This window comes from Lepus europaeus, chromosome 2, assembly GCF_033115175.1.
Source record: "Lepus europaeus isolate LE1 chromosome 2, mLepTim1.pri, whole genome shotgun sequence".
Classification (NCBI taxonomy): Eukaryota; Metazoa; Chordata; class Mammalia; order Lagomorpha; family Leporidae; genus Lepus; species Lepus europaeus.
Window position 1 is genome coordinate 125,039,259 of NC_084828.1, and position 56,752 is coordinate 125,096,010.

Genomic DNA, 56,752 nt, shown 5'->3' on the forward strand with positions numbered 1-56,752 from the left:
CACATCATCTATTTCCAAAGTACTTTGAAATTTTTGGATGAAATAGTTTGTCCTTCAATAGTAAGCAATATTGTAATTCATACCAAAGTGTATCACACAACATGAGTGTTCAAAGACCATGCTAAGACTAAACCACCAGAGCACAATCATCAACATGACCCCAGAGTATCAGGCAACTGCCACAGGGACAATTTGAAAGGGTATGTCGGACATGTCACCATTGCAGCCTTGAAGGACATATACCCTTCAACGTTAATCACCCACAACAGTGGACACCGTGGTGTTATTAAACTCACTGCTCACAGAAGCTGAAGTCAGTTGTATACTCTTATCTATGGCAGGGACCCTTCCACCAACAATCTCATCAGTGTTTCTCTTTGGCCTCAGCAAAATAATGAAGCACTTGGGAGCAAACAGACAACCCAACAAGCCATAGCTGGATGCCAAGATTGCAAATATTTCCACAGCCACTTTGAACTTCCCTTTGGTGCTCAAGTAAGCAGGGACAAAAGAGATCCAGACAATGAAAAACACAAGCATCCCAAAGGTGATGCATTTTCCTTCATAGTAATTATCTGGCAACTGGCGAGCCACAAAGGTCGTAAGGAAGCAGAGCAAGGCCAGGAAGACATCAACCCCAAACATTGAGCACAAGAATTCTACAGAGCCCTCATTGCATTCAAATATGATCTTTATATTTTGAGAGTCTATGTTCTTGTATACCCTTGGGGGTTCCAGCACCAAGTAGGCAGTGCATATGCCAATCTCAACTAGAACAGAGATTACTATGATGATTTTCCGATAAAGGGGACGTATGGATATAAGTCGGGTTTTGGACTTGGAAATTCTGTAGGCTAAAAAGAGTGAAATGGTCTTCCCCAGAATACAGGCTAAGCAAAGACAAAAGCCCAGAGCCAGAGTGATCTGACGGGCCATGCAGGACCAGTTGTACGGCTTGCCAATAAAAAGCATGGATGACAGCACTGTGATGGTCAGAGAAACCTGAATAAGAAAGCTCAGCTCGCGGCCGTTGGCATTCACCAGGGGAGTGTGTCTGTAGATCACATACACAACCATGACAGCCAGGACTACAAGGGCCCCAAAGATGGACAGAATGACCAGCGTGAAGCCCAGGGCCTCATCATAGGCAAGGAATTCCACCTCTTTGAGCACACACTCACTCTTCTCTGCATTGGACCAGTAGTCTTCACCACACTGTTCACATTCCCTTTGGCCTGTTAAACAGAGAACAGAGAATTCACTGTGAGTGCATCAGTTGTTCCCTTCAACTGCAAACAGCCCAGAGCAGTCAGGGGCCTAGAGAGCAAGGACTCATATTCCTACAGAAGATGTGTCAGGTCTCAAAAGAGAGAGTGATAAAAAGGACTTAGAGAGTGCAGGTAATGTCACACAAGGGAATTGTTTTCAAGTTTGGAAATTCAGTCTTTTTTGTCAGTTTCATTGTTTCTTGCAGCAGCCTTGTCAAGTAACTTGCATCTTTTGGTCCAACTATGTAGTTGAAAAGGAAAGTGTGTACCTGCATAAACCCAAAGCAATCCATGACAGAGGGGAAAAAACACAAGGCAATAGAGCTACTGGTGAGAAACAATCAAGAGGGTTCTGACCGGGATGAGGCTGATTCAAACGCCAGTGTTTTCAGCCTTGCCTTCAGGCTCAGCCCCATGGAAGAGCGTTCTGGCTTGGCCTTCCCAGTGTCTCCCCTCCTCACCCTCTGACACAGATGTGAGGGACAGGTAGAGAAGCACTGAAGATCAGAAGGAAATCAAAAGCAGCCAGCACATGTCCAGGGACCAGCAGAGGTTTGAGGCAGTTAGCTGTGCTGCAGGGGCTCCAAGGCAGAACACTGGTATAGAAAAACAAGTCATTGAAGGTCTGCTTTTGAGAGATTAGGCAAGGTTTCTCTTTAATGTTCTTTGAAAGATATGGGAAAGACTGCAACTTCCTTTTAATCACTGCTCACTACTCCTGAGCTGGACTTGAATGCAACTCTGCATAGAGACTGAGCCACTCGAAGCCAGGGTGTTGTTCACATGACTCATTGTGTATTACCCATTTAGAAACCAAATCACACCTTAACAATTCTGTTGTAAAATTGCTATTGAAGGCCATTTGGTAAAAGATTATTGACATCCATTTGTAAAGAAGGCTTCCAAGGCTCTCTTTGCCAACACGTGCTTAATCAAATTGAATTTTTATATCAATGAAAGATCAACCATCTCTACCTGCCATCCGTGACACATGTCCATCAGCACATGGAATGCACTCAAAGCAGCAAATTGGTTCCCCGTGACGAATCCCCTTCCGGGTCCCAGGAGGACACAAATCAGTACACACCGAATGGGGAATCTAGCAAAGACAAATTCAACAAATGTAAGCAAGCACTACATGTCTGCCACTCTCAAGGCTGAGAAAGTTCCCCTTCAGATCTCCAGGGAAACTTGGTGCATATCTGAGAGGCACTGAACATCTGGATATAAACAAGAGACAAGGAGAACAATACACAGTCTAGAGAGGAATTTTTCTAAAGGACCATCTTGTGGTTGATTCTAGAAATGTAAAACCAGCTCTTTCTCTTTGTAAGGATTTATGTATTTATTTGCAATGCAGTTACAGTGCGAAAGAAAGACTCTTCTATTTACTGGTTCACTGACCCCAAGGCCTGCAATGACTGTGGCTGCACCAAGCTGAAACCAGGAACCAGAAATGCAATCCAGGCCTTCCACATGGGTGGCAGGGACCCAGATACTTGTGCCATCTCCTGCTGCCTTCCCAGGAGAATTAGCAGGGAGCTGGATCAGAAGCCGAGCAGCCAGGGCTTGAACAAGCAATTCCATATGGGATGCTGGTGTTGCAGCCAGTGGCTTAACCTGCTTCAGCACAACACAAGCCCTAAAACTACCTCTTTCAAACCTTGCAGATCCATGCCAGGTTATGTGCCTGTGGGACTCTGCAGCTGGGATGATTTGACAAGTCTGTTCCTGCTTCTGGAGAACCTGTGACCTCGAGAAGCATCTTGAGGGGCAAGCGCTGTGGCGTAGCGGGTTAAACCATTGCTGCAGCATCGGCATCCCCTGTGGGTGTTAGTTTGAGTCCCAGCTGCTCCACTTCTGATCCAGCTCCCTCTTAATGTACCTGGAAAAGCAGCAGAAGATGGCCCAAGTACTTGGTCCCTTGCACCCACATGGCAGGCCCAGATGAAATTCTAGGCTCCTGATTTTGGTATGACATAGCCCCCGCTGTTGCATCCATTTGGGGAATGAATCAGAAGATGGAAGACCTCTCTCTGTATGTGTCTCTCCCTTTTTCTCTGCAACTCTGCCTTACAAATAAAATAAATCTTTTAAAAATAAGAATCATCTTGAGAGCCTTAAATGTTTCTTCCAAGCAAGGTCATCCCAAGAGACATAAAGTGAAAGACGTGTCATGAATGTTCAGTAGAAAGGAAAAGGAGAAAAAAACAAAAACAAAAAAAGACAAATGTCTATTCCACTGGAAAAACTGGAAGAGGAATAAGAAAAGCAGACAGGGCACAGGTTGGAATGTTTCATTCTTCCATGAGTTTAGAAATCTCAGTGGTAAACACAGAACTGCCTCCCCTTATATTCTAACTGAATGTACACCTTAAACCCAGATTAAATGTATGCTTTGTGAATCTGTTACATCTTAATCTACTGGAAAAGTTCCATATTTAAAGGGGAGATAAAGTGTTTTTCCAGTAATAAAAAATTCACTTGGGGAAGTGAGTATTCATATTTATATTTACTTTTGGAAATCAGAATTTTCAGGTTGAGTTTTACAGGGTAAATATAAATCAGGTAACACACGAAATGTTAGCAATCTCTGAGCTAGGTTACATATGTAACATTTCAGAAGTATGTATACATATGGTTAGGCCTGTGATCATTTCATATATAGAGATATAAAAACATATTTTAAATACATTTTGAGGAATAGCTATTAAAGGAAGACGTGACAGTCAACTGTTCTCACATTCTGAAAGGTAAATGACATCATCACCACAGAATGAATCAAATGTCCTCTCCCCACCCAGTCTTCTGGAAGGAGTTCTCCATTTACTTTTCTCTGAAAATCACTGTAAACAATGGGCTGATGCCTTTCTGTTCCATTTGTCAGTATCGCTGTGCTTTTCAACCTCTCTGCTCTAGCTTCCGACCCACCACCTAAGACTCTTCTTGCCCTATCTAACGGCCTTTTGTCTAGCTCCATCCTCCTTCCTCTCACTTCAGTATCTGGTGCCCTTGACCAATGCCTCGCTGAAATGTAAGCTTCGGGGCTGGCACTGTGGTGTAGCAGGTAAAGTTGCTGCCTGCGGTGCCCGCATCCCATATGGTACTAGTTCAAGTCCTGGCTGCTCCACTTCCAATCCAGCTCTCTGCTTATGACCTGGGAAAGCAACAAAAGATGGCCCAAGTCCTTGGGCTCTTGCACCCACGTGGGAGACTCGGAAGAAGCTCCTAGCTTCATGCTTCAGATTAGCCTAAATCTGGGAGTGAACCAGAGGATGGAGGATCTCTCTCTCATTGTCTCTCTCTCCTCTCCCTCTCTCTCCTTCTCTGCCTCTGCCTCTCTGTAACTCTGCCTTTCAAGTAAATATATAAAATAAATAGATATATATGTGTGCATATATATATGTGTGTGTGTGTGTGTGTGTTTCCCTCTCTTGGAATTCCCTTTCAATGCCACTCTGGCTGGAGGTCCCTGGCTGTTATAAATCTTGATTTTAAATCACTCTGCTTGTCCACTTGGAAATTTTTCTTCCATCTCAGGCAAATAACCAAGGTAATAATATGTTCCCCACCACCATTTCCCCATAACATTTTGGTGCCATAACTTGGATAGTAACTCCAATGTGAAGGGGATTCCTCTCTAGTTCACCTCCAGGCATCGTCGAATCATCCCGCTGGAACAGTGAGCATACAGATTGCCGTTGCTTTCTTCTTCAGAGAGTCTTACTCTCCTTCATAGTAACTCTCATCTTTTCAAAAACACCAGGTCCTTGTCAGCCCGTTAAAAGCAATCAGCACAGCTGCTCATCTTAAGACTCAAGTGTTGGGGCGGTGCTGTGGCTTAGTGGGTAAGGCTGCCGCCTGCAGTGCCGGCATCCCATATGGGTGATGGTTCGAGTCCCAGCTGCTCCACTTCAGATCCAGCTCTCTGCTATGGCCTGGGAAGGCAGTAGAAGATGGCCCAAGCCCTGGGGACCCTGGAAGAAGATCTTGGCTCCTGGCTTCAGATCTGCCCAGCTCTGGCTGTTGTGGCCATTTGAGTAGTGAATCAGAGGATGGAAGACCTCCCTCTCTCTCTCCTTCTCTCTCTGTGTAACTCTGACATTCAAATAAATAAATAAATCTTAAAAAAAAAAAAAAGACTCAAGAGTAAGGCTGTTGATTAAGGCCATAGCAATCTCCTGGAGTTAAAACTGTCCTAACCCCGCTCTTTGTTGTGGGTCGGCCCTTCACGTGGGGCTGGGAGAAGTTGACACGACTGATGGATTCTGTCTGGGCTACACACCAGTGCTCCCAGAAGGTCTCTTGCCTGGGCACAAGACCCTGACTGCCAGAATGGTGTTGGGCTGAGAAATGCACTTTCCCACAGGGAGCAAGTCCCCTGCCCTTTTGGAATCCTCAGGAGCTGTAAAGCCAGAGACTCCACGCTTCTTGCTTCTCATCTCAGCTCTGGAAATGTTGGTCTGATCCAACTCAGCTTCCTCTTGTAGGAATTGGCCCACCGCTCAAGATTAGGAGAAAGGCTTGGAGTCATCTTGAAATTCAGGCCAGAGCCACTCTCTGGTGTTTTTTAAGGACTCCCTGACCGGACACCAGATCCCAAAGGCCTGGTACAGTGTCACCTGAAAACTGCATTCTCGTCTTCCTTCCTGGAGATTAATGTGTCAGTGAGACTGAGTTCAGCTTGGAGGGAGGCCATGGGCTCCAGGATCCATACCTCAATGAGTTTTTCCTTTACCGCAGGTCCCAACAAGATCTCCATCTCTCTCCGCCCCTCTAAGTGCTTTCTGTACCTCTCCAGGTCTCCTCAATTCCTACAAACTCAATTTCCTGGTCCCATAGTGGGTGCTTCCTAGATATTTCCTTCATTAGCCCTGAATTAAAGTTTCATCATCCCATTGCAGACAGGTAGCTTTTCAATCTAGACTCCCATTAAGTCGCCACGTGGCCTGACCTTGTGTAGACAGTCTCAGCGTGTCTCTGGTGTCCCCTATCTTCCTTCTCAATTCCCCTCTTTTGGGTCACTTCTGTCTGCTCCTTCCTAAGTAGTACCTACCTCATAGGAATTTTACTGGGGCAAATTTTATTCCCCCACTGTGCTTCTTTGTGACTTCACCTGCCTAGTCTCCAGCCTAGATGGTAACCAGGGCTGGCCCTCTCCAACTTACAAACACCTTTGCTAAGGCTCTTTCCGTGAAGGCTCATTGTCAAAATCAGGCCTATTGGATACAACTCAAGATTAAGAGGCTGAGCAAGAGTGGGTAATATGTGCTAATCCCACCCTCACCTTCCTCCCTTCCCTGAGGGCTTCAGTACACATCTGTACTCCACAGGCTGCAAGAGAGTTTTGAAAGATGTCTCAGACTCAGGAGATATAAGACCTGAAGGCCATTTCTCTTTTTATGCTCTCATTCCAGCCAGAAGGCAAACCATCTATTTTATTTCTTTGATCCCTGAGCTTAAAGAAAAATGCCTCATTTTTTCTGCACCTCCATTTGGCCTGCTTACAAGCTAGAGGATGGAGAAGTTAGCTTAAGTGAATTGCAAAAAGTCCCAGCCCTCTAACTCTGACTGCCCTCTCAGAACCTTGTCTCCTAACTGGCCTCTTGCCTCTATTCCCCTGCATGTGCTCCAGTAGGCATTGAATTCTTTTCCAGAGTGTCACAGGGGTCCTTGGGTCTACTTAGTGAGCCACCAGGGCCCCTCTCTCATAGCATTTGACTCTTGTTGAGGCCTTTAATCCCGATGGGGGAGAGATTTTATCAGGTGACCATTGCACCCATTGTTTTAATTTTGCCTGGGGGTTTCTAGGCATGACTCTAGGCCCAACAACTTCAGCTGCTATTGAATATATATGGTTTATCCAGATGATGAAGTCTTGAACTTGAGACACCTCCCAACCTGATTCCTCATGCCTGAGGCTGGTTTGACTGACAGTCCGATGATTAGACACTTCCAGTGATGGCTTTGGGTTTGAGGTGTAAGATTATGGTCTCTTTGCTGGGCCTCCAGTTTTTTCCCCTCCAGCTTGCCCTTCGTGGGCTCTTACGGGAGCCTCCTTGTAGGTCATTGCCCTTTATTCCATCACCTATCAGATTCTCTGGATGGGTGCCCATCTGCTCCGATGGATGCCCTCCCACACTAAACATGACAAAACGGTGAACAATCTCCAGTGGAAAACCAGACTCAGATTCAATCAGAATCTAAAAAGATGCCTTTGTAAATAACAATCTCTTGCATGAGAATTTGGTTCAGCTGTAACTGGACATTGGGATTAAAGAAGTTTCTCTCTCTTGAATCTAGGAAGATCACTGCCTTCAAAAAGTATTGCTTTGTAACTTGCCAAATTTGTTTTGCAACTTCATTTAACAGGTTTCTGATATAGCCATGGGTTGTCAGTGCTTTTTATAGCCCCCCTAAGGTGGGTTTTGCAATCTGGTTTAATATCATTAATTTATAGCTAGAGTTTTATAAAAAAGGAGAATGCCACATAATTTAACTTTGACCTTAGTTCACCTAGAGATACAATATAATATCACCATCTTCAGTCATCTAGGTATAATTGCTAAGTATAAATTGGGTAAAGCAAATGAGATCAATGTATCCACATGTAAACTTTGATACTCTTAGCACCTTATATTCTATGGAAAACCTATTTGGGTTTCCTACATGTTTTAATAAATTCTTCATATGAAAATAGTTCAACATCACTTGAAATTAACTAACATTAAAATTGATGAAATATCTTATATAGAAAATGTTGCCTTTAGAAATTTTTACATAAAATTAGAATCTGATACTCTGTTAAAGCAATGAGGTACATATGTTAGTAAATATTTTTGAAATAGTCTTAAAAATCTGTTTAAAAATTGCAGCATCTCATTTTAATAGTTTTTGTTTAATTGGTAACTCCGTCAGTTTTCTAATCCACTGCAGCAATCTATTTCTCTTTCCTAGTTCTGACTCTGTTAAAATTCTTCCAAGTTATGGGATGCTTCCATGTGCTGATTCTTATATTTAAGATTTTATTTCCAATTTTTGGGGTGACTGAGGAGACACAAATTTTTTGTTCTATTGAAGTAATCTATCGTGTTCTCTTAATGTCTCTGTTAGGTTCTAATTGTTTAAAAACAGCTGATTTTTTTAATTAAAAATTATGGTTTGTTTGAATATATATTCATTCTAAAGCATATGAGTAATCACTTTGTTACAATGATCAAATCTTTATATTATCTACATTATGTCATAATGTTAAGGAATCCTGTTTCTACTGGGTATTTTAAGCCTTCTTAGCATTTGTGAGAGGCATTCAAAAAATCGAAGTTCAAATTCTTTGGACTTTGATATTTCCAGTTGGGCCCCAGGAAATATCAAAGGATAGGTCTCTCATCTTGTAGAGATCAGCTAATATCAAACATGATGGTTATCTTAATGAGAATCGTGCAGAGGCCTAAAGGGATAAATGTCTTATAAAATCGTAGAGGTGATTTCAAAAATGTGTGCAGTAAACAAGTGAATCAGCCAAATGAGGAGCTGGTTTTTTGAAAAAATAAACAGAATTGACACCCCATTGGCCCAACTAACTAAAAAAAGAAAAGACCCAAATCAATAAAATCAGAGATGAAAAAGGAAACTTAACAACAGACACTACAGAAGTAAAAAGAATCATCAGAAATTACTACAAGGACTTGTATGCCAGCAAACAGGGAAATCTATCAGAAATGGATAGATTCCTGGACACATGCAACCTACCTAAATTGAACCAGGAAGACATAGAAAACCTAAACAGACCCATAACTGACACAGAAATTGAAACAGTAATAAAGGCCCTGCCAACAAAGAAAAGCCCAGGACCAGATGGACTCACTACTGAATTCTATCAGACATTTAAAGAACTAACTCCAATTCTTCTCAAACTATTCAAAACAATCAAAAAGAGGGAATCCTCCCAAATTCTTTCTGTGAAGCCAGCATCACCTTAATTCCTAAGCCGGAAAAAGATGCAGCATTGAAAGAGAATTACAGACCAATATCCCTGATGAACATAGATGCAAAAATACTCAATAAAATTCTGGCCAATAGAATGCAACAACACATCAGAAAGATCATCCACCCAGACCAAGTGGGATTTATCCCTGGTATGCAGGGATGGTTCAACGTTTGCAAAACAATCAATGTGATACACAACATTAACAGACTGTAGAAGAAAAACCATATGATTATCTCAATAGATGCAGAGAAAGCATTTGATAAAATACAACACCCTTTCATGATGAAAATTCTAAGCAAACTGGGTATGGAAGGAACATTCCTCAATACAATCAAAGCAATATATGAAAAAGCCACGGCCAACATCCTAGTGAATGGGGAAAAGTTGGAAGCATTTCCGCTGAGATCTGGTACCAGACAGGGATGCCCACTCTCACCACTGCTCTTCAATATAGTTCTGGAAGTTCTAGCCAGAGCTATTAGGCAAGAAAAAGAAATTAAAGGGATACAAATTGGGAAGGAAGAACTCAAACTATCCCTCTTTGCAAATGATATGATTCTTTATTTAGGGGACCCAAAGAACTCTACTAAGAGACTACTGGAACTCATCGAAGAGTTTGGCAAAGTAGCAGGATATAAAATCAATGCACAAAAATCAACAGCCTTTGTATACACAGGCAATGCCATGGCTGAGGAAGAACTTCTAAGATCAATCCCATTCACAATAGCTACAAAAACAACCAAATACCTTGGAATAAACTTAACCAAGGATGTTAAAGATCTCTACGATGAAAACTACAAAACCTTAAAGAAAGAAATAGAAGAGGATACCAAAAAATGGAGAAATCTTCCATGCTCATGGATCAGAAGAATCAATATCATCAAAATGTCTATTCTCCCAAAAGCAATTTATACATTCAATGCAATACCAATCAAGATACCAAAGACATTCTTCTCAGATCTGGAAAAAATGATGCTGAAATTCATATGGAGACACAGAAGACCTCGAATAGCCAAAGCAATCTTGTACAACAAAAACAAAGCCGGAGGCATCACAATACCAGATTTCAGGACATACTACAGGGCAGTTGTTATCAAAACAACATGGTACTGGTACAGAAACAGAAGGATAGACTAATGGAACAGAATAGAAACACCAGAAATCAATCCAAACATCTACAGCCAACTTATATTTGATAAAAGATTCAAAACTAATCTCTGGAATAAGGACAGCCTATTCAATAAATGGTGCTGGGAAAATTGGATTTCCACATGCAGAAGCTTGAAGCAAGACCCATACCTTTCACCTTACACAAAAATTCACTCAACATGGATTAAAGACTTAAATCTACGACCCGAAACCATCAAATTATTAGAGAGCATTGGAGAAACCCTGCAAGATATAGGTACAGGCAAAGACTTCTTGGAGAAGACCCCAGGAGCACAGGCAGTCAAAACCAAAATTAACATTTGGGATTGCATCAAATTGACAAGTTTCTGTACTTCAAAAGAAACAGTCAGGAAAGTGAAGAGGCAACCGACAGAATGGGAAAAAATATTTGCAAACTATACTACAGATAAAGGGTTGATAACCAGAATCTACAAAGAAATCAAGAAAATCCACAACAACAGAACAAACAACCCACTTAAGAGATGGGCCAAGGACCTCAAGAGACATTTTTCCCCATGTAGGACCTCTGCCCTTAATGTGTTGTACTATGAGAATTAATGGTAAACCTACTACTAAAACAGTACTCTATACTTTGTGTGTCTTTGTGGGTGCAAACTGTTGAAATCTTTACTTGGTATATACTAACTTGATCTTCTGTATATGAAGATAATTGAAAAGTAATCATGATGAAGAATGGGATGGGAGAGGGAGTGGGAGAGGGTATGGTTGCGGGTGGGAGGGAGGTTATGGGGGGAGAAGCCCCTATTATTCAAAAGTTGTATTTTGAAAATTTATATTTATTAAATAAAAGTAGAAAAGAAAAAACAAAAAATAAAAAACGTAATCTACAGAAGTGAAATTGACACTTTAAGATGTAATGACGTTGAACAGCCCTTGTCTCAACTATTGAAGAACAGTCCTTTTTTTTCATATTATTTGTTGAACTCTTTATTTAGTATAGAGTTAATCTTTTGTGTATAAAGTTAATTGAAAATAAATTTTAGTAAAAAATAAGAATGGAAATAGCAGAGGGAGGAAGATGAATGGTGTACAACGAATCACTGTGTTCCCAATGTTGTATTTATGAAATGCATGAAGTTTGAATACCTAAACAAAAGGTTTCTGGGTAAAAAATAAATAAATATAACTATTTTAGAAAAAAAATATATTTGAGTGAGAATTTAGTAATGGTCACTTCAAGAGAGCAGGAAAATAAGAATGAGATCAAGAAAAAGGTAGAAATGGAATTTATATGACATGGAAGACATACAAAGGAGATCAAATCAGTGTGACTGGAGTACTTGAAAAAGAAAAACAAAATAATGAAATTAATGTTTAAAGACTAGTGTCTGCTAATAGTAACTGACAGAATTAGAAAGGGAGAGAACGATCCAACATGGGAAGCCAGATACACAGCAGACTCATAGAATGGCAGATGTCCTAAACAGCACTCTGGCCTCAGAATCAGCCCTTAAGGCATTCGGATATGGCTGAAGAGCCCATGAGAGTATTTTAGGCATGGAAAGCCAATACACTCTGGCAAAAAAAAAAAAAAACACCTAAATGAAAGATCTCTACATGTGAGAGTCCAGTGGAAAGAATGGGCCATTAAAGAAGGAGGGAAGGAGGTACCTTTCTCTGAAGGGAGGAGAGAACTTCACTTTGACTATGACCTTGTCTAAATAAGATGGAAGTCTGCGAACTCAAAAGGCTCCATAGCCTTGGCAACTCATGACAAGAGCCTAGGATGATTACTGACACCATAAACAAAGGTGTCAATTTGTTAAGTCAACAACAGGAGTCACTATGCACTTACTCCTCATGTAGGATCTCTGTCCTTAATGTGTAGTACAATGTGATTCAATGCTATAACTAGGACTCAAACAGTATTTTACACTTTATGTTTCTATGTGGGTGCAAACTGTTGAAACCTTTACTTAATATATACTAAATAGATCTTCTATATATAAGGTAATTGAAAATGATCTTGATGCAAATGGAATGGGACAGGGAGCAGGAGATGGGAGGGTTGCAGGTGGGAGGGAAGTTATGGGGGAAAAGCCATTGTAATCCATAAGCTGCACTTTGGAAATTTATATTTATTAAATAAAAGTTAAAAAAAGAAATTAGTGTTTAAAGTTATAACCGAAAAAAGGCTCCAAAAATAAGAGTTCTAAAACTATGTATAGAAAAGGTATGTACCATATAAGACCTCTTCAAAAAATTGTGAAAATGCACATTATGAAAAAATTATGCATGGACTTCAAAATATTTAGCATCAAAATAAACTTTACTTTGGTTCCATTTTTCCAGAATTTTTTTGAAGTACCTGCATTTTTAGGAGAATTGGCTTGGAATGGCAAATTTTAGGTGTTTAGATTCCACAAGTCCTAAAACAATATAGAAATGCAATTCTCTCTGCATATAAACAAAATAAGATACCAGGGTGACTAACCTTTGAGGATTCGGTATTCCAAAATATTGTTGAGTTCTTGCTGATCATGAATTCAAACTTAGACTCTGTGAATATGTATTCTCCAACCTTCACAAAAGCAATATTTCCATTATCATCTAATTGCCAATTTAGAAGATCATAGTATCCAGTCACGTCTCCATTTCTATCAACATGAATTTTCCTCCCATCGTGCGTTGTAAAATTAAGCCTCCGTATATAGAACACGAGCTAGAAAGCAAGGGGGTGGGAGAAAAAAACAATTTGTAAAAATGCAATTCTTTAGAAAATAGAATCTTAGAAAGAAAATTATCTAATTCAGGAGATGTGATGGTTTTTCTTCACTTGCTGTATACCTTCGATGTCTGCTACATCACCTCTTCCTTGTAGCAACTAGAACTAGAAGAGTATTAGCAAAATTAAAAAACACTGTAAGCATAAATACACACTAGATTATGAAAGCATAGTTCAAAAAATGCAAACTACCTTATTAATAAGCTCACATTTTATATTATCACAATTATGATTACATGTTAAAATATTACCTTGCATATACTAGGTTAAATAAATTGTTCAAATTAATATGATATGGTGACCTTGGTTTTTCAATATGACTACAAGAAAATTTCTATTTACCCATGAGGCTTCTGGATTTCTACTGGATAGTTCTGGTTTACACAAAGCATAGTGGTAGCAAATAGATCACAATATTTTATACTTTTATCCTGAATTTCTTTTTCCTTTTTATAAGATTATTTATTTGAAAGGCAGAGAGGGAGGGAGAAAAAGAGGGGGTAAGAGAGAGAGAGAGAGAGAGACCTTCCATTCGCAGGTTCACTCCCCTGCTGGTCACAGCTGGGCCAGGCTGAAGCCAGTATCCAAGAGCCAGGAGCCAGGAGCTTCTTCCAGGTGTCTCACAAGGGTAAAAGAGGCCCAAACACCTGGGCTGTCTTCCGCTGCTTTTCTGAGGCCATTAGCAGGGAGCTGGACTGGAAGTGGAGCAGCCCAGACCAACAAAAATGAACTGGTGCCCATGTGGGATGCTGGCTTCACAGGCAGAAGCTTTACCTGCTGCACCAGGACGCAGACTGACTCCCTTCCTAGATTTCTTCACTGAAGACACCAGCACATCCTTCACCACCATTTCTCCCTCCCCTGTGATAAGGTGCCTAAGACAGGAAGATCAAGAGGGCCATCCCGTGCCCTGACAAGAGACCAATGGATAGTCTACACAAACAGGTACTAACTGGAAAACTCTCAAGGCCTTCTATGTTGCTATTATGGGAAGAATGTTGAAAGTGTATGAGTGATGGAGAGGCTAACTAATTACTTTAGGAAAACTGGAAACAATTACGACAGGAAGTGACCAAATGAGCTGGCTTAAGGAGATTAGCAGGAATATTGGCCTGACAAATACTTGTGGCAAGGAGATTCTAAACCAAGGGATTAACACGTGCCAAGGAACTCACTGCTTCTGCATCCTGAAGTTCCATTCACGCTTCAAGGACAAGGATGAGGACAGAAAAAGCCATGGCCAAGGGTATCAACAATGGATGGAAATGACAACAACCTGGATCCTTTCATAAAATAATACCTGTTTAATCTTGCCTCAATCTTAGCTGTGCTAAGATAGTGTTGTGTTTCGAATCAAGCAAAACAATTTGCACAGAGATATATTCCTGATCTCGGTCAGGGCTTCTGTTTCCCAACCAGAGGGCCTCATCCAGTTCCTAACCCTGCACAAACCAGAAAGGCACACAATTTAGTGAAAAGAGCCTGAATTAAGGTGTGTGATCACCTGGAATCATATCTTTGACTCTGTCAAATGTCATGACCTTGAGTAAAGTATACACCAAGTGAGCATTAATTCCTGGTCTGGAGAAAGAGAACAATCATGTCTGCTCTACCTCTCTCAAAGGGATGAAGGCAGTAGACCTGAAAGCCTTAACAAGTGAGCATACCAAGGTCAGAATTATTACAACTACCTTTCCCCGCTAAGATCGATCTGGATCCCTGCCCTTTCATCTCTCCCTCTTCCTCTTATTGCCTGCCCTCTTCAATCCAAAGAAACAGGCATCAGAGCTCACAAGAGTCATTTCCATTGCCAACTCCAATGAGAGGAACTCTTCTTTTCTTTTCTCTTCCTCAAAAAAGTCAAGTAAGGAAATTTTCAAAGGCTTCCACTCCCTGTCATTCCCTAGAACAACGTGTCCATACTTCCATCAGTATGTAATCACTGGATGGTAGGACACAGTTCTCTTCCCACCTAGATATGGCAGCATAATTTATAAATGTCCAGTAAACTACAGATTTAAAAAGTTTTGAATAGATTTAATATATATAAAATGTATATGTGTGTGTGTGTGTTCTGATCTAAGTCTACTACTGACATTATCTAGAACGAATGAGTAAAAACTTGATTATAATTTTCATTTTAAATAAAACTAAACTTTTATTTTGATACATTTATGATGTTTTTTTTTTTTGGACAGGCAGAGTGGACAATGAGAAAGAGAGACACAGAGAAAGGTCTTCCTTTACCCTTGGTTCACCCTCCAATGGCCGCTGCAGCCGGCACGCTGCAGCCGGCGCACCGCGCTGATCCGAAGCCAGGAGCCAGGTGCCTCTCCTGGTCTCCCATGCGGCTGCAGGGCCCAAGCACTTAGGCCATCCTCCACTGCAGTCCTGGGCCACAGCAGAGAGCTGAACTGGAAGAGGGGCAACCAGGACAGAATCCAGCGCCCCAACCAGGACTAGAACCTGGTGTGCCGGCCCCACAGGCAGAGGATTAGTCTATTGAGCCCTGGCTTTCTTAACTGACCATTCTAACCCTCTCTACTGTGAGGTTTTGCTTTTAAGTTTTGATTTTCTGATAAGTGAGGAGTGTGTCAAGGAGAATGACCCCTATTAGTGACTAATCCACATTTATCTTGATACTCTGTGGTCTATTGACTCTCCCCAAAGACTTTTCTCCCTGCAACCCTAACACATAATTGTGGCGCTTTGAGAAAATTTAATATATAAAATTGCAATATTCAAATAATAAATTAGCAGGTGGAAATTTCACATACAAAAGGGTATTGTTTTTTAACACAGAAAAAAACATTATCCAGATGATTTTAAAATGAAGGGTCTCCCCTAGGGTATTTAAAAAGCAACTTAATGTCTCAGTTCTCCTTTACCACAATTTCCTTAGTACCAATGGATATACATAGCACTCAAATTTTGGTTTCTAAATTCTATCCTTGAGGAAATGGAAAAGGGACCCTTCTAATAAGCAGCCGACTCCAGGTCTGGGGCAGACAAACACAAGATGAGCAGAAAGTCAGGAAGCTCTCAGGAATGGTAAGGACCAGCCAGAAGGAAAGAGAAGCCAACTCAAATGGCTCCTAATGGTCAAATCTGGGCAATTGTGAGCAGCAAACTAAATAACAAAAGTTATGCATTAATAAATAAATACCCACAAGTCCATATCAATATAAATAAATCAGTGGAGGAGGAGGAGAATTTCACCCAATAATGTAGAAAGAACGAGAGAAATAAAAAATATATTTTTTCCATACAGTAGTAGTTGTTTCAGGCAAGAAGCATCAATAATACATGCTAAAATGTGTTGGTGAATGATGAGAAATAGAACACTTTCAGAATAAAAAATACTGTATCATAAGTAAATTATTAATTGTGAAGATAATACAGTAACTTCACAGGGAAAAAACATAGAAACACCACTTTAATTGACTGAAGACAATATCATCAACAATGAGATAATCATATCACATACTTCCTGATAAGAGGCTTGGAAAGAGACACAACCTAGATTCTTTGACATTCATGCCAGAAATACATAACCTCAACCTAATCATGAGACAAGTTCAAAAGACATTCTAAAAATAGCTGACTAGTCTTATCAAAAACATCAAGGTCATGAAAAACAAGGAAAGGAAAGGCAGAACTATTACAGATTGGAGACTAAGGAGACACAAAACTTAACTCAATGTGCAATCAAGTTCTTTAAAGGTGTATTTATTTATTGGAAAGACAGAGTTACAAAGGCGGAGAGAGAGAGAGAGAGAGAGAGAGAGAGAGAGAGAGAGAGAGAGATGGCCACAATGGCCAGAGCTGAGATGATCAGAAGCCAGGAGTCCAAGGCTTCTGTGTCTCCCACAAGGGTGCAGAGGTTCAAGCACTAGGGCCACCTTCAGCTGCTTTTTCAAGTGCATTGGTAGGGAGTTTGGGAAAGATCAGAAGTGGAAACACCAGGTCTTGAACCAGCGCCCATATGGGATGCTAGCACTGCAGACAGTGTTTTTTTCTGCTACGGCAGAGCAACAGCCCCTTATATGCAATCAATGGCTCCAAACACCGTGAAACTATATAAATTATCATGTGGGGCATGATAACCTATATAATGTTGCAAGAAATGATGGAGAGAAAGGGTTATGAAAAAAAGAGATGAACTCAGAGAGATGGGCAGGGCCTGTGTCTTGGAGAACCAACTCTGCCAGACCATGGTGCGCATGCTTTCTCCTTTAGATGTAAGAGGGAAGGCACCGAAGGATCGCCCCAGAAGAGCATCTGATTAGTCTGTATCTCAGTGAGAGCACTCTGGCTCCCATGTCCCAACACAAGATGCTGGGACACCACACTGAGACAGAAGACCTGGGTCCAAGCTCCAGGAGAGTCCCCCACAGTCTTCAGCTCCTGGTGTCCACGCCCACGCTGCATGTAGACTGCACCTTCCAGTTTCCCTTGAGGTCAGATAGGACCACATGAGTAATCCCGGCTGACGGCTAGGAGAGTTATCTGTAATTTCCCAGATGATCCTCCCATGGCTGGCAACATGGCCACTTTGCCCCTTGCCCTTCCTGCAGGTTAGAATGTGGACGCGAGGATTGAAGGCGAAGTCCCAACACTATGGTAGGAAAATGACAAGATAGAAGAAACCTGGGTCCCTAAGTCACCCTCTCAGTCCTAGAATGCTTTTCTTGAAACTTAATCTATACCAAAGAAAAAACCAATGATTTTAAAGGAAATGCATTTTCTGTTTGGTTTTGGTTTTGGCATGGGGGGCAGGAGGGGATTCCCATCATTCAGAACAAACCTAATAACAACTCTGTTAACAAAAGAAAATTAGAAATACCCATTTAGGACACACATGCAAGGCCTAATTATTGGTCAGCACATGATGAAATTGTGTCTATTAAGTACAAAAGCAAATTAATAGTTTTAAGAGAGAGAATTCTGATCATTGTCAGGGGGTAAAACCAACTACTTACCTGCCAAGGCTCAAAGTTAGCTATATTTGCACACACCCGTCCTGGAAGGAATGGACCCCGTCCCACTTTACATCTATTCATATGATCCAGGGCATAGGCCATCGCGTACACAGCTTGTTTGACATTGTTTGTAATTCGGAGCTGAGACACATCCAGGTAGGTATTTTTAAGATCCTCCAACTTCTCCTCTCCGGTACAGAATCTATCAGACATGGCATGTAATCGGTCTTCCTTGCCAGTCATGTTCACCCTGTGGTCAGTATTGTATGGGACACTGCTATTGGGCCAGGTGCAGTTAAAAGCTGTTTGCCAGAATTCAATGGTCAGGACGTCATTCGGATCCCTGCTGGGATGTATGTCGTAAAGAAATTCCTTTAATCCTGGTATATCACTTCTTGGTACTGCAAACCCAATACTCCCACCAAAATATGGGAAATATTCCGGTTTTGCAATGGAGGCTGAGGTAATCCACGCTTCACTTGCTATCCATGTCCTGTCAGTTATGTTATGGTAAACCATTTCCAGCACAAAAGGACTGAGGTCAATGTCGGATGTATAAAGCACAATGACTTTCGCAGTGGAGGTCCTTACAGCGTCAACAACTTTTTGCATTTTCTCCCTGGAATAGACTTTGGGCAGGATCTCGGAGAACGCAGTGCAGAGGTTAACACTCTCCAATTTTTCCTTAAAAACCTTCACTCCATATTTTCCATAATCATCATCAGCTGCTATAGTGCCTATCCAGACCCAGCCAAAGTGTTGGATAAGTTTTACCATGGCCTCAGACTGGAACTTATCACTGGCTATGGTACGAATATAAGATGGAAACTGGTGTTTGTCACTAAGAACTGTGCAGGTAGAGGCATAGCCCACCTACAATTGAAAATATTTGTGTAATTATTAGAGAGCAATAGCAAATCTTACATTATACAATTTCAGAATATACTGGTTGCAGAAGGAGGGAGCTCAGTAGTTCTCCATTTATTCTCGGATCTATGCACAGATGAAACAACTAATATTCCTCTCCCTTCTCTCAAGAAAGGACTGTTGGAGAGAACACTCTGCACCTTTCCAGCCATCCTTTTCCCACCCTAGCCCAAGAGAAAAGCCAATAATTAAGATGTATCGTTGAATGTACTACTTTTCCCAGAAGGGATCCTAGCACAGTCACCTCCCCATTCCTCTATGCTCATCTGAGTCAGGGTAAGTCAAGGTATCTAAGGTCTTCCTCAGATCCAACATCTTATCCATAAGCGAATGGACTCACAGCCCATTTGGCAAGCCCAGTTTCTCCTCTCTCTATCTCTTTGTGCATGTGTGTTTCTGTGTGTATGTATGTGCTTATGGTTGGGTGGGTGTCTGTGTACATGTGTGCGTTGTGTCTTTCTCTCTAGCCCCCCTCCTCTTGATCTTCTTTCTCCTCCACCTCCTCTTTGTCTTCCTTCTTTTCTTCCTCTTCCTCTTTCTCTTTTTCTGTTGCTCCTCTTTTTTTTTTCATCACCACCACCTTCTGTCTTTCTCTACTCTCTTCTTTCCTTATTTCTCTCTGCCATGATTTCTAGTTTGCAGACCCTAAGACTGAGCTTGAAAAAGGTGATAAAAAGCACCACTTCAATCTCAAGTTCAAGTCATGATCTCCAACGTATTTGCCAGAAGCCTTCATTTTATTGACACTCTGTAGATAAATATAAATTTTTTCTTATTTGCTTAAAGATTTTTGTATGTACTTTCCATCTGTGAGAACTTAAGAATGTCCCAGGTGAATTTCTAGCCATCTTACCTGCATTGTATCTATCTTCCTCTCAACCTGACTGACATTACAGTGAAAGCACATGTCACACTCTTACTTATCACATCCCATTCTCATCTGATGTTATTAATATACCGCCTCCTGGCAAACCTTCTGTGTACTAATTCCACTTCTCTGTGACTGGCAACTCCCTCAGGAATGCGCCAGAATATTAATATCCTCTGTTTCCTTTACCGCTTGTCCTACTTTTACTCCATTGACCAAGTCTACAATCTTCTGTGGAATCATGCAAGAAGCAACATCTTAGGAAAGAATCTGGTTTCAGAAGCAGAGATCCTGGTTTCTAATCACAGCTACGTAACTGATCAGTGGGAGATCTCAGGCAAACCACTTACCTCCCCTGAACCTCCCTTTCTCTGTGAGGGAAATCAGGGTAATGACAGACACACATTTTTAGGCTGCTCATTTAGTCGATGAGATAATCAACATGAAAGCGTCTCTCATATACATGTCTTTTACCTTTTTCTCCGATGCATTGCAAGGACTTGAATAAGAAAATTGTTCTAGAGGTTTCTAGATTCTGCCTGGACCACAGTGGGAGACAGAGCTCACGGCTCACAGCAGCAGCAGCAGCAGCTGTCTGAGCTGCAGGAAGCCCACACCGAAGCTGGAAGCGGTGTCTCCCATCCCTACTCTTCCTTCTGTTGCTCCTAATTTGTATTTGCAGCATTACAAGGAATATTATTTAACACTAATTTTACAAGTATTTCAAATTCTCCCATGACTTCAGTAACTTCAGTAAGCTTAGTCATCCTTCACATTCATAAGTCCTCACTATGAATCCTTCAATGGCCCATCCTTAGGAATGCTTACAGAGCTCTATTTATGCTTCCTTAATAACCTGTTCTTCTTCATATCATCTTTTCTTGTGTTTAAATGTGTTATTGTCTCCAAATTTAAATAACTGAAAAAGTTAGCATCTCTAGACTCTAGCCATCCTCTGAAAGTCCGAGACCCATTCCACATGTCAGTGCATGAACAAAAAGGGTCTTGAATAATAAGTGCTAACATAGACAACAATCAAAATGAGTTCCCAATACCATCCATCAATCAGCCACCATGCTACAGAGAACTGTGCACAGTGAGATGGAAACATACAAATCACTGGGTCACAGCCTCAAGCCAAAAATTAAAGCAGGATCCCAGCGGATATGGAAGAGTCTCAAGTCACCTCTCAGCAGACTTCAACAAACACTTGCCTGATGCTACATCATTAGAGACAGCAGCATCATTCATCCCTGCAACTTAATTCAGCCTCACCTGGGCACCTTGCTATTTGCTGCAACTTAACACAGACCGAGTGTGTGTTTCTTTATAAGTCAGCACCCAACACAATACTCTGTCATACCTGAGGTAAATAAAACAACCCCAGAATTCTTGAAGCAGCAATTGATAAGGACGATCCACCTGACCCAACGATTCCTGCCAAGTATGCCCCAGTGCTGTTTCGAAAATTGGGCCTGTTTTCTTCCTGCCCTGTGAGTAGTACCAATGCCGATTCCGTTGCTTTGGAGATGCTGAAACAGGTGTCAAAGATCTGATAGCCCAGAGTAGTATTGGGCAAAATGTCTTTCCTTTCATTAATCTCTTTGATTGTGTGTATCATGGTTTTCATCCAGCGGAATCCCCGGAAGTTAAACCTGAAAACAAATAGCTTTTGTCAGGCATGAGCATGCGGCAGGACTTTGGGAGGAAAACCAGCTCTTTGTTGGGGTTGGTAAGAGTGGCTATTCCCCCAAACATCAGCGGGCACCTCCCTATCTGAGATAATTAATTTTTCCTAATAACCTTAGAAGTTTAAAGACTAATGGGTGAATGATCTTCATTGCCTCCTGATCTGGGATGGGAAGAAGCTTTTTGGAAGTCTTCTTGCCCTCTGCATCTTTCATTTACTGTGATCATCTCAAACTGCTGCTTATCTCCTTTCAAAAAAATACTCCTATATTCCTAATTCTCTCTTCCAAACCAAGCACCCAGTAACCCCTGACGTACTTTCCCCACCTATTGTAAGTCCCAAGGGCCATAAGAGTCTCCTTTCTCTTCTCTTATTTTCTTCTGTACGTTAATTATAACTTTAAAACACACAAAGATACTTATGGTAGGAATACACAAAATTCATATATACTAACTCAAATAACATCTTTCTGCCATGATTTTTTAATATTGAAGACATTCACCCCAGAATTCTTCTTTAAGGAGTGTTGTCAGTATGCACAATATTTCTTTAATGGAAAAAAATCTTAATTACCAAATCTGCACCCTTAACCCCCGGATTAAAAAATAAATGTCTTTGCTTATTTTCACACAAATGTATGAAAATGCTGAAATCAGATAATTGGCTCCTGTGTGAGGCAAGCCCTGGAGCTCAGGTCCCTGGTGTCGAAGGGGCCGGCGGACACCCTGGCCTCACCGCCAACCTCGTCTCTGTTTTTTAATATGACCCGGACTGCTTCTGCTGGCCAAGGACTGCACATTCCTCCCCCACCCTAACCCGTGAGCACCCTGCTCCTCTTTCATTTCTTTTCTCATTACATTTGTTAAAAGATTTGGTTGTTTATTTAAAGGAAGAGTTACCGAGAGAAAGGAGAGAGAGAGAGGGGTACTTTCCATCTGCTGGTTCACTCCCCAAGTAGTCACACCCACAGGACTGAGCCAGGCTGAAGCCAGGGGGCTGGAGCTCCAGCCACGTCTCTCCTGTGAGTTTAGAGACCCCAACACTTACGCCATCTTCTGCTTCTCACAGCCACATGAACAGGCAGCTGGACCCAAGTGGAGCAGCCAGGACTTCAACAGCACTCATATGGATGCTGGTGTTCCAGTTTAACCCACTTTGCACACCACAGTTTTAAAGGGAAACCTTGTCTATGCTGTTTCCCACTTATCTTCTGAAGAAGATGATAAATCTTGTCCATGTTCCCAACCAATGTTTATCTTTCTCTTCGCCAATCTTAGCACGCACCAGCCCGTCTGTCATGCTGCACGCCTGGTGTCACACCGGCTTCTGATGCCCCTCACCTTCCACGCCTGTGCTTCACTCCTAGCTGCACGCCCTCAATTCTCTTCAGAATTCCCTCTCCTTCCATTGTCCACCTTCCAGACATTGCTGTTCCCTCGTAGCAAGTAGGCCCGAGTGAGAGATTAGTCCTACTTTGGTGTGAATGACTGGTAGCCACCCCACCCCTGCACTTGCAAGTGAGCCATGGAACTGAACTCCTTGCTCACCTTTCTCTTGACCTCCTCTCCCTTCTGAGAAAACCTGAGCAGACACAGCTAAGAAAGGGGGAGGCTCAGCTACTCTCCACCCTGGGAACCACTATGTGTCTTACATGTGAATATTGCTTAAGTCTGCCCGGTACCGATTCATCACCTTTTTTGTAAAACCACACAGTCCTTTATTAGATGCACATAAATGCCAATGTGTAATGGAAAGCCAAGCAAGTGCACTCAAATCCTCACTGCATCTCTGGTACGTGGAGGATGTTTCAGATAGGATGTGGTTACTGCTCACCACTGCTTTCAGTGACTATGGCTAGTTATTCTTAATGAAGCATGGATTTACATGAAAATTTATACATATATAATTTCCTCTTAGAGGCAAATAACATTCAGAAATTCCAGTGAAGAGTGGAGAGCAAATTTAGCATTCAGTTTATGAAACATTTGTATTTTATATTATGAACAACCCTAAACTTCCATTTTATGTTATTAAGGATTGAAAATGTCTGTAGTAAATTATGAGCTGGCATCAGTAATCACCCTAGGCTCTTGTCATGAGTTGCCAAAGCTATGGAAGCCTTTTGAGTTCACCGACTCTTATCATATTTAGACAAGGTCATAGTCAAAGTGGAAGTTCTCTCCTCCCTTCAGAGAAAGGTACCTCCTTCTTTGATGGCCCCGTTCTTTCCACTGGGATCTCACTCACAGAGATCTTTCATTTATGTCATTTTTTTTTGCCAGAGTGTCTTGGCTTTCCATGCACGAAATACTCTCATGGGCTTTTCAGCTGGATCCTAATGCCTTAAGGGCTGATTCTGAGGGTAGAGCGCTGTTTAGGACACCCGCCATTCTATGAGTCTGCTGTGTATCCCGCTTCCCATGTTGGATCATTCTCTCCCTTTTTTGTTCTATTGGTTAGTATTTTCAGACACTAGTCTTGTTTGTGTGATCCCTTTGATTCTTAGTCCTATCATTATGATCAATTGTGAACAGAAATTGATCAAATGGACTAGTGAGATGGCATTGGTACATGCAACCTTGATGGGATTGAATTGGAATCCCCTGGTATGTTTCTAACTCTACCGTTCGGGACAAGTCAGCTTGAGCATGTCCCAAGTTGTACATCTCTTCCCTCTCTTATTCCCACTCTCATGACAAGAGCCTAGGGTGATTACTGATGCCATAAACAAGAGTGTCAAATTGTTAAGTCAACAATAGGAGTCACTGTGCACTTACTCCTCATGTAGGATCTCTGTCCTTAATGTGCTGTACATTGTGATTTAATGCTATAACTAGTACTCAAACAGTATTTTTCACTTTGTGTTTCTATGTGAGTGCAAACTGTTGAAATCTTTACTTAATATATACTGAACTGATCTTCTGTATATAAAAAGAATTGAAAATGAATCTTGATGTGAATGGAAGGGGAGAAGGAGCGGGAAAGGGGAGGGTTGCAGGTGGGAGGGAAGTTATGGGGGGAAAGCCATTGTAATCCATAAGCTGTACTTTGGAAATTTGTATGCATTAAATAAAAGTTAAAAAAAATTATGAGCTGATTTACAAATATTTAGTTGTAAGCAAAAGTGTTTCTCTTCCCTCTTCCTTTTGCTACACTGCAATCATGAAAACCAGTTAGAAGATGCCAGAGATGGGGCCAGCGCTGTGGCGTAGTGAGTAAAAGCTGCCGCCTGCAGTGCCGGCCATTCCATATGGGAGGCACTTCGTGTCCCGGCTGCTCCACTTCTGATCCACTCTCTGCTATGTTCTAGAAAGCAGTAGCAGATAGCCCAAGACCTTGGGCCCCTGCAGCACGTTAGAAGACCTGGAAGAAGTTCCTGAGTCCTAGCTTTGGATCGGCACAATTCCAGCCATTGCAGCCAATTAGGGAGTGAAACAACAGATAGAAGATCTCTCTCTCTCTCTCTCTCTCTCTCTGGCTCCTCTTCTCTGTGTGTAACTCTTTTAACTGAATAAATATTTAAAACAAAATAATGAAGAAGCCAAAGATAAATAAGGAGTGATTGAAATCTTTTTGCCAACATTACAGTCTATCCATCTCTCTAATGGTGTCTCAAACATGAAGCATGAAATAGGATCAAAAGATAGGAGTTGTGATGAGTAAAATTTAATGATGTAAGAAGGTGCTAGAGTATCTACAACATACAGTTACAATTAAGGGTATAAATACCAAACAGCATCATGGAAATCCTTACCATACAACACCAATGCCTGATATGAAGTTGTGAATGCGATATGGCCAAATCGACATAAACAACATAGAGTTGTGAATATAAAGGGCTGAGAAAGAATATGGGAAAATGAACAGAGCTACTTTGTCATGGAAGTAGAATCCTAGAATATGGTTTCTTTTTCTTTTAAGTCTGTCATTCTCAAGTGTGGGGTCTATGTGTATATGTGTGTGCCAGCGTGCAAGTGTGACTTTGTGTGTGTGTGTTTGGGTGCATGTGTGTGTGTTTGTGGGGAAGTCTAGAAATCTATCCCACGTTTGCCTGTAAAGACTGCAAATCTAGCAAAACCAGATGATCCAGCCTGCGCTCATTTCCTGACCTGGTAGCTTGGAGGTGAGAGGATGTGGGGAGGAAGCCTTCAGCAACTGCAGGAACCTTGCCATTAATTTTAGTTCAGAAGGCAATCATTGTTCCCACATGGTGTATTCCCACTTGAGGTGAGCTTAGTTTATAACAACCAGCAATAAAACTATAACAGTGCTTTCTCAATTTTTTTTGACAGGCAGAGTTAGAGAGGGAGAGAGAGAGAGAGAGAGAGAGAGAGAGAGAGAGAGAGAGAAAGGTCTTCCTTTCCATTAGTTCAAATGCAAATGGCTGCTACAGCCGGCCCACTGTGTCAATCTGAAGCCAGGAGCCAGGTGCTTCCTCCTGGTCTCCCATGCGGATGCAGGGGCCCAAGCACTTGGGCATCCTCCACTGCCTTCCCAGGTCACAGCAGAGAGCTGGACTGGAAGAGGAGCAACTGGGACAGAATCCGGCACCCCGACGGGGACTAGAACCCAGGGTGCTGGTGCCGCAGGTGGAGGATTAGCCTAGTGAGCCATGGTGCCAACCAACAGTGCTTTCTTGATTCTGCTTCAGTGCTTCTCAGCCCTCACTGTGTGCCTGAATCACCAGGCAGGCTGTCAAAATGCAGATTCTGACTCAGCAGGTCGGGAGGCAGCCCAGGATTCCACATTTCTAGCAGGCTCTCAGGAGATGTTGACCCCTCTCGGAGGAGCGATGTTCCATATTATACAAAATGTGCTCCTTTTTGTCTGAGATGCCCAAGTGGGCAAACATCCACTGGAGAGTAGCCTGTTCCAATTAATAAGCAATCCGAGAATGTTCACCTTGGAGAAACTGGGGCCCAGAAACAAGAACTGTCTATCCTGAGTCAAACAGATAGTCAGGGATCCTGTACCAGTTGCTGCCCATCACACCCACTGCTGCGCCCCGCCCCTGCTATTGCTATAGAGAGAAGACTGCGAGAGGGGCTTACCCTTCACACTTCGCTGATACTGGCTCCATAATTGACTCGTTTGCTGGGATGGTCCTGGAGTGAATAGGAAACAGGCCTCCAATGATGAGTGAGTGGTTTTGGGCATCTACATACCCATTCAAATCAAACTTGCCCAGCAACCTGCAGGTCTGTTCCTCCTCTTCTTGGCCTTCAGTGCCCCATACAGCCCACAAAAATGCAAGAAATCCTAGAACCAAGCATTTCTTTCTGCTGGCCATTTTAACAAGCTGAGTGCTGGGGAAATGGCCAGTGTTGAAATGATACAAGCTGTGATGAGGCAGCGTGATAGAGTAGCACCCGAGGGCTTGTGAGCCTCATCCCAGTGGACTCAGCTTGCCACTACTTGCTACATAATTGTCATCTCTCAATCAGGGAGCCTCCTGCTCATGTGCAATGTCTGGATCTGGACTAGGAACTGAGAGCCCTTCTGAATAGAGCCTCATAAAAATCTCTGGTACGCAGGGCAACAATGTGCGACATCTCATGGCTTTGGGGTTTAGAAGAGCCTTCATGTCAGCTAAACTGTCCTTTCTTGGTTATCGAAGGTCAGCCCTATCCATTCTCACATCAACCCCACTTGCAGGCCTGTCCCTCTCATCAAAAGTGAGAAAGGGTATCCTATTTCACTTCAAAGTATAGAAAAGCTTACACCAGGCCAAGCTCTTTCCTTAGGGCTATTAAAAGGCTGAGCGGAAAATCAAGAGATCTGAACTAGAGACATCACTTTGCACTGTGATCTGCCACTTTTTTAGTGTGGTTGTAAGAGTCACTTAATTTCTGTGTCTCAATATCTTCATCGGTGATGGGAGATGATATAAAAAGCTACCTTAGAAACATTTTGCAAAGCCTATAAGGTTTGAGAAACATTTTTCACGTGCATCATTTTCTTTTTTAAAAAATATTTATTTATTTATTTATTTTAAGTCAGAGTTACACAGAGAGAGGAGAGGCAGAGAGAGAGGTCTTTCATCTGATGGTTCACTCTCCAATTGGCCACAATGGCTGAAGCTGAGCCGATCCAAAGCCAGGAGCCATGAGACAGGAGCTTCTTCTGGGTCTCCCACGGGGGCTTCTGGGGCCCAAGGACTTGGGCCTAAATCTACTGCTTTCTCAGGCTATAGCAGAGAGCTGGATCGGAAATGGGGTAGCCGGGTCTTGACCCGGCACCCATATAGGTTGCAGGGCCTTCTGGCCAGGGCATTAAATCACTGTGCCACAGCACCAGCCCCACGTGCATCATTTTCTCAAGCTGCGCCTCAAGGTGACGCACTGTCCTCAGCTCAGTCTCATGTCTTTGTCCCCAGTCCAGGCTCACATCCCGATTCTTCCCTGAGGCTGCCTCCCCCATCCTTTCTTACCTGATCCCTTCCCGGGGAGTCTCCAATCTCTCAACTCAGGTCAGCTCAACCTGGATCCCTGTCTCCCTGCCTACCCCTTTGGACCCTCTCAAAATCTCCTCCTGGAGTGTAAATTTGAAGTTGTAAGAACACAACCCAGGAAAGCAAGGGTATTTCAAAAAGTCTGTGGAAAACTGGAATTAAAAAGTTTATTTTGGTGTGTATTTATTTTGCAATCTATACATAGCAGTCTCACAATATATATTTTTATAATACTATTTCCTGTGAACTTTTTGAAGAATGTTTTATGTATCAAAACCATGAATAATGTGAGTACCGTTTGATCATGTGGTTTTACTTCAAGTTATTTATCTGATGGAAGCAAAAGAAGACCCACACAAACCTGATGTATAAGGATATTTAGTGCAGTGTTTATTTATCCTAGTAAAAATGAAACAAAGTAAATGCACACAATAGGGAACTGCCTAATCAAGTATGGTCTGTTCACATGACAGAGTACACAGGAACCGCTGAGGTCATGTTTTAGTTCAATACAAGTGAAAGCTCTCAACACGTATAAGTGAAGAGAGCAGAGAAAGCAGTGTATAAAGTTGCCTCTAAGCTTCTAAATTTTACTAATACTCAGTAGTACTCTTTCACCTGCATATTTCCATGAAAAGATCTAAAAGAGACCACTGCAGGCCTGAAGTTGAAAGAAAAGGGGGAAAAAAATCCCCTTTCTCACTACTTTGACAACCCAGTCAGACCATGATACTGCTGCATTACCAGTCACACGGGCGCCACCTCCCTTTCCCCACCAAGGTCGTTTCCCTCACCTCATTCCCACAGAAAGATTTCTACCTTGTTCTAAGTGTAATCTCCACTTGATCCCAAAGAAACCCAACAAGGAGTCTCCTGCTCCCACTTGACGGGGAACATGGCAGGCCGTGCTCAGCCTTCCCACCGCGGACAGCGCCTCCACAGAAGCCCGCCTGGGACCAACTACTGCCCCGGACGCGTTGACCTCCCAGGCTGTCTGTTGTCACCAAGGTCTTCACAGGCCCAAGAGCGGAGGGTAGACAGACTTTTCCCCTGGTGCCTTCAAAATGATACCGACAAGATCAGAGAGAAGAGCGATTCCCCAGGGAATCTCTGGCCAGATTGGTTTCAGAGTCCGGGCTTATCTGAACACAGGGTGCTCGAGGGACGGCTCCTCACCAACAGCCCGAGGACCCCTGCTTTGAGCTGTCAGGGTAGGCCACGGCCTGTCTCAGAACCATCTGGAACTACTCCGTGTCCTGCTGATCTCGCTGTCTCACCAGAAGGCGGCTCTTTCCGAGCCCGACCCCTCTTGTTGCTAGGCTACCCTTGCCGGAAGGCATGGCGATTATCATGGCTGCTCTCTCCTGGTCCTCAGAGGAAACAGCTGTGCTAAGGGCGTAAAACACGTCATTAACATAGATTATTTTCAGTTTTATTAGTAATAACAAAACCTACAGTGTTTGCAGCTTTTTACAAACTTTTGACCTACTCTATTCTTCCTCTAGGTCAGGAACTAGATTCACCTGATGAAACTTAAGATTTCTGCAGCTATATCTTCTCTCCATTGCTTTTGTGATTCCCAGGATAATAGTATATTTTGCCAGGGACACATGGATTATATCCTCCAAATGTAGTGAGGGAGAACAACATCTGTGCTCTTTTATTTATTTTTTCTATTTTATTTATATTTACATTTTATATATTATATAATATACATATTATAAATATGTATATTTATATTTTTCTATTTATTTTTTCTATTTTATTTCTATTTATTTATTTATTTGAAAGGCAGAGTTACAGAGAGAGGAGGGAGAGAAAGAGAGAGAGAAAGAGATCCTGCATCCACTGGTTCACTCCTCAGGTGGCCACAAGGACCACGGGTAGGCCAGGCCGAAGGCAGGAGCCCAGAGGTTTATCTGGGTCTCCTACATGGTTGCAGGGGCCCAAGCACTTAGGCCATCTTCTGAGGCTTTGCCAAAAGCAATAGCAGGGAGCTGGATTGGAAGTGGAGCAGCTGGGACTCAAACTGGTGCCCTTATGGGATGCTGGCGCTTCAGGAAGCAGCTTAACTTGCCACGCCACAACACTGGCTCCTTCAGTAATACTTATTACTCAACATTTCCACAGGATTCTGACTTCCAAAAACCTCAGTCAAGGCAAAAGACACCAGACGAATGTTGGTGCCAACAGTTTTGGGTATTTAATCCTGTGTAGCCCCACTCAAACTGCATGACCTGAGGCTGCAAAGTGCCTGCTCCCACCGCACTCCCCTTCATGTCTCCCCCTTGCAGTTCACGAGGGCACTGGCGCAGTTCAGGCTCCCTTCCAGGAACAGCAACACACTCTGTCCAGACTTGCCCATGCCTTCCAGCAAAAGAAAACACCTGAGGCCCCAAAGGTTCTCAGAATCAGCTTATTAGCAAAGACTTGGTGCATCCTCAGGCTGCTTTAAGGTCTCCAGGAGAAACTCAAACCCCCAATCCACTGCAGAGGATTCTGAGCCAGAGCCATACAGGTGGATTACGGTCATTGTGTCAGGCACCGCTTCTCAAACGCTGCTTGGCTTTTATATCTTTCTCTCGGCTGTATACCATTTGCAATCCCAGGTAACGCTTGTGCTATACCAGCAGACAAATGGATACGCTAATCTACTTTATTTTTTAATTCCTATGTGAGGCTGTCATTCCAAACAGTTGAGAAATGAGCACAACACCTACACATGTGCTTGCATTGCTGTTTTCACTTTAAGAAACATGTACTTGTTTTTGTTGATGTATGTCTCCAGTATTTTAAAAAATTTCTGCCTATAATGGGAATTTTGTGATGTTATCAATAATTGATTTGCCCGTATTTTTACCATAAGAAGAAAGGAAAACCAAAAACAAATCATTTATCAAAGCATATCATTATTAGAAGATTCAAGTCATTAAGAGGCCTTGAGATGCACATGCAGCAAGTTTTTACATTCTTTTTTTTTTTTTTTTTTTAATTTTTTGACAGGCAGAGTGGACAGTGAGAGAGAGACAGAGAGAAAGGTCTTCCTTTTGCCGTTGGTTCACCCTCCAATGGCTGCCGCGGTAGGCGCGCTGCGGCCGGCGCACCGCGCTGATCCGATGGCAGGAGCCAGGTGCTTCTCCTGGTCTCCCATGGGGTGCAGGGCCCAAGGACTTGGGCCATCCTCCACTGCACTCCCTGGCCACAGCAGAGAGCTGGCCTGGAAGAGGGGCAACCGGGACAGGATCGGTGCCCTGACCGGGACTAGAACCCGGTGTGCCGGCTCCACAAGGCGGAGGATTAGCCTAGTGAGCCACGGCGCCGGCCAGTTTTTACATTCTTTAACACATCAGTGCTAACCACTTGTTACAAAAGAGCCGCCTGTATGTCTAAGTGGGGAAAGCACTCAATAACAGTCAAGGAGAAGAACACTCAGATGTTGCAGGCATAAAAATGTTTTCAAACAGCTGCCTTGCAGAATTCGGAAAGCCACAGGTGATTACTCCTGTCGCATGGATTTTCAGGGAAACAGTGTGACAGGCTGACTAATTTCCTGCCTCCAAATCAGCAGACTCAACAGACAGCAAGCTCTTCCCACACAGAACCTACAGCATCCTCTTCCTCCTTTGAAGCATCACATACACACGTTACAGCTGTGGCTGTGACAAAAACTGAGAAGACGGTAAGCAAGTCACCAAAGCTGGGAAATCATTCCAATCACAGCTCTGGAGAGAATAAACTTTGGTTTGAACACATCGTGTTCAATAGAAGCAGAGGTCACAAAAGCCAAAATTCAGACTCAACCAAGGTGTCCATCGTCAGATGATGGATAAAGAAAATATATAATGTTATTCAACTATAAAAACAAAAGAAATTCTACCATTTGCAGCAAAATGGACACACACCCATAGGACATCATGTTGAGTGAAATAAGCTGGACCCAGAAAGACAATACTGCATGTTCTCCCCTATATCGGAGGCTAAATTTTTAAAAATAAACAAAAAAGAAAGAAATGACTGTGTGTATCAGTATTGCTGCAAATATAGTTTTGTAAAACTTTGTTTTATACCTTTGTGAAGCCAATGGTTAAGAATGTCATACTACTATAGTTTAAATGATTTGTTGTTAATTTAAAATTTACTGTATATGGGTGAAATGGTCATTTTTTCATTCAACTATTGTTAATAGCTGTTGTCTATATTCCCACTAAACTTTTTGTCATTAACCTTCTTATTCAGTGAAGTAGCAAGCCTTTTCACTGTAATGTAAATTTAAAATATGTTATCTCAAAAACTAAAAAAAAAAATTTACAGAAAGAAAGGGAGAAGCAAGAAGGGTGGGAAGGATAGAGGGGGAGGGAGGAAGAGAATATCATTACATTCTTAGAATTGTATCTACAAATCACATTGAATCTGTCAAAAACTAATTAAAAATTAAAATGAAAAAACTTTGTTAAAAGGATCCTAACTTTAGTGCTTCATTTTAAAAATATCTTTGTTAGGATATAATTTATACTCCATAAAATTTGCCCATAAAAATGTACAATTTAATGGGTTTTTAGTATACTTATGGAGTCACAACCATCACCACAAATTAGAACGTTTCATCACTCCAAAAAGCCACACTCGTTAGCAATCATTCCCCATTCTGCGTCTGCCTTCACCCCTCGCCTCAGGTAACCATTTTTATTTTTATGTCACTAAAGATTTCCCTGTTCTAGACACTTATATACATAGGATCATACAATATGTGGTCCTCGGTACTGATTTCTCTCATTTAGCATAATATTTTTAAAGTTTATCCATGTTGGTACTTTCTTCTTCCTTTTTATTGATTCCTTTTTATTGCCAAACAATATTCCATTGCAAGGATATGTCATATTTTATTTATATAAATACCAGTTGATTCTTTAGCTACTATATGTTCCTGTACAAGCCTTTGTGTGGACATATGCTTTGAATTCTCTTGAATAGATACCCAAGGGTATAATTGTTGAGTCATATGGTAACTCTACGTTTAATATTTTGGAAAACTACCAAAATGTTTTCTGAAGTGGCTGCACCATTTTACATTCCTTCGGGCAATGTAATGAGAGTTCAAATTTCCCGACATCCTTGTTACCTCTAGTTATTACCTGTTTTTAGCCATTCTATTTGCTTTTCCCTAATGACTAAATGAAGTAACTCCAAGAAAGCTATGTGTTTTCTTCTAGATGTTTCAATTTTTAACTCTTACATTTAGGTTTATGATCTATTCTGTGTTGATAGCTTTAATTTTAAATGAATGTAATACTTTTACCTTTCTATGAGGGTACAGTATAATATTTCAACACATGTATACTGCATAAACCAATCATACCAGGCCAGTAGCCTTTCCATTATCTCATCTTTTTGTTGTGTTTGGAGTCTACCAGCTCCTCTCTTCTCGCCCTTTATACAGCATGAAATACTTTACAGTTAACTACAGTCACCAGACTGTTCCATAGGACACCAGAACCCATCAGCCTCACCCAAATGCGTTTCAGTGGCCTTTATCCAATCTTCCCCCAACACACACACACACACACGCACAATTTCCCCACTCTTCCCAGCCTCTAGTAATCTCTATCTTCATTTCAGATCAACTGCATACATGTTTTACTTCCATGTGTGAGAGAGAACATCTGGTATTTGTACTTCTGAGTCTGACTTATCTCACTTAACATGATGATCTCCAGTTCCATTTATTTTTCTGCAAATGCCAGGATTTCATTCTTGTTCACAGCTGAATAATAGGTCCACATTTTATTTATCCATTCTTCCACCAACAAATACCAAGGTTGATTCCAAATCTTAGCTATTGTGAATAGTGCTTCAATGAACATGTGAGTGCATGTATTTCTTCCATATTTGAGTTGATTTTTGTATATGACATATGTAAGATCTACATTTCTTTTGATTTTTTTATTTCACTTATAAATAACCACTTATTGGGGCCGGCGCTGTGGCGCAGTGGGTTAACACCCTAGCCTGAAGTTCCGGCATCCCACATAGGCACCAGCTCAAGACCCGGCTACTCCACTTCCTATCCAGCTCTCTGTTATGGCCTGGAAAAGCAGTAGAAGATGGCCCAGGTCCTTCAGCCCCTGCATCCACATGGGATACCTGGAAGAAGCTTCTGGATCCTGGCCTCGAATCGGCGCAGCTCCAGCCGTTGCAGCCAATTGGAGAGTGAACCAGCAGATGGAAGACCTCTCTTTCTCTCCACTTCTCCTTCTCTTGCCCTCTGCCTCTCCTCTCTCTGTGTAACTCTGGCTTTTAAATAAATAAATAGGCCGGCGCCGCGGCTCACTAGGCTAATCCTCCGCCTTGCGGCGCCGGCACACCAGGTTCTAGTCCCAGTCGGGGCGCCGGATTCTGTCCCGGTTGCCCCTCTTCCAGGCCAGCTCTCTGCTGTGGCCAGGGAGTGCAGTGGAGGATGGCCCAAGTGCTTGGGCCCTGCACTCCATGGGAGACCAGAAGCACCTGGCTCCTGCCATCGGATCAGCGCGGTGGCTGGACGCAGCGTGCCAGCCGCGGCGGCCATTGGAGGGTGAACCAACAGCAAAAGGAAGACCTCTCTCTCTGTCTCTCTCTCTCACTGTCCACTCTGCCTGTCAAAAAATAAAAAAAATAAATAAATAAATATTTAAGAAAAATAAATAAATAAATAATCACTTATTGCTTATAATTCACCACTTGCTACTCCAGCACCATCTGTTAGAAAGACTATTCTCTCTCCATTGAATTACTATGGCAGCCCTGACAAACATCAGCGGGTCATAAATGTAAGGATTCATCACCTTAATTCCATTCCACTGATCTAAACATCTGTTCCTATGCCAGTGTTGTACTGCCTTCATTACTGCAGTTTCGTAGTAAGTTTAAATCAGGAAATGTAAGTCCTCCAATTTTGTTCTTTTCCAAATTATTTTTAAAGATTTATTTATTTATTTGAAAGGCAGCAAAGGAAAATATGCTCTCCAAATTCTAAAAAAAATTGCAAAGAATGATACAAATGTTTAGATATGCAAACAGTTGTAAAACTACCCAAATTTATTTTTTAGAAAAGATTATTTATAAAGTCAGAGTTATAGTGAGAGAGAGAGACAAAGAAAGAAAGATCTCCCTTTCACTGGTTTATTCCCCAGATGGCCCCCAAAGGCCAGGGATGGGCCAGGCCAAAGCTAGAAGCCAAAAGCTCCTTCTGGGTCTCCTATGTTGGTGGCAGGGCCCTAAGCACTTGCACTGCTTTCCCAGGCCATTAGCAGGGGGCTGGATCAGAAGTAGAGCATCCGGGAGTCGAACCGGAGTCCATATGGGATGCCGGCATCACAAGCAGCAGCTTTACAAACTCTGTCACAATGCCAGCCCCTTCTCCACATTTTTTAAAAATGTATTTACTAATTATGTGCAAGAAAGAGAAAGAGAGAGAGAGACAAACTTTTTACCTGCTGGTTCACTCCCGGAATGCTTACAGTGGCTAGAACTAGGTCCAAAGTTGGGAGCCAGAGCCGGCGCCGCAGCTAACTAGGCTAATCCTCCGCCTTGCGGTGCCGGCACACCAGGTTCTAGTCCCGGTCGGGGCACCGATCCTGTCCCGGTTGCCCCTCTTCCAGGCCAGCTCTCTGCTGTGGCCAGGGAGTGCAGTGGAGGATGGCCCAAGTCCTTGGGCCCTGCACCCCATGGGAGACCAGGAGAAGCACCTGGCTCCTGCCATCGGATCAGCGCAGTGCGCCGGCCGCAGCACGCCTACCGCAGCGGCCATTGGAGGGTGAACCAACGGCAAAAGGAAGACCTCTCTCTCTGTCTCTCTCTCACTGTCCACTCTGCCTGTCAAAAAAAGAAAGAAACAAAGTTGGGAGCCAGAAATCAATCCAGGTTTTTCATGTGGGTAGCAGGGACTCAATGACTTGAAACATCACTTGCTGCCTTGCGGGGTGCATGTTAGCAGAAAGTAGGAATCAGGAGCAGAGCCAACACTCAAATCCAAGCACTCCGATATAGGACATGGGGATCTCAACCACTAGGCCAAATGTTCACCTGTCCAATTGTTTTAATGATTTTGTGGCCTTTCTATTTTCATGTGAATTTTAGGAGCAGTTTGTCAATTTCTGGGAAAGAAAGCCACGTGAGGGGCTGGCCCTGTGGTACAGTGGGTTAACACCTGGCCTGAAGCGCCGGCATCCCATATGGGCACCGGTTCGAGACCCAGCTACTCCACTTCCTATCCAGCTCTCTGCTATGGCCTGGGAAATCAGTGGAAGATGGCCCAAGTCCTTGGGCCCCTGCACCCACTTGGGAGACTTGGAAGAAGCTCCTGGCTCCTGGCTTCAGATCGGCACAGCTCCGGCCATTGTGGACAATTGGGGAGTGAACCATCAGATGGAAGACCTCTCTTTCTCTCTCTCTGCCTCCTCTCTTTGTGTAACTCTGACTTTCAAATAAATAGATAAATCTTTAAAAAAAAAAAAAAAGCCACGTGAGATTTTGATAGGGATTGTGTTGAATCTGCAGGCCAATTCAGGGAGTGTTGCAATCTTAACATCCAGGAGTTCATGAATTAGAAAATCCAGGTTGTTTTCAAGATTCTGTGTCTGCCTTTACAACAAATCCATCCACAATAGGTCTTACAAGGTCCTTCTTGATCCAGCCCCTCGTTAAGTAACCTGTTTCTTCTTCGGTAGTACCCTCCTCCTGTTACTACTTCAAAATCCACCACAAGCCAGCCAACCTGCCTTTAGTTCCCTAAACACACCATACTCTTACCTGCAGGACGTTTCTCACTGGCGCCTTCACCACATTTAGTCTCACTATGTAACCCCTCCCCCCTTCACTTTTCTTCCTCAGCCCTCAGCCTACAATTCACTTCCTTTGGAACTCTCATTGTGTGATACACACACTCCTACCCAGTCTGCCTTACTTGCTTCTCTGCACTTCCACAGGACTTTAGATAATTGGAAGGGAGATGGGTTGATCAGGACTTTAAATCAATTGAAATGTCTTGGTTGAAATGGGGACCACTGGTTTTGTTTTGGGCAGTGGTAGAAATTTTGGGGCCCAGGGACCAGCGCTGCAGCGCAGCGGGTTAAAGCCCAGGCCTGAAGCGCCTGCATCCCATATGGGCACCGGTTCCAGGCCCTGCTGCTCCACTTCCGATCCAGCTCTCTGCTATGGCCTGGAAAAGCAGTAGAAGATGGCCCAAGTCCTTGGGCCCCTGCACCCACATGGGAGACCTAGAGGAAGCTCCTGCCTCCTGGCTTCGGATTGGTGCAGCTCCGACCATTATGATCATCTGGGGAGTGAACTCGCAGATGGAAGACCTCTCTCTCTGTCTCTATCTCTCTCTGTAACTCTGTCTTTCAAATAAATAAAATAAATCTTAAAAAAATGAAATTTTGGTGCCTTGCATTGTGGCATAGTTGGTTAAGCCACTGCATGGAAGACATTCCTGGCTCCTGGCTTCAGCCTGACCCAGAATTGACCATTGCGGCCACCTGGGGAATGAAGCAGCAGGTGGAAGATCTCTCTCTCTTTCTCTCTCTCTCTAACTTTGGCTTTCTAAATAAATAAATAAATCTTTTTTAAAATATATACTTGGGCAGTTTTACAGCTATTTGTATATCTAAAAATTTGTATCATTCTTTACAAAATTTTCAGAATTTGCAGAGTATATTTTCCTTCTTGTTTTCCAAGTAATTTTCCTAAACTTTTGTACCTGCTCATGCTGTTTATAAAGATTATTGTGGCCCTTCCCTTCTTCCCTGGCCTCTTGCCAGGAGGGGGGGCTTGCTGTAGCCCTGTACCTCCAGGGGGCGTGGCCTTTGGGCCACCTGCCCAAGGCTTCCTGGCCTAGATGCTCCTCCACGTGGCTGGTTCCTGGTGCTCGGTATGAACCCAGATTTACCTCCCCCCCTTACATAAAGCTCTCACTCTCCTATGCATCTTTTGCACTAAATAAAAGCTTAAAATGTAAAAAAAAAAAAAAAAAAAAAAAAAAAAATTGTAAACTGTACAGTGATCTCTCAAGTCTTCCCTGTCTTAATCTCCAGTACCTGGACATGTGTGACATTATATGACAAAGCTACTTGGCAGGTGTGAGTGAGTTGAGGATCTTATCGGCAGAGTATGCTGGGCTATCCAGGTGGGCCCAATGGTGTGATCACACGTGTCCTTGTAGGACAGAAACAGGAAGTTAGAGCTGTAGATCTGGCGGCCTCTGCAGGCTGGGGAGGTCAGAGCCTCTGAAAGGAACTAACCCTGCTGACAGCTTAACATGAGCCCAGTGAAACTGGTTTCAGACTTCTGACTTCCAGAACTGTGAGAGAATAAAGCTGTGTGACTTTAGGGCACTAAATATGTAGCAATCTGTCTCAGCAGCAAAGGCAAAACAATATTAACGAGGTCAAAATAATCTAATAACACTGACAATAATAATCCAACAAAAAGGGCTAACTGGAAACAACCTGGATATGCAAAAACAGAGGCTACTTGGAAGCAACCTAGCCCACAGGATGGAATTGGTTATAAAGCTTCTGATAAGTTTCAAAAGAGTAGGCGTGCTTTGATCATTTTTAATGCATACTGAAATGGCCAAGAAGGCCATCTGCTAAGTTATTAAAGTGGATAGCATAATGGGTAGTCCTTAGTCTATTCCTTTTATTTGTTTTGATTTTCATATCTGCCAGGAGCCTCAGGCTGAATTATTTTTGTAATAATAAGGGAGACAAGGCAATAAAGGAAATTTAAGCCGTGAAAGAAACAAAAAGAAAATACAAGGAAAGGATTTGGAATTTTTAAGTGCTTAAGTGGACTGTTTGAATTCTTAATTCCTAATTTATATGCATCCAGCTTTTCCTGTGCTATTAGTTCAGAATCGTTTTTAAGACTTTTTCCATTTTGTAAATTGGATGAGAATGAGTATTCGTGATCTCTAGTTCCCAGTTTTGTAGCTTTTGTATATATTATATCTATTGTATTAGAACCTCTACTACAAGAATAGATGTTTATGTGTCATAAGACAGTTTCTGATTGGAAATAATCATTTAGATGGTGACAATCAACAAAACTAAATAAAATAATTTTTAAAATGAGGCAATACACAATAAAATGTTGAGTTATATGCTTGGATTTTAAGAGAGTGATACTTGGTGGTTCATAAAACTATACACATAGCTTTGCTATACTCACATTATTTATCCATACCAGGGTCCCCAGCTAAGAATTCAAAGTGCACTAATAAAATAAAATAAAGCAATTCATAGTAATATAAGCAATAAATATATGAACTATAAAATTAAAGTGTCCTGTATTCCATAAATCTCATTATTTGCAAACCCTTACAATTATTATTCACAGTAATGTTACTTTACTTTTATTTACATTTTCTGCATGAAGAACCTAGAACTCTGAAAAGCAATATTCTCAAGGTCACCTCAGTGGCCTTCTATTTCCTGACCTGCCCTTGGGACATACAAATTACCAGCTGCCCATCTGTCTTTATGAATAAAAGCTAGGTGGCATCTCCAAGTCCGTTGGGATTTCCAGTAAAAAGAAAACTATGACCAGAAATGGCTGACTGATACCAGCTTAAAGCTCAAAGGAATTTCTGGGGCTCAGGGTATTCTACTGATCAGCTGTTTTTCTGTTTTGTTGTTTTGTTTTGTCTTTCTTTTTTTAAATTTTAAATAAAATTTAAACACTGTGTCCTGAGATGGGTCAATTTGCTTTTAAGGAGAAATAGATCACTGCTTAACTTGGTAGAAGGAACTTCCAATACTGTCTCATTGATCAATATGTTACAGCAGAATCCGAATTTATAATGATTTCAATGTGCACTGAATACAACTTTTTTTTTTTTTTTGGACAGGCAGAGTTATACAGTGAGAGAGAGAGAGACAGAGAGAAAGGTCTTCCTTTTTCAGTTGGTTCACCCCCCAAATGGCTGCTACGGTTGGCTTCACTGATCTGATGCCAGGAGCCAGGTGCTTCCTCCTGCTCTCCCATGCGGGTGCAGGGCCCAAGCACTTGGGCCATCCTCCACTGCACTCCCAAGCCACAGCAGAGAGCTGGACTGGAAGAGGGGCAACCGGGACAGAATCTGGCACCCCGACTGGGACTAAAACCCAGGGTGCCAGCGCCGCAAGTGGAGGATTAGCCTAGTGAGCCGCGGAGCCAGCTGAATACAACTTTTTTAAAAATATTTTTACTTATTTATGTATTTGAAAAAATTTTATATATATACATATATATATACATATATATATATATATATATATATATAGAGAGAGAGAGAGAGAGAGAGAGAGAGAGATCTATTTGCAGGTTCACTCCCTAAATGGCCAAGGCTGAAGTCAGGAGCCTGGAGCTTCCTCTGGATCTCCCATATGGGTGGCAGTGGCCCAGGGACTTCTGCTGCTTTCCCAGGTGCATTAGCAGGGAGCTGAATTCAAAGAGAAGCAGCACAGACTCGAACCGGCACCCATATGGGATGCTGGCATTACAGACAGCAGCTTTACCTACTACACCACGGCGCTGATCCTGCAACTGTATTTTCTACAACTATTCTCATCTTTTCCAATATGCCCTGTCTCTAGTTCTGTTGATGATAGTCAGATAGAGTTGAAATGATGTTGGAAGAAATACTTTATTCCAACAAAGAAAGGGTACTGAACTTTGAATCCTGGCTACAGTAATTTATCTGGTTGTTCAAACACAATTCAGTGAAACAAGTGAGTAAATTTGCATGGCTCATAGTTAGTCTCTCTGAATAAAAGTTTGTAGAATAATCAAAAACTATCATACAATTACATTGAGCCAAATGCAAACTTTTAGAAACCATCATTATAGAGATATCTGGAGAATAAGACAAGTTTTATTTAATTTACTGAGATACATACAGTAATTAAAACTGTGCTACAATATCCAATTTGCTCATTGGTTCATTCAAACAGTAGTTGACAAAGATCTTCAAATGAGCTAGATTTGCAACTCTAATGACTCACACCAGAATGCTGAGTTTTTCCTTCATTTTCCCAGAACTTGGCAGTCTAAGTAATAAACATGTTTTATTTAACTAAATGTCTAAATGATATTTCTAAAGTGAGTGCCATACAGCCACTTTTATGAATATAATTCTCCATCAGACATTTGCAGAGTCTTGTTTATTGCATTAATTTTCACTGTCTATGAATAAAAGAGTTTGTAAAGCAAATTTCAGACTTGTGTCTATGGAATTAAGAATATGTGGTATTCAAATTAATGAGAGTTCATAGTATTTAGAATCAGAAGCAGAGCTGTCAGGCTTCAGAATTAACACTGCCTATTTCTATGGTTTTGCAAGGTCTGTATTTTTAGGAGTGTGAACAAGATCCTATTTAAAAACAGAAACTTTCTGAAATATTGGGGGTAACTTTTTAAAAATTTATTTGAAAGGTAGAGTTAGAGAGAGAGAGGAGAGACAGAGAGAGAAATCTTCCATCTTCTCGTTCACTCCCCAAATGGTTGCAATGGCCAGGGTGCACCAGGCAGAAACCAGGTGTCCAGAGCTTCTTCTGGGTCTCTCAAGTAGATGCAGGGGCCCAAGGACTTGGGCTATCTTTCTCTGCTTTCCTAGGCACATTAGATGGAGCTGTATCAGAAGTGGAGCAGCCAGAACTCAAACCAGCGCCCACATGGGATGCTGGCACCGGCACCGCAGGCGGCAGCTTTACCCACAACCCACAGCACCAGCCCCTTATTTACTTTCAATTGCATTTCATTTTCATAATCAGCAGGAATGCTGAGCCTCCTTTCTCCAGTTGTGTTTTGGTAACACATTCCTTTGGTTTGCTTTGGAGAGGAAAGAATGAGCAGTGCCCCTCTCTAAACAACGTGAGATCTCCTGTCTACCTTTCTTCTCTTCCTCATCACTTTCCCCAAATTTTTTTGAAAGATTTATTTTTTTTTTTGAAAGTCAGAGTTATAGAGAGATCTTTCATCTGCTGGTTTGCTCCCCCGTTTGGTCCAACAGCCAGGGTTGGGCCAGGTGGAAGCCAGGAGCCAGGAGTTTCTTCCAGGTCTCCCATGTGGGTAGCAGGGGTCCAGGCACTTGGACCATTCTGCGCTGCTTTTCCTAGGCCATAGCAGGAAGCCGGATTGGAAGCAGAGCAGCCCGGACATGAACCGGTGCCCATATGGGATGCCAGTGTTGGAGGCGGCAGCTTTATTTGCTGCACCACAATGCCGGCCCCCTTTACCCAAATTTTTAATTCTCCTTTTCCAAATAAATCTCTATTAATTTTTATTACAGATGCAAACATTGCAGCACTCAATATGCATTCCTTGTAGTGACTTGAACAGTGGTAAAGAAATGACAAGGAAGGAACAGGAAAAGCAGGTGGAAAAAATCAGATGCCTCGATCTTTTTATGTGATCAGTTAGTGTAAGCATTGATTCCCTTTCTGCTCACCTCATCTCAACAGTCCTGCTTCCCATCTCATATCTGACCCCTTCTGCTTGCTATTACTCACAATTTTGAAGCTTTTTTCCATTAGGGCAATGATGTGTTTATGTATGTACATGCTTCTGTGTGCATGCATTGACTTTAAACACCCAAGTAAGGGTGAGTGTTTGGGGTACAGGTTAAATCAATACTTGGGATGCTTGTATCCTATATTGGAATGCCCAGTTCAAGCCCCAGCTACTTCAATTTCTATCCAGCTTCCTGGTAATGCACACCTGGTAGGCAGCAGGTGATGGCTCAAATATTTGGGTGCCTGCTACCATGTGGGAGACCTACAGCTACTGGCTGTTCAGGCATTTGAGAAGTGAATCAGTGAATAGAAGATTCCTCCCTCTGTGTGTCTGTCTCTATGACTTTCAAATAAAATTAAAATAAAAAATTGTACAAACCCAAGCAAATGTTTTCATATCTAAAGAAGAAATGAAATTCTTCTTGCTCAATGGATTGGGTAAGATAGGAAAGTTCATTTGTCTTTAGTGGGTAGTACATCAACTTTGCTCTGAAAGACATGCCCAGTGCATGAAAGGAAGAAATAATCACTAAAAAGAAGTTGGAGGGACTGGCGCTGGGACTTAAGTGGGTAAAGCTGCTGCCTGCATTGTTGGCATCCCATATGGATGCCAGTTCGTGTCCCGGCTGCTCCACTTCCAATCCAGCTCTCTGCTATGGCCTGGGAAAGCAGTAGAAGATGGCCCAAGTCCTTGGGCCCCTGCACCCTTGTGAGAGACCTGGAAGAAGCTCCTGACTCCTGGCTTCGGGTCAGCTTAGCTCCAGCAGTTGCGGCCAATTGGGAAGTGAACCAGCGGATTGAAGATCTCTCTCTCTCTCTCTCTACCTCTCCTTCTCTGTGTAAGTGACTCTCAAATAAAATATGTAAATCTTCAAAAAAAAAGAAGTTGGAGTTTTTAAAATGTTATCCTGTTTATCGCAATAGACACTTTACTCTCTGCCCCATTCCAAATGATAAAATTGAAAATAAAAGCAAACTTGAAAGTACTCACTGATAATTTAAAAATTAATATATTTTTATACTCAGTGAATTTTTATGTAATCTTTTTAGGCTAGTAATTTATCACCCAGGACACAAACATTAATATAAAACTATGGCAAATAACTAACCAGTTTATTATTTTCTTTTTTTCCTCCCATTTTTCTTTTAACACAGAGAACCATAATTATAGGCTTCAGGCAAAAACATCTGAATTTGAACAAATGTTACTCTGAGCTGGCTGGGAAAAAATATGAAAAACTCTATTAAAAGCTTAAATGGGATTACTGGTTGTCCTGTCCAGTGTGTCTTCTGGGTTATGTCTGCCTTTGGGTCATTATCTTTGAGCTATTTTACAGCTCTGTAAATGTCACTGACAGCATGCTTGTCCGTAGATATCAAATGAGTGGTTTCTTTTTAGGTGGAAGTGCAAGTTGATATCCCTCTCTAAGACACCAGTTTTGCGTGTTTTAAGCAAATTTATTCATTATTGCCTGTATCTCAATTCTCTTGAACTGATTGTACATCTTACTGGTTCCCCTTATTTAATGAATCAAATCATTAATATTTTTCATTTTATACTTGCATAAGATTCATGATTTTTGCTTTTTATCAAAGCTCTTTTAGAGAGACTGAAGTGCCTGCACCAGAGAAAGAATTTTTTATTTCCTTTTAAAAAAGGAAATATTAATTATAAAATCATCATTTAGACAGCATCACAGGCAAATCACATGATTCACCACTTCTGCCATTTCTTATACCCTTTCCATTTGAAAATATTAATTTAATTTAAAATAGTCTATAAAATTTGTGAAAACTTGCAAAAACATGCAAGTGTAAAAAGCAAAGAATGAAGGCCAGCACTGTGGTGCAATGGGTTAAGCTGTGGCCAGTAGTGCTGGCATCCCATATGGTGTCAGTTCAAATCCCGGCTGTTCCACATCCAATCCAGCTCCCTGCTAATGCTTCTGGATAAGCAGCAGAAGATGGCCCAAGCACCTGGGCCCCTGCACCCACGTGGGAGATCAGGAAGAAGTTCTTGACTCCTGGCTTTGGCCTTGCCTAGCCCTGGCCATTGTGGCCATTTGAGTTCATTGACCATCATCTCATGATTTGACTGGAGACTACAGAACAAGACCAGCATTCAAGTCCCAACTCTGCTGTTGATTAATTTGTGCATTACTTCTCCAAAGGGAAGGGTGATTATAGATCCCAACCCCCAACTACTTTAAATGCTCCATGAGTCCCCTTCTCTGGCTGTCATCACATCTGGATTTTTCTTATTTCCAACCCTCCACCTTCCATCTTTTACACCTTCTTTCCCATCATTAATGGGCTTGAAGCTCACAAGTGCCACCTAGAGGCTTCAGAATAGCACATAATAGAAGCTGGTAACTAAGAGCCTGCAGCTACACACTGGTCTTGTGTATGAGACCAGAAACTTTGAGAGATACAAAATCAGTAAACGACTCAGCTTTAACTAAGACTTCCTGGGGCTGGCACTGTGGTGTAGCAAGTAAAGCCACTGCCTACAGTGCTGGCATCCCATATGGGCGCTGGTTTGAGTCCTGGCAGTTCCACTTCCAATCCAGCTCTCTGCTATGGCCTGGGAAAGCAGTAGAAGACGGCCCAAGTCCTTGGGCCCCTGCACCCACATGAGAGACCCGGAAGAAGTTCCTGGCTTCGGGTCGGCAAAGCTCCGGCCATTTCAGCCAATTGGAGAATGAACAAGTGAATGGAAGACTCTCTCTCTCTCTCTCTCTCTCTCTCTCTCTCTCTCTCTCTCTGCCTCTCCTTCTCTCTCTGTGTAACTCTGACTTTCATTTAAATGATAAAATAGATCTTTAAAAAGAAAAAAAGACTTCCTCTGAGGTGGGCATTGGCCTGGTGGTTGACCCCTGGGGTGCCCACATCCCAAATCAGAGTGCCTGGGTTTGAGTCCCAGCTCTGCTTCCAAAGTCAGTCTCCTGTTAATGTGCATCCTGGGAAGCAGCAGGTAATAAGCACCTGGTACCTGGGAGGCAGCAAGGATCTGGGCACCTGACACCCACATGGGAGACCCATCTTGGGTTCCAGGCCCCCGGCTCTGGCTTGGCCCAGCCCTGATTGCTGCAAGGGAGTGAACCAGAGGATGGAAGAACTCTCGTTCGCCTGTGCACTCTCTTTATCTCTCCTTGCCTTTCAAATAAAGATTTAAAAAAAAGAACTCCCTCAAAATTGTTGCTCAAAGACTAGACCTTAAGATTCCAGCTTGCTTCCAGAACCACCTCCTCCACAATAACTGAGGCACTAGCACTGGGAGAAGTCCCAGGCAGCTTTTCTTAGGCTGCTCTCCATTCTGGGATGATTTCAATCATCACAGATGTTTCAGTACAGCTAACATGAGAAGGGAAAGGTCTCCATTCTTGACTCCAGAAAGTTCTATGTCCCTCTGCGGATGTGACCACCACCATCCCCACATCCCAGGAGATATGGATTAAGTCCTGACTTTTTCCACTGAGTCAGCTGTCCTGAGACCAATGAGGATTTAAGAGAAAGTGCTTCCAAAAGAGGCCCCTGCTAAAGATCAAGCCTGCCTTGGTCAAGCACCATCAGATGATACATTCAGCCTCTCCTGCCATGGTTCGTGCCTCAAACCACATAAAGTCATTTATACAGTTGTGAATAAGGAATATTTTCAACTTTTTTAATATACAATATGGCAAGGAAATTGCTTTTTTTTCCAGCACATACACACACAACAGAATTGCTTCCAGCAGATTTCTATTTAGATTGTTATTTGCAAACACTGGAAACAACATGTTCTATGAGCTGTCACCAGATGGATCAAACATTTGCACAAATTTCAAATGAACATCCTAATGGAACCCTAAAGTCACTGTAATATTTGTGTGCATGTGTGTGTATTTCAGCCTAATTTTTTTAAGATTTATTTATTTTATTTGAAAGGCAGAGTTACAGAGGGGCAAAGGCAGAGAGAGAGAGAGAGAGAGAGAGAGAGAGAGAGAGAGAGGTCTTCTTTCCACTGGTTCACTCTCCAAATGGCCACAACAGCCAGAACTGAGCCAATCCGAAGCCAGGAGCCAAGAGCTTTCACTGGGTTTCCCACATGGGTGCAGGGGCCCAAGGACTTGGGCCGTCTTCTACTGCTTTCCCAGGCCATTAGCAGGAAACTGGATCAGAAGTAGAGCAGCCAGGACTTGAACTGGCATCCACATGGAATACCAGTACTGCAGGCAGCAGCCTTACCATCTATACCACAATGCTGGTCCCTTTCAGCCTAATTTAAAACTCAAGTATCCACTTTTCCAAAGGGAGAGTTGTTGGTTTATATAGAAAACCTCCTGGCGGCAAGTCTAAATATATTTTTAAAGGTTTGTTTGCTTATTTGTTTGTTTGTTTGTTAAAAAGGCAGAGTGATAGAGAGATCTTTCAGCTGCTGATTCACTCCCCAAATGGTCACAACAGCCAGGCCAAACCCAGGAGCATGGAACTCCTCCCTGGTGTCCCAGTGTGTGGCAGGGCTCCAAGCACTTGGGCCATCTTCTGCTTTCCCAGACACACTAGCAGGAAGCTGGATCAAAAGCTGAGTACGTTAAATAAACTGAGGCGCAGCAGTTTCACATTTATCCAAGATCACCAGCCTAGAAAATGCAAAGTGATGCATATTATGAGACTCTGAAGTCCACCCACAACACTGTACAATATCCACTCCACTGACCACACCTTACCCCAGCATGCTGTGTACTAAACACATAACAGTTTCTCTTCCTCTCAAGTGAAAATTTAATAGGGATAAGGCACATACTTTTTCCTGTTTCCAAGAACCTAAACTCACTATGGGAAATATAGCCATGTAACAAATTGCTGAGAGACTAACAACATAATTTCCAGCATTTATTCATCTCATACAACAATGATCTGGGGCTAGTGCTGTGGCGCAGTGGGTTAAAGCCCCAGCCTGCAGTATTGGCGTCCCATATGGGCGCTGGTTCGAGTCTCAGCTGCTCCACTTCTGATCCAGCTCTCTGCTATGGCCTGGGAAAGCAGTAGAAGATGGCCCAAGTCCTTGGGCCCCTGCATGCAACTGCATGGGAGACCTGGATGAAGCTCCTGGCTCCTGGCTTCGGATCAGCTCAGCTCTGGCCGTTGTGGTTATTTGGGGAGTGAACCAGTGGAATAAAAGACCTCTCTCTCTCTCTCTCTCTCGCTCTCGCTCTACCTCTCTCTGTAACTCTGTCTTTCAAATAAATAAAATAATTCTTTTTAAAAAATGATCTGTCCACTCCTCCCCCCCAAAAAAAAAAAACCACAAATACAAGATCTCACAACAAAAAGCAGAGGCCAACCTAACAATTAGCTGGTGGGAGTTAGAGACATGTATCATACTGTGTTCATCAAATACCTGAATGAATGAAAAGGCCAGAAACAAAAGCTGTTCTGCAAACATTGTGAAATCTCTTCAGTTACTTCTAAATTAGAAACACTAACATGAGAGCAAAAGAGATGGGAAAACGAGAGAGAGAGGGGAGAGAGGAGAGAGGAGAGAGGAGAGAGAGGAGAGAGGAGAGAGGAGAGAGGAGAGAGGAGAGAGGAGAGAGAGAGAGAGAGAGAGAGAAAGAGAAATGAGAAATAACATCATTTCCATGTTTTCCCCCACCACAATCCCAGCACTGAAGGATGATGGCTCTGGCTGGGGAGGTAAGCACAGTAGATGCTGCTTTGGTCCAAGTTGGAAGAGTTCCCCAGTTGTTCTTGGCTTGAGGGACTGAGGCTGCATTGTTTTGTTATAATCTGGCTGGATTTTTCTGCTTTCAAGATTGAACTAGTAAGAAGTGTTTGGAAATCCAAGTGGTGAAGGAAAAGGAAAAGTCCAATGAATCCAGCCTGCTGGGAGGCCCTCTGCTGAGATGGCTGGCAAGGCTTCCATCCCCTCCTGTGTGTGTGTTTTCTCTAAATATCACAGTTGCTGTAAAAATCTAATATGGTGAAGGCCAGAAGGAGCCTCCCAGACTCCGCAAATGAAGACAGTATGACTCCTTAATGGCCCAGATTTCAATTGATCATTAATGCAGTTCCTTGGAGGGTACTCACACACTTAGCCTGATCAGCACACAGCAGATTAGTGTAGAAACAGGCACAAAATGAAGGAACAGAGCAAAAGGGTCTTGTACAATCCAGCTACCATCTGCCCCTTCAAATCCAGCAGCACCAGAACACTTTCATTTACAAGAATTTCCCTCTGGCTTGCGAGAAAGGCACTGTTCAGGAAAGGGGTGTAGGTCATCCCGCAGCTACGAGCAGAGGACTTTACTGCATGGAGATCAGTTAATACACTGAAAACAGCAAGATGGGAAGAACACACACGCTGCCCTGGGTAACAGGAAACTCCAGGAGCTAGACCCGTGTTTAGCAGTGGCATTGCTTAAGAATCGTGGAATGTATTCTATCCTCACTAATTCGTTTTACAAAAAGCATTAGAAGAGTTATCTGAGGCCACAATATGAAGGAATAGCAATTTTTTAATTGAAGTCCTTGATGACTTTAGACTTACAGAACTGGGTGGACCATAGTCCTCAGTTCACAGTGTGCTCTGGTATCGGAGGCTCCTGCAAAGCTGTTGTATTCTATCTTGATTTGTTTTATTTTTGCTCTCTCTATTCCTCATTACCAATCCTAATCTCTTCCCAGATACAGACCCCTAGTCAAGTATATTTAAACCTGGATCTTCCTTCTGCATATAAAGAGAATTGAAAATGAATCTTGATGTGATTGGAAGGGGAGAGGGAGTGGGAAAGGGGAGGGTTGTGGGTGGGAGGGAAGTTTTGGGAGGGGGGAAGCCATTGTAACCCATAAGCTGTACATTGGAAATTTATATTCATTAAATAAAAATTTAATAAAATAAATAAATAAATAAACCTGGATCTTGAACCCATCTTTAATGTGTATTTGTTTAGATGTATGCACATCTATGTTATGATATACAGATCTTGTTTATATCAAGTTTCTACACGCTACATAGTATTCCATTAAATATATATATACTACATTTTACTTGTCTATTCCCCTAGAGAATATGTTACTTGTGACTTTTGCTTCTTGGTACAAGTAACACTGCCACGAATATTCTCAATGTCTTTTCGAGGACATCTATTTGAAAACCCTGTGCAAGTGGTTCTCCAGATGTTGAAATTTCTCCAGGCATGGAGAACTTGAGGCACAGTGCTCATAGCCACATTGCTTGATTTCACTGTTGAATGCCAAGATAGCTCACTGGAATGGCTGTTCATATTTCCACTATCTATTAAAAATAGCTGTTCCAATCTGTTTCTATGTATTTTTTGTCTATGATAACATTCGTTAAATAACAACCCTTAACTTTGATTAAAATAAAATGGTAATGTATGAATATGGTATCTATGATTTGGAGTCTTTTTTAAAGAAATCTGTCCTTAAACAGCATCCCAAACATTTTTTCTGTACTTTCTTTTATAAACTTTGAAGTTTTATTTTCCATATTAAGGTTTTTAATCCACCTAGGTTTCATGTGGAGAACTGGAGATTTATGCTATCTCCTAAGGGGACAAAAGTAATTTAGTTCCAGTCAACTTTGCTATTCAGGAATATAGGTGAGAATTAACAAATCTTCCCATTTTTTCAAGCAAGATAGAAATCTGCATTCTTTTCCATACAATATCTCATGATATTTTTTAAGATTTTTTTTTTTTTTTTTGACAGGCAGAGTGGATAGTGAGAGAGAGACAGAGAGAAAGGTCTTCCTTTTTGCCGTTGGTTCACCCTCCAATGGCCGCTGCGGCCGGCGCATCTCGCTGATCCGAAGCCAGGAGCCAGGTGCTTCTCCTGGTCTCCCATGCGGGTGCAGGGCCCAAGCACTTGGGCCATCCTTCACTGCCTTCCCAGGCCATAGCAGAGAGCTGGCCTGGAAGAGGGGCAACCAGGATAGAATCCGGCGCCCCAACCAGGACTAGAACCTGGTGTGCCGGCGCCACAAGGGGGAGGATTAGCCTGTTAAGCCACGGTGCCGGCCTCATTATCTCATGATATTTAAAACCTGGTGTTGACCAAATACAACATAGAGAAGGCCAAGACTCCTCCTGTGAGCTGCCCGCTTGTGAGCTGTGAGTGGCAGGATTTCTGCCCAACATTTTGACCTGACTTTCAAGCTTTGTACTCCAGTTATTGCTTGAACAAGCAAGTTTTGCTTCCAATGTTTTGCTTTTTCTCTACTCACTAATTTAACACAGCTTTCCAATTTACCTTGTTCCTAATCCTGCCCACTTGGCAGTTTTAGCCCCATATCTATACAGATGACATAACTGACCATCATTTCCCCAGCATGTTGCCTTCTCTTTACACAAATGCTACCCCATGGCCTCAAAGATAGCCACGTTTTTCTTCCATATGCCACACAGTGCAGATTCCAGGAACATAAGCTTTCACCAGAGACTTCCTGGGGATGCATTGTTTGGAAAATGAGGCTCTCTATAGCTTGAGAGCAATCCTTCCATCTCCAATCTCACCAGAGCTCCTGGCTATAATAATTATCTGAGGAATTCCTTTGTCCCCTAATCCTCAAGCCAGTGAATATAAAGCAGCTCAACTTCAAAGCAGGTACAGAGGTGGCCAATAAAAACTTTGCACAGTATGAATCCCAATGCTGGCAAGTCTTGGATATGAGAATTCTAAATAGCCAATTCATAATAAACTAGGGATGAACTTGGTAGAATTTCTGTGGAAACTATATTAATATTCAAAATACCTGATGCCCCTTTCTGTAAGAAGGTTATACCTCCCCCTATGCTGCTATCATGCTTGGCATGGAACTTGTACTAATCTCTCCTGTGCCATGTTCATCCCATTCTATCTATGCAATGCTAGATGCCTTGCTTTGGCTCAAGAAATATGAGCAGAGGTGCTGAGTGTCTCATCAGAACAAAAGCTTCTCTTTTTCTTTGACTGGCATGTCCCAGGAGCCCATTCCTTCAATCTGATATGCTGAATAAAGATGACATAGAGCACAGTGCCAGATCTGTTGATGTGAAAAATCAGTGAAAAATACACCTTTGTGGTCATGAGCAAGTGAGATCTTGGGACTGCTTGTTAACCATAGCAAAACTTAAGTTACACTGACAGGTAAAATTTACTACATGAGATTCATGATGCTTTGCTATTTGGATGCACTTACTTTTCTTCCAAACTATAATATTCATAGTACTTTATGCTGGCTGGCTAATTCTCTTCAAAGCAGTCAATGGTTTAGTTTGGACATTATCTCTTTTAATAAATACCATTAACAGTTTGTTGCCTCTGTCTCCTAATACCAGGTCCTCTTTGTACCAGATACTATGCACACTACTTTACATCTCTATAAAGTGCTATAATAACTTAGGGGTGAGTTAACATAAAAGTTTTTGTTTTTTAATTTTTTTTTTATTTTGAGAGGCAGAGTGGATAGTGAGAGAGAGAGACAGACAGAAAGGTCTTCCTTTTTGCCGTTGGTTCACCCTCCAATGGCCGCTGCGGCTGGCGCGTCGCGCTGATCCGAAGCCAGGATCCAGGTGCTTCTCCTGGTCTCCCACGCGGGTGCAGGGCCCAAGCACTTGGGCCATCCTCCACTGCCTTCCCAGGCCACAGCAGAGATCTGGCCTGGAAGAGGGGCAACCGGGATAGAATCCGGCACCCGACCGGGACTAGAACCCCGTGTGCCGGTGCTACAAGGCGGAGGATTAGCCTGTTAAGCCACGGCGCTGGCCAAAAGTTTTTAACATAAAAGAGTTTTGTGAAGTGCCAACTTTTGGCTTCTGGTCAGGCCTACAAGCAGCGTGAAAGTCATCACTACATCCTAACAAGTAAAAAGCAGAACAAATGAAAAAAAAAAATCTACAACTCTTCTGAGATCCATCAGAGAAGAAAATTTGCCAGTAGCAAACCAGTGCCTCAAAAACAAGAGAGATCAGTGAAGAGACAGAATCACAATTTACCTACCAGAGCAGAAAGCTCCACAGGAACGAGCACTAAAGTAGGGAAAACAGAACTGAAACTTAACTGATGAAATGCTGAAGGCTCAGCGTAGACAAGTCGGAGGTTAAAAACTCTAGGAAAGCCTCATGCTTTTGTGAGTTTTAGCTCCTGGAGCATTTCCAAGTTCTCACAGTAAATAGTAAAGAAAGATTCCCTAATGCTTTGGGCAGAGGAAGGGAAAAAAATAACAGTCTTTTTAAAATATATATATATATTTTATTTGAAAGGCAGAATTAGGGAGCAAGAGAGGAAGAGATAGAGAGAGAGGTTTTCCATCCTCTGATTCACTCCCCCATATGGCCACAACTGCCAGGGCTGGGCCAAAGCCAGGAGCTAGCAGCTTCTTCTGGGTCTCCTACATGGGTGTGGGGGCCCAATACCTCGGGCCATTGTCCCTTTCTTTCGCAGGCCATTAAACAGCAAGCTGGATTGGAAGTGAAGCATCCGGGACTTGAACCAGCGCCTATATGGGATGCTTGTGTCACAGACAGCATCTTTACTGGGGTGACTTCACCTGTGGTGCCACAACGCTGGACCCAAAAGTAACCATGTTGAAATATGCCAGAGCATTCTGTTCTTAGCAAGAAATGCCCTTGGGAGAAACTTTCACCAGAACCTTAGTGACCTGGATGCTGGTGAAAGAGAAGTCATAACCCCAGCTCCCTGAAGCAATCCTGGCTGACCTCAGATGGGGAGGGGGCATGGAGAAGCACTGGAAGTTCACAGTCCAGAGGGGAAAAAAAGCTCCCTGAAAGCTTGAGACCCAATCATAGAACTACAAAAAAGATCCCTTTCCTTTCCCCACACACCTTACCACCAAATCCCTAAAGACCTTTTTAAGATTCTTATTTATTTATTTATTTGAGAGGTAGAGTTACAGAGAGAGAGAGAGAGAGAGAGAGAGAGAGAGAGAGAGAGAGGTCTTCCATCCACTGATTCACTCCTCCCTAAAAGACTTCAACAGCTGGAGCTGGGCCGATCCAAAGCCAGGAGCCAGGAGCTTCTTCTGGGTCTCCCACATGGGTACAGGGACCATCATCTTCTATTGCTTTCCCAGGCCATAGCAGAGAACTGGATCGAAGAGGAGCAGCCGGGACTTGAACTGGCACTCGTATGGGATGCCAGTGCTGCAGGCAGCAGCTTTATCCACTATGCCACAGCACCAGCCGCTAAATATCTATTGACCAGAGTTCCTATAATTCTTTGGCTTTCAATAAAAAATTCCAAGGCATGCCGAAAGACCAAACAACAACAACAACAAAAACACAGATTAAAGGGATAGAGCAAACATCAGAACCAGATTCAGACATGGTGGATATATTGCAGTTCTCAGACTGTGAATCAAAATACCTTTGATTAATATGCTGAGAGCTCTAGAGCAAAAGTGGGCAACATGGGACAATAGGTGTGTGATGACCACAGAAATGGAAACTCTAAGAAAGAATTTTAGAAAGGCTAGAGATTAAAAACACTGTAACAGAAATAACAATGCCTTTGATGAGCGCATCAGTGGACTAGACACAGCTGAGGAAAGACCCTCTGAGCTTAGGGTCTGGCAAGAATTCTATCACTTGGGGCTTTCAAATATAAGAACATAAATATATAGAATAGAAACATCTTCATTTGGAGTCTCTGAGTTTCAAAGTTTTGACTTTCTAGGGCGACTTCCCTTTGAGCATCAAAATTATTAGAATCAATCTGAAAATAAAAGCCATAGCCATTTACAGTTCTGAATAATCCAATATCTGTTCCTGACAACAGAGACTTGAGTTTCCCCCTGTTGCTGCATTTACCACCCTCTACAGTGGAGCAAGAGATGTAGTGAAAGTTAAGCACCCAGGGGCAGACATTGTGGTACAGAGGACTAAGCCACCTCTTGGATGCTTGTGTCCTATATGGGAGTGCATAGGAATGAGTCCCACATTTGCTTTGATCCAGCTTCCTGTAAAAGCACACCCTGGGAGGCAGCAGATGATAATTCAAGTACCTGAGTCCCCGCCACTCATGGTAGAGACCTGGACAGAGTTTCAGTCAGGCTCCTGGCTTCAGCCTAGTCCAACCCCAGCTATTGCCAGCATTTGGAGAGTGAACCAGCAGATGAAAGCTCTCTGTCCCCCAACCCCGACTCCAACTCACTCACCCTCTCTGTTGCTCTGCCTTTCAAATAAATAAAACCAAATAAACTTTTTTTTAAAATGAGGCATTTAAACACAAGTGAGGTATCTCTCAATTCTACCCCCTGCCAACATCTATTTAGTGTGGAAGGTCTGTGGACAATATTGCCATCAAATAGATTGGCTTCTACTAGCTAGAAAAAAACAGGGCATCCACAAGGGACATCACATACAATGGAAGTGAGTATCTACATGTTTTTCCATTTAATTTGCATCTCTGAAAATTCTCCTTTATCTCTCATGTGGCTTCCTGGGGAGAGGGAGTAACTTGTGGGCATCAGTTATTGCAGCAAGTATGCTTTTTATTACAATACTACAACGCCTCTTCCAGAAAAGAAAAAAAAAAAAAGAGGGTTCACTTCTTTCTCTTTTTTTAAAGATTTTATTTATTTATTTATTTGAGAGTTAGAGTTGCAGACAGTGAAAGGGAGAGACAGAGAGAAAGGTGTTCCTTCCATTGGTTCACTCCCCAGATGGCCACAATGGCCAGAGCTGCACCAATCCGAAGCCAGGAGCCAGGCACTTCTTCCTGGTCTCCCACGTGGGTACAGGGGCCCAAGGACTTGGGCCATCTTCTACTGCTTCCCCGGGCCATAGCAGAGAGCTGGACTGGAATAGGGGCAGCCAGGACTAAAACCGGTGCCCATATGGGATGCCGGTGCCACAGGCAGAGGGTTAACCTACTGTGCCACGGCACCGACCTCAAGGTTTCACTTTTCTAATCCACTTTATAAGGTGAACAAAACTCAAGATCATAAGTCACATTCAATCTGAGAAATACTATAAGTCAATCCCACTCGTGAACAAATGAAAAAAAAAAAAACTTAAAATGTTAGCACAACAAATCCAATAGAGCATAAAAATGATGATACATTTTGATCAAGTTGGCTTTATACCAGAAATGAAATGGTGGTTTTACTCTAAGAAGTCTATAAATAAATGAGAGTCCTTCAAAATAAAATGTAGGGGCCGGTGCTGTGGTGCAACAGGTTAACGCCCTGGCCTGAAGTGCTGGCATCCCATATGGGCATCAGTTTGAGACCCAGTTGCTCCACTTCCAATCCAGCTCTCTGCTATGGCCTGGAAAAGCAGTAGAAGATGGCCCAAGTCCTTGGGCCCCTGCACCCACATGGGAGCCCGGAAGAAGCTCCTGGCTCCTGTCTTTGGATCGGCGCAGCTCCAGCTGTCGCAGCCAATTGGGGAGTGAACCATTGGATGGAAGACCTCTCTCTCTCTCTCTCTCTCTCTCTCTTTCTCTCTGCCTCTCCTCTCTCTGTGTAACTCTTACTTTCAAATAAATAAATAAAATCTTTTAAAAATAAATAAATAAAATGTAATGCAAAATAAGTGGGGTAGGCATTTAGCCTAGTGATTAAGATACCAGTAAAGATGCTCCCATTCTGTATCGACATGCCTGGATTAGAGGACCACCTCTAGCTCCTGACTCCAGCCTCATGCAGACCACAGGAGATAGCAGGAGATGGCCTAGGTAGTCAGACTCCTGTTACCCACATGGGAGACCTGGACTGAGTTCCCACCTAGTCCTGGTCATGTTGGGCATCTGGAAAGTAAAACAGTGGATAGGAGCTGTCCCCCTCTGTCTCTGTGTCTGTCTGCCTCTCAAACAAATAAATATTTAAAAAAGATAAGTTTATTTTGGTGAAAAATTCTTTATCATCATCTTAACAGATTAAAGGAAAAAAGCTACAAATATGATTTTTAATAGATGCAGAAAAAGTATTTAGCAAGATTGAATATTCAATAATGATTTGCCAAAAAAATTCTTACTCAACTAGGAATAAAAGATAATTTATTTACCTTGATATGATACTAAAGACCAAATGCAATCCTAAATACTCCCTTTATTTAAAGCCAAGAACAAGATAAAGATAATCTGTTATGGATGAACTGTACCCCCCCACCCCCACCAAATTCATA

At 42.5% G+C, this 56,752-nt stretch overlaps 1 protein-coding gene across 1 annotated transcript; it reads right to left on the bottom strand.

The window, feature by feature from the left end:
• Positions 1-252: 252 nt before the first annotated feature.
• On the bottom strand, positions 253-26,931 carry LOC133749220 (vomeronasal type-2 receptor 1-like). The gene is made up of 6 exons (XM_062178437.1): positions 26,693-26,931; positions 21,315-21,606; positions 18,157-19,029; positions 12,884-13,111; positions 2,244-2,367; positions 253-1,235 (listed from the first exon to the last, which is right to left on the bottom strand). Exons 1-6 carry the CDS (start codon positions 26,929-26,931, stop codon positions 253-255), a joined length of 2,739 nt encoding a protein of 912 aa, XP_062034421.1.
• Positions 26,932-56,752: the final 29,821 nt, after the last annotated feature.

Excerpts from the sequence above, each read along its gene's own strand:
- LOC133749220 (XM_062178437.1), bottom strand. The coding sequence starts at position 26,931 with ATGGCCAGCAGAAAGAAATGCTTGGTTCTAGGATTTCTTGCATTTTTG. Across the intron at positions 21,607-26,692 it reads GTATCAGCGAAGTGTGAAGG|GTTTAACTTCCGGGGATTCC; the intron begins GTAAGCCCCTCT and ends ATTTGTTTTCAG. Across the intron at positions 13,112-18,156 it reads CTAACTTTGAGCCTTGGCAG|CTCGTGTTCTATATACGGAG; the intron begins GTAAGTAGTTGG and ends CTTGCTTTCTAG.